This window comes from Schistocerca americana, chromosome 8 (genome assembly GCF_021461395.2).
Source record: "Schistocerca americana isolate TAMUIC-IGC-003095 chromosome 8, iqSchAmer2.1, whole genome shotgun sequence".
NCBI classification, from domain to species: domain Eukaryota; kingdom Metazoa; phylum Arthropoda; class Insecta; order Orthoptera; family Acrididae; genus Schistocerca; species Schistocerca americana.
In genome coordinates this window covers 86,976,023-87,048,111 of record NC_060126.1, presented here as the reverse complement: position 1 = coordinate 87,048,111, position 72,089 = coordinate 86,976,023, and positions in this window count along the sequence as shown.

Below are 72,089 nucleotides of genomic sequence, written 5' to 3'. Positions count from 1 at the left end.
ACTTCGTGTTTTTGAGCATTGCGTCCCAAGACAACCAAATGCCGTGTAATAAAATGGGGGATCCAGACAATATGTGGTCATGCATAGACTGGAATTTCTCGAAAACGTCCGCAAGGAAGCACACGCCATGCATATTCTCCTAAAGTACAGATGTTGAATTCCTGCGACATTCAAAGCATGCTCATACTCTGCATCCCTTATGGCATCGCCTGTAAGGTTGTTGGAGAATGCAGTTAAGTCGAGTAGCCTGGTTTCGTTGGGTTTTGCCGTATATCCACATACTTGTATGGGAAAACCCACTTCTTAGACACAAGTTGAAAGTTTTTCTCATCAGGAAATGCAGCTCAAGTGATCTGCATATCTTCCTGCGGTATAGTTTCAACGAGTTTCTGTAGTGGTGCCGTGAATAAAACGTAGTGTATCAAGGAAGCGGAACGTAGGTCTTTGCGTATTTGTTTGGAGAGTGAAATGTATTTCTCTACGCTCTCAGGTAGGACATTGACCTGATCTTTCTCCATGCTGAAATCAGCTAAGTGCTCAACTAGAAAGTGAGCATCATACGCGCTTAAATTATGGGAGCAAACGGCTATGTGCCTTGGTACCCGGTACTTCAAATTGTACATATTGTTAGCTGCGCCATGGAAGTTCCCTGTAAGATGATATTGGTCCCTACGAGGAGTTTCCACTTTTCTATCTAAGGACAAGCCGCAAATATGACATTCAACCGCGTTATTTTACAGATCTTGATTCTCCTTCGATTTGGACATGGGAACGTTGTCACTGTTAAGCTTATCAACCTCCCATGAAAGTTTTTCGAGCTCTGTGAGCAGCCAAACCTCAGGATTCCCCCGACATAAGATTCGTAATGGTTAGGACTCCAATCACAGGACGATAGAATTTGTTACACTGCCGCATATGGTACGTGTTTTCTGTAAAGGTGGTATATGAGGTCGCAGGTCACCTTCACTGAGGATCACAGGAGTGAGGAGGCATTCAAAGTCAGCGTACGCTACAAACGGGCGTCGCTCCTGGTGGTGAACATTTTAAAACCTTACGAATATTTCTTCCTCAATAGGCATAAAAACATGTACCAGGTTCTTGGAAGCGTAATCTACTAAATGTGCTACTAATAACTTGTCTGAGAAAAAGGCATTGAGGCACCTTAAGCAAAAATACTGTTTATCATTATGTTTACTCAGTTGGGTGGAAAGAAGTCGGGACATATCTTTAATCCAAACATAATTACAACTGCCTTTCTCATTATTTTTTTCATTGGAGAATAAGAGCATATTTACATACATCTAATGCTCACCGGCAAATTTTGAGAAATGGAAGGGGCTGACGAAAATACATACATAATTGTTATTCTATTGATTGTAACCGCTGGGTGGAGGACTGTCGGATGGTCTATTTGCAGTCGGTTCCTACCAACTGCTGTATTTGTTGTTGCCACGTTCTGGGGTGCATTGTGAACTTGTTGGCCATAGACCCTCTGTTCAGTATAAGCTGGTCTATTGTAATCCTGTATCTGATTTTCTTTAAAACCTCGTTTGTACTTTTGTTTCCCCCATTACCAGGATTATTTCTTCTATTACTGTTATTGCATGGGGAATAAAGGGGCCAACCGTGTTGGTTATTACCACTGTTGCCATTCTACTGTTAGCTATTTTGTGGAGGCGCAAACTACGTATTAATGTTCTGTGGTTCTGACGCCTTCACGCCTCCTCCCACCATCACCCCACGCAGAAGTAGTCCGCCCTGCACACGCTAACGAAGAGAGCGTACAGGATAAGCGGCGAAGAACATTTGAAGACAGAACTTGAACCCCTCAGGTCCATCTTCGGAACTAATGGCTATGGGAAGCAGATGATAGACAGCACCATGTCGACAAGGGAGAAGACTAATAGGGAAGAGGAGAAGGAGGCACAGAGCATTGCTGTCTTACCATATGTACACGGGGTCACCGAACGTATTGGCAAAATTCTACGAAAAGCCGACATCAAACCAATTTTCCGAAGCAGAAACAAAATATCAGACATGCTCGGTTCTACCAAGGATGCAGTTGACAAACTACACACAGCTGGCGTGTATGAAATTGGTTGTGCGTGTGGATTAGTCTACATAGGTGAGACGGGACGTCCGATTAGCACAAGGCTTTCGGAACATGAAAGATATATCCGCCTGAAACAACACACTAAGTCAGCAGTGGCGGAACACCGAGACGAGTGCGGGAAACCAATATTTTTTCAAGAAGCCCGCGTCCTGGCGAAACAGCCTCTCACTTTCAAAAGAAAGATTAGAGAGGCGATAGAAATAGCCAAAAGACCCGCCAACATGAATAGAGAGGACGGGTACAAGCTTCCGAGGTCTTGGCTGCCTGCAATAGCAGGGCTACGGAGCGGCGGCAGAGCCGTGGCGGCCCATGCAGACACGCGGAGAGCCGCAGTAGTGGTCGCGAGCACACAAAGCAATGGCACGCCGCAGCCGGCTTCTGGACAGCATGGAAACAGTGTGACGTCACAGCCATCACCTGTTCGCTATTCGTCCGTCTCCTCCAATGGGGTGGATTAATATAAAGACCAATAGAAAACAGCTATTTCAGCCAATGACAGATAATAAAGGAAACACCAATAAAGCATACCTTTCACCCCTCCTCCTCCTCCTCCTTTTACAGCCAATCAAGTAACGACACGGTTTTCTCGTGCAGCTATTTAAGGAATCAAGTGTGTTCATTTAGCAGTTAACGTAAGGCCCTGATGAAGGCTAGCTGCAACGCTGGCCGAAACGTTGGCGCATTTAAATTATGACGATGCGGTCTGATACCCTGAAAAATTTTATTGAAGAAGACAACGGCCGCGGAAGCCTACGCTTACATATTCTAGATATGTTTGCGCACCTGCTATTGGCACTGGCGGTGCCTGTTGCATTCTGTAATACCTTTCTATTCCGTGTGAAGTGCCGGTGGCAAATAGTTCATAAGTATTACCACTATCTATGCTGCCCTATTGTACCTGGTGTCTCCCTCATTACACCCCCAACATTAATTACACTGCTCTGCAACTTCTCTTGCACTGCCTTTAAGCCTAGCTCAATCTTAGCAATCGATTCGTTTTCTCTTCCCTTACTACCTCTTCAACTGCTTCGACGTAGGTCTTATGCTCTCGTACGTCCTTATGTGCGAGGGTCGTACCCTTATCTAGCATTCCCGCTTCAGCTCTGTCCTTTAATTCTTTACCTCATTTTTTACTTTTTTCTTGTGTTTCCTTTGTGAACTTAGTGCCTAAATCTAAATTACTCAGCTTTACCAGTAACTTCTGTACTTACTCTGGCAATTTTTTACGTACAGATTGCAAGTCATTAACAGCATCTGTCAGTTTCTAATTTTTTGCAAATTTTTAACTGATCCTCTTGTATCTGAGTCTGCATGTCACCCACGATCTTTATCTCACCTGCCATTTCCTCTTGTGGCTCGTCTGTGGATGATACTTTTGATCTGTCTCCTGAGACAAATCAGTGAGTAATTCCACTTTTAACTTCTTTCCCATATGCGCAAGTTTTCATGTTAAACAGTTAGAAAGGTCAGTGCGTAAATTTTGACTTAAATTATCGAACCTCTGTGATAAGTCATTCTTAAAACAACCAAATATTTGCCTGTGTTGAGTTTTAAAATCACGAGATTTTTCATCGAGTTTTCTGGCTTGCTGTGCACAAAAATTATTAAATGAATTCTTCATTAGGTTAGTGGGGCCTTCATACATGTCCCACACTGAATGCATAGATGATGCATTAGCGTCTTGTGTACCTACCGTGTCTTGATCCGTCACATTTGAAACAAGTTCTCGAGACATGGAGAAATTGAAAGTCACTGATTCCGCACTAGCGCGTCTTTCACCGGCTTCATGAGAGAAAATGCTTCTCGATAAGATTTGAGAATTAGTCTCGTCTTCCGTGAACATGGTGGCGTCATGAAATAAAACATTGTCATCAGCAATAAACTGATTTTCTGTAGTATTCCTGTCTGTCATCGATATGATCGACATTTTCGGTTGTTGCACCCACTGCGGAGATATTTTGTATCTCTACACTATATTCATTAGTGGGCACTATCGTTTTAATTGGTTCCATTTTGTAAATCGTTTTTAAAGTTTTAAAAGTGAAATAATATTGAATTTTGATCGTAAAACAGATAGCGAGAATTTTCCCGTTCAGTACACGGCGTATTCTATGTTAGTAATGCAGATTATTTTAGCCATTTACAATATTGTCACATTCCAAAAATCAAAACAATTCTATCCCAAATTACTATTCTTAAATGTTGTCGGTATAATTCCTCCGGTTGACCATTCATAGTTTATGCATACTATGTGGTGTTTATCTACGGTTTTCTCCCGGCAATGTTATTCCAATCATGAAACGAAGTGAATAAAAAGCAATTAGATTAGAAAGGTGCAATAATCACACGATATGAAACGTCATATGACATTCTGTTGTACTATCTGGCACTGTCCAGGCAACCGCCGCCAGTTCTGATGATAAATTAATAATTTTAAGAATAAGAATTACGATGGGAATTTGCTGGCGCCATACAAGAAGCGCAACAATAGAGTGTTCCTCCACCCTCTCAGGGACGCACACACCAGGCAATCACATATATGATTTTTCGTATACACGAAAAATCAGCAACATATAATATTGGATTATTAGATGATAGATCCTCGAGCACTGAAGTTATTTACCTCCTCTTCTAATTAAGGAACTAGTAAATGTACATGATTTCGTGCTATCACAATGAATCAGTCACATTATTAATGAAGTAAACAGAAATCCACGTCCCCTCTATCATGGACGGGGAAAGAGAGAGAGTCCAAGATTGATGAAACATCCTATAGGAGCTTTTACAAACATAACAAAATTAATGTCCGTCTTTTCTCGTTAACTCCACGCGCTTGATTGCTGAGAATGTACCACGTTTTACTCTTTGCCGTAAACTACTTCGGGGAATGAATGGATAAAATATACAGAAAAAATAAAAGGTATACCCATATAAATAAACCAGTATAAGTTCCAATATATGTTTCATGCCTAGGCACCAGCCAACTGTTAAGTCATGATATGCCATCTTCTTTCTCACATGTGAACTGAGGACTAAATATTCTCATTGGAAACATACCATATGTCCTTGCAGAGATGCAAGGGGTACCAAATTTGTTATAAAAGTCAGTAAATTACTCAACGGAACCCTGAAGTGTAACTTGACTTATTTCTTCTCCAGTATATTCAATATAGAAAATATCATAGACTAAATTACAGTCAATAGCTAACCATTAAATTCATGCAATACTGATCCGGGATTATTTTGCCGTTTATCATAGAGACTGTCATAACGTCACCTTCGGCGTCCAAGGCATCTACATCTACATTTACACTCCGCAAGCCACCCAACGGTGTGTGGCGGAGGGCACTTTACGTGCCACTGTCATTACCTCCCTTTCCTGTTCCAGTCGCGTATGGTTCGCGGGAAGAACGACTGTCTGAAAGCCTCCGTGCGCGCTCTAATCTCTCTAATTTTACATTCGTGATCTCCTCGGGAGGTATAAGTTGGGGGAAGCAATATATTCGATACCTTATCCAGAAACGCACCCTCTCGAAACCTGGCGAGCAAGCTACACCGCGATGCAGAGCGCCTCTCTTGCAGAGTCTGCCACTTTAGTTTGTTAAACATCTCCGTAACGCTATCACGGTTACCAAATAGCCCTGTGACGAAACGCGCCGCCCTTCTTTGGATCTTCTCTATCTCCTCCGTCAACCCGATCTGGTACGGATCCCACACTGATGAGCACATGTTCCTTCTTTTAAATCGATGACTGTTCCAGCATCACACAAAAAATCTAGATCCCAAACACATGGTACAGTCATTCTTGAAACAATTAAGAAGGTACTTTGAATTGAAGCCGCCGCCGCCGCCCCCCCCCCCCCCCCCGCATCATAATGTTGATTCGTGTCTGCTTTGAGACCTTTTGCGATTTTGCACTAATGCTCCAGATACAGTACATCCAGTAACAGTATATTTAAACACTTTCGCGCCTCGACTAATTTGTTTAAAACAATTCTGCGTCATTACGCTAATGGTTCCTCCAGTATCAATCAAAATTTCAACATCAATACCATTTATTACCGCTTGAACTACTGCCTGCGAAATCGTCCACACTTCTTAGAAATGTAAGGTGTTTCCCAATCAGTTCCTCCCTTGGGTGCAAATGATCATTATACCTCAGTACATTTAGTTTAAAATGATGCCTGCCCTCCTCATCCATTCTCTCCAGTCATCCTAGGAAGGCTTTCAGTGACCGGTTCTAGTTTAATCTTTCGTTAGACATCATATTCGGTGGTTCTTATACTTCAACAATGAGTGAAGTATGGTCGGAATTTGTTAGTTGTTCTCTTTGCGACTTTATTGCTCCGTTGCCGAGTGGTATCGGTCCTTGTGGTGGTTGTGCTTGTTGAGTTGCATTTGTACCTACCCATAGAACTTTTGGTGCTGAAGGATGTTTCCAAGGTTATATACTATCAGGATTGTCTTCTGGGTATATACCGCATCTGCGTGAATTACTACACTGATAATTCGATTTGGTTTTCCTGTACAAATCTGATTCACCTGATTAATTATTTCCATAGGTTTCTTTAGTATAACAGGTGTTACGTTTATATTGATTATTATTATTATTATTATTATTATTGGCTTTACTATAGCCATAAGATGTCGCATGTCCTGATTCGTTATTATAGGTTTAATATTTCTAGCTCGGTTGCCATTATTATTATTATTATTATTATTATTATTATTACACTCCTGGAAATGGAAAAAAGAGCACATTGACACCGGTGTGTCAGACCCACCATACTTGCTCCGGACACTGCGAGAGGGCTGTACAAGCAATGATCACACGCACGGCACAGCGGACACAGCAGGAACCGCGGTGTTGGCTTCGAATGGCGCTAGCTGCGCAGCATTTGTGCACCGCCGCCGTCAATGTCAGCCAGTTTGCCGTGGCATACGGAGCTCCATCGCAGTCTTTAACACTGGTAGCATCCCGCGACAGCGTGGACGTGAACCGTATGTGCAGTTAACGGACTTTGAGCGAGGGCGTATAGTGGGCATGCGGGAGGCTGGGTGGACGTACCGCCGAATTGCTCAACACGTGGGGCGTGAGGTCTCCACAGTACATCGATGTTGTCGCCAGTGGTCGGCGGAAGGTGCACGTGCCCGTCGACCTGGGACCGGACCGCAGCGACGCACGGATGCACGTCAAGACCGTAGGATCCTACGCAGTGCCGTAGGGGACCGCACCGCCACTTCCCAGCAAATTAGGGACACTGTTGCTCCTGGGGTATCGGCGAGGACCATTCGCAACCGTCTCCATGAAGCTGGGCTACGGTCCCGCACACCGTTAGGCCGTCTTCCGCTCACGCCCCAACATCGTGCAGCCCGCCTCCAGTGGTGTCGCGACAGGCGTGAATGGAGGGACGAATGGAGACGTGTCGTCTTCAGCGATGAGAGTCACTTCTGCCTTGGTGCCAATGATGGTCGTATGCGTGTTTGGCGCCGTGCAGGTGAGCGCCACAATCAGGACTGCATACGACCGAGGCACACAGGGCCAACACCCGGCATCATGGTGTGGGGAGCGATCTCCTACACTGGCCGTACACCACTGGTGATCGTCGAGGGGACACTGAATAGTGCACGGTACATCCAAACCGTCATCGAACCCATCGTTCTACCATTCCTAGACCGGCAAGGGAACTTGCTGTTCCAACAGGACAATGCATGTCCGCATGTATCCCGTGCCACCCAACGTGCTCTAGAAGGTGTAAGTCAACTACCCTGGCCAGCAAGATCTCCGGATCTGTCCCCCATTGAGCATGTTTGGGACTGGATGAAGCGTCGTCTCACGCGGTCTGCACGTCCAGCACGAACGCTGGTCCAACTGAGGCGCCAGGTGGAAATGGCATGGCAAGCCGTTCCACAGGACTACATCCAGCATCTCTACGATCGTCTCCATGGGAGAATAGCAGCCTGCATTGCTGCGAAAGGTGGATATACACTGTACTAGTGCCGATATTGTGCATGCTCTGTTGCCTGTGTCTATGTGCCTATGGTTCTGTCAGTGTGATCATGTGATGTATCTGACCCCAGGAATGTGTCAATAAAGTTTCCCCTTCCTGGGACAATGAATTCACGGTGTTCTTATTTCAATTTCTAGGAGTGTATTATGTTGTGAGGTAGACATTTAATTATTATTTCATATGTGGGCATCTTCTAGTGTATCGATCGAATCGACTACAGACAGAAACTGTTCACGTAATAGTCAGGGATATTTATAAGTTTCAAAATACGTATCACTTCTCTATGTGAAATACGATTACCTCAGTACCTCGTTTTATTAATGTATTTCTCGAAATAATGTCCTTATGAACGTCGTTTACTATTATTAAACTCCGGTTGATACATCGCCTTTCGTAGCCTCTTGTTCGCTACTCGACCAGTATTTTGCTAAGAAAAGTTGTTCAAACTCCGCGCCTGTATTACAATTCTCACTCATTTCTGCAGCTCAAAGTGCTGCTTCACATGTGATCTTGGACACATTAAATTGAAGTCTATCATGTTCAGACTAACTGCGAGCAAAAACACACTTAAAATTGTTGATGAAAATCATTTGGTGGAGGTTATCCTTTTCAGTCGAAAAGGTAGAAAACTGTCTGCTTTTGAATGTGCTTGTCTCAACCTTTAAAGACGACAAGCACCTTCTTTGGACAAAAGTGTCATTTTCATTTCCATAACAGTCACTAAATTTATCGGGTGTATTCCCACAACAGTTACATTTTACTTCACTACATGTTTTATTATTCCTAAGCCTGTCTTCGGAATAGTTGACTTTTGTCAATACATTTCGTGAATATTTTTGTTCTAATTCTGACAACTTACAATTTGTTTCACTTTGCCACTTAGGTAATTCTTCAAGTAACTGCCTGGCAGAATAAAACTGTGTGCCCGACCGAGACTCGAACTCGGGACCTTTGCCTTTCGCGGACAAGTGCTCTACCATCTGAGCTACAGAAGCACGACTCACGCACGGTCCTCACAGCTTTACTTCTGCCAGTATCTCGTCTCCTACCTTCCAAACTTTACAGAAGCTCTCCTGCGAACTTCTGTAAATTTTGGAAGGTAGGAGACGAGATACTGGCATAAGTAAAGCTGTGAGGACCGTGCGTGAGTCGTGCTTCGGTAGCTCAGATGGTAGAGCACTGGCCCGCGAAAGGCAAAGGTCCCGAGTTCGAGTCTCGGTCGGGCACACAGTTTTAATCTGCAAGGAAGTTTCATATCAGCGTACACTCCGTTGCAGAGTGAAAATCTCATTCTGGAATTCTTCAAGTACTTTATCTTTAATGGCATGAAGCTCACTAGCAAATAACTTGATAATTCAACATTTCCCATCTGTTTTTCCATAAGTACCTCAGGTTGTTTCAACTCGAGAGTGGTATTGACTTTCTCTTCGATTTCCTTATTTTTAACTTCTATCCACTCAGAAAGGTCATTATCTAATTTTTTAATTTGGTCCTTCAAATATTTATCTATGCCATTGCAAGTGTCTGTTTCTAATTCTGACATCTTTTTAGACAGATCCTCAATTTGCACATTAGTCTTCAAGTAATTACATTCACAGTTACAGATTTTTATCTGACAACTCACTATGCCCCTTTGAAATAGTTTATTCTTCATCTCATTAATTTCACCCATAAATTCGGTGTGTAGATTAGTCATATCCATGGAAACTTATTTGTGAATCACTAAATTTAGTATTTAATCGTTCTTCCCACTCTACTTTTAAGTTATCGAATTTCTCATTTAATAGTCTATTATCTTTAAGTGACATGATTTGATTTGCAAGTGACTCGAAATTGGCAAATTTTTCATTTAGTGAACACACATTTTCCATTTCAGTGTTAAATTTTTCAGGTTGAGAATCAAATTTAGTATGAAACTTCTCATCTAAACGTCGCATACACGCCATGAATTTAATAATAGCCGCGCGGGATTAGCCGTGCGGTCTTAGGCGCTGCAGTCATGGACTGTGCGGCTGGTCACGTCGGAGGTTCGAGTCCTCCCTCGGGCATGGGTGTGTGTGTGTGTGTGTGTGTGTGTGTGTGTGTGTGTGTGTGTGTGTGTGTTTGTACTTAGGATAATTTAGGTTAAGTAGCGTGTAAGCTTAGGGACTGATGACCTTAGCAGTTAAGTCCCATAAGATTTCACACACATTTGAACAAAAACATTTAATAATAATATCATCTTTAAGCTCTATAACATTTGATGTAAGATTCACACTTCCCTGTGTAACTTTGGTATGTATAGACTCCTGTATATTACTATTTCTACTTGTACTCGGGTCTACTTCTACTGTCACATCCACATCAATGATATTACTATAACTTAAATTATGTGATTGCTGTCCTACATTTATTACATTTGGGACACTTTCACCAACATTTTCCTCACTCAAATTATGCGATTGCTGGCCCATAAATGGCTCCCGAGTTACTTCCTCATGAGGATTATGTCCACTTTCACTCCCCTCACCCGTTATTTCCAAACTCTGGGTTGCATTAGCTCGCGCTCTCCTTGTTTGGGTGTACATTTTTCCTAGTATCTTTATAGACAATTATATAATTGTGTGTTGTGTTGATATGGTGTTTCTCCACAACATATATGAACAACTGCACTCTGTTCAAAAATGATTGTTTATGATAAAATCAAAATATACTTTCACCAACTGTAGAACTGTTGTTTTATACTATGTCTATCCTACTCATACGTGCGAGTATCTCACGTTGCCTGTGAGTATTTATCCTTTCCAACTGGTCGACGTTCGTGCCTTGGGCCTCAAGTAGTTTGTATATCCTTTTCAGGTCACAAGTTGCGGCGCCAAGTATATACCGATACCTCTTCTTCAGTCTTCTTCTTGTTTCTTGTTTATTGTTTATCCAGGCTTCTTGAGACCTCTTGTGAAGAGACACGATTCAACACGTTCAGTAGTGGCATGGGACAATCAATGAAGTTACACAACAGTTAGTAATTTAACTTTTGAAACTGATTTTATTTCCAGAAATGCCGGCACACTAATACTCTCATGCGGTCAGCAAATTTCGTGTAACAGTTTGTATGTGTAACGGGACTTATTAAGTCGCAAATCGTTCTAATGAATTAATTCATCTGCATCACAGAGTTGCTAAGCAACGTGATCAATAATGTGATGTGTGTCTCTATTAAAACAGAACCTCGATATTTTGAATGAACTTTCAGTCCATTTTTGTCAAAATCAGCACGTCTCAAAATTAATTTCCAATTCGTGCATTAAGTCCATGCGCGTTTGCAACTGTTATACGCGATTCACTGGACACCCCGACCACGCACTAGCGTGTAACGTATTTCAAATCAAGCGCGAAGGTGTCAGTTTTCCCTAATGGGTTAAAGGAATCTTTTGCAATAACCTATCTGCAGGTCAACGAGAAGATCTGCGTTGCTTGTTAAGTAATTATGTGCCCGTATTTAGCAAACGTTCCGTAATAACCAAAAGTTTTGAATACGACATTAAGACGTATCCACACGAATCTTTTTGTCACACTTCCTACTCTGATCCTTGGTCAAAGAGAGAGGCAGTCAAGAAAAAAATTAACAAAATGTTAGATGGGGAATTATAGAGCCCTCTCATTCTGAATACTGTACCCCTCTTTTGGCGGTCCTCAAAGCGAATGGTGACGTCAGATTAGTTCTAGGCGCCAGAGAGATAAACAAGATAATCAAACCAGTACAGACAAGACCTGAGAATTTGATGAGTTAATTCAGAAATTTTGTGGTGCCCACTTCCTGACATCCATTGATAATTTCTTACTGGCAAACGAAAATTTGTGTTGAACCTCGAAAGTATATTGCTTTTATTTTTCTGGGCAGAAGTTACCTATTCACTGTTATGCAATTTGGACTAAATATCAGTGGAGATGTGTTTACATCGGCCCTAGACACTGTACTTGAACGAGATTTGCTCGACAGTTACCTTGTATTTGGACGACCAATTAATCGCTACTGAAACATGAGAGGAGCATCCCGATCTGCTTGAAAAAGTACACTCCTGGAAATGGAAAAAAGAACACATTGACACCGGTGTGTCAGACCTACCATACTTGCTCCGGACACTGCGAGAGGGCTGTACAAGCAATGATCACACGCACGGCACAGCGGACACACCAGGAACCGCGGTGTTGGCCGTCGAATGGCGCTAGCTGCGCAGCATTTGTGCACCGCCGCCGTCAGTGTCAGCCAGTTTGCCGTGGCATACGGAGCTCCATCGCAGTCTTTAACACTGGTAGCATCCCGCGACAGCGTGGACGTGAACCGTATGTGCAGTTGACGGACTTTGAGCGAGGACGTATAGTGGGCATGCGGGAGGCCGGGTGGACGTACCGCCGAATTGCTCAACACGTGGGGCGTGAGGTCTCCACAGTACATCGATGTTGTCGCCAGTGGTCGGCGGAAGGTGCACGTGCCCGTCGACCTGGGACCGGACCGCAGCGACGCACGGATGCACGCCAAGACCGTAGGATCCTACGCAGTGCCGTAGGGGACCGCACCGCCACTTCCCAGCAAATTAGGGACACCGTTGCTCCTGGGGTATCGGCGAGGACCATTCGCAACCGTCTCCATGAAGCTGGGCTACGGTCCCGCACACCGTTAGGCCGTCTTCCGCTCACGCCCCAACATCGTGCAGCCCGCCTCCAGTGGTGTCGCGACAGGCGTGAATGGAGGGACGAATGGAGACGTGTCGTCTTCAGCGATGAGAGTCGCTTCTGCCTTGGTGCCAATGATGGTCGTATGCGTGTTTGGCGCCGTGCAGGTGAGCGCCACAATCAGGACTGCATACGACCGAGGCACACAGGGCCAACACCCGGCATCATGGTGTGGGGAGCGATCTCCTACACTGGCCGTACACCACTGGTGATCGTCGAGGGGACACTGAATAGTGCACGGTACATCCAAACCGTCATCGGACCCATTGTTCTACCATTCCTAGACCGGCAAGGGAACTCGCTGTTCCAACAGGACAATGCACGTCCGCATGTATCCCGTGCCACCCAACGTGCTCTAGAAGGTGTAAGTCAACTACCCTGGCCAGCAAGATCTCCGGATCTGTCCCCCATTGAGCATGTTAGGGACTGGATGAAGCGTCGTCTCACGCGGTCTGCTCGTCCAGCACGAACGCTGGTCCAACTGAGGCGCCAGGTGGAAATGGCATGGCAAGCCGTTCCACAGGACTACATCCAGCATCTCTACGATCGTCTCCATGGGAGAATAGTATCCTGCATTGCTGCGAAAGGTGGATATACACTGTACTAGTGCCGACATTGTGCATGCTCTGTTGCCTGTGTCTATGTGCCTGTGGTTCTGTCAGTGTGATCATGTGATGTATCTGACCCCAGGAATGTGTCAATAAAGTTTCCCCTTCCTGGGACAATGAATTCACGGTGTTCTTATTTCAATTTCCAGGAGTGTATTTGCTAAATTCTTAGAGTATGGAGAAACAGTAAATTGAATGAAATCTAGATTCGCCAGAAGTCAACTGAAGTTCCTAGGACATATAATTACACCGGACGGTATTATGCCGAATCCTAAGAAAATGAGTGCTATCAAGGAGTGTCTCTACCCCAAAAATAAAAAGGAATTAAAATCTTTCATGAGATTAGCCTAAATTTTTCCGCCGATTTTTGCCTAATCAATTAATCAGCCAAGAATGTTTATTACAGTTATTATGAAAGAACATCATGTGGAAATACACCCTTCAGTGTAGACAAGCGTTTGACAAAATCCGAGACGCTTTAGTTAACGGCCAGTTGTTACATCATCCGAAACTTGAACAGGATTTTTACACTGCCAGTGATGCTTCCGAAAGAGGCCTAGGCACTATGCTTTTCCAAATGGGTGATCCACGAGATATGAATACCATTAAGATTATAGGATTCGCAAGCAGAACGCTCTCTAAATGTGAAAGGACATACTTTACCACAGAGTTAGAGGTACTAGCTGTGGTATGGACGCTTAAAAAGTTTAGATATTTTGTCTGTGGAAAAAAGAATAACCATATTTTGTGACCATAAAGCTTTATCTTATATTTTAACGGGGAGAATGTTTCACTCAAGGTTAACCAGATGGGCCTAGTTACTTCAAGAATATAATATTTCAGTGCAGTATATGAAAGGGAAAGACAACATTGTATCTGATGTTCTATCTCGTTTTCCTAGAAGACAGGATAATGAAGAATTTGAAGAACAGACTTTAGATTTCAAAGTAATTAATCTGTCTATTGCATTTTGTAAGAAACAAATTTCAAAGTTGCAAGATCGAGATCCTTATTGGTAACCTATTCGAGATGTAATCAGCCAAGGAGCTACGAATCATTTGGGTAATCTATATACTTTACAACCTACTATATTATTTCGAAAAAAAACTCAGGCCGAACCATGGAAAGTATGCGTTCCAAAGGAACCTCTGGAATTTTTATTGTGATATACACATCTGAAGTGGGAACACTTTGGATCTTTAATATGCAAAGCCAAGTTAGCCCAATATTGCTACCATCCGAATTTAGAACGCTTGGCTAGTAACATTCTAAAGAAATGTAAGGTTTGCCAGAAAACTAAACCTATCAACTATTGCCGAAAAACTGAATTACATCCAATCATACAACACTAACCTTTACCACTGATATCTTGTGATGTGTGTGGACCATGTGTCTTACTACTCGTGGAAGATTTAAGTATATTCTGCCATTCTACGATATTTTTTCGAAGTATGTGAAATTGTATCCTTTGGGGAATCTACATGTGCGTCCTACGTTAAAGAAATTCGTCAATTATTTCATGTCGGCCGCTGTGGTCCGGCGGTTCTAGGCGCTTCAGTCCAGAACCGAGCTGCTGCTACGGTCGCATGTTCGAATCCTGCCTCGGCCATGGATGTGTATGATGTCGTCAGACGTATACGTGGGAACAATACTTACCGGTCTGTTTAGTACGAAAAAATATTTGTAAGACTAGGGGACTGATGACCTCAGATGCTAAGTCCCGTAGTGCTTGGAGCCATTTGAATTTGAATGATTTCATAACAGAGTTTGGAAAACTGAGGATGATATTTACAGACAATGCTGCCTATTACACCACTAGAATTTGGAGAGAGACCATGAAGGAATACAATATCAAACATATATAAATATTTTTATCCCTGTGGGAATCCTATTGAAAATTGTTCCACGAATTAAATCGATACCACACATCAACATTACAAATGAATCGAGTGGTTATCAGAATTTGAAAGGATTTCTAACGACTTGCCTCATACTACTGCAGGATATTCGCCCAACAAAGTGATGTATGGCAAGGATGATTCTCAAGACTGGCTAAAGGGATGGCCACAAATTGAAGAAGACAATCTCACTAAGGAGGACATTGTGAAGAAAATGTACTTAGATCTACATTATCAAGCTCAATTACGAAAGACAAAATTCAATAAAAATGCTGTTGGAGAAGAAACATTGTTGAGAAACCATCCACAGGCCTCGATAAAGAAAAAGTTAAATAAGAAATGGCAATATTTATATACTGGACCATACAGAATAATACAAATTCCCCATGAAGGAAGTTATATACTTGCTGACTGTGATTCTGATATGATAAAAGATTTATTCCACCACACAGAGAGAAAGAAATATCAATTAGAAGATATGTACTATTTATGGAGAGAAAATGAAGGAAGAGAGAACGAGAAGAATATTTACTTACAGGACACTGATATTAGACTTGAGACAGAGGATGAGCTACAAGAGGTATTATTTTGTTAATTATTTTATATATATTTAAGATGATTATCTTATTCAATTATTATTAAATATAATATATATTAAATATAACAACACCACGATAATATAATTTATGAGGAGTCAAATGAAAAAGTTCACAGAAAAGACCACTTCTGGAAAGAGAAAGCAGCAGTTAATAGACTGAAGAATACGAGAAACAAGATTAACTGACATCAAGATGGTTACTTAAGTTTAAAAGAATGCTACCCTAGAGGCGTAAGTATTTTGTGTTTATGAATTGTTGAAGGAATTTTATACGTATTAATGGTATAAAGTATACTTCATGTATGTGTAATGAGCACGACCAAAGCTAAAGGAAATATGAGGAAGGAATGAAAAGGAAACTGATGTAACTGTCTAATCGACGTCAATCTGGAAAACTTAGTAATAAGAAAACCATGTGTTGAAGACAATGAAAGCATGATACATATTGTACGAAAATAATTATTTGAATTTCATGATAAACCGGTAACCATTATGGTAAGGGAAATGACTACAAATCTCATTAAGGTACAGTGGTAAGAAGATGGAAAGACTGTTGTCAAATATAAACCGAGCTCAGGTGAACAATACTCACAGTAATTATGATGAAGACGCAATTCTACGCAATAAGGGAAAAATGTACAAGCAAATCCGTAGCACGCTTTTTATAACAATAAATCAGCACTTGATGGTTGACGAATGAACCCTTTTAAACACAGCAGTATATCGCGATCCACACATCGACGAGAATATTGCCAACCTGCACTAACCAACTTCAAGCCGTGAAACAGACAACAGATGCTGTAATCCAAATTTCAAGGAAATAATCTTTATTAAGCAAATTATGAAAAACATTCGCCGAGTAACTGGAAGAATTGCGCAATCACTTCGTTTTTCTGTTAACGAAACAGTATCAGGCGAAGACACAACACTTGTTCCAGAGAGAATCGCAAGAGACACGGTGGAGAAGCAGAAATGATGTTACCAGCTGATATGTCATTCAATCCGACACTGTACGTGGCGCATTTGAAGAGCATGAAAGAAGATGATGACCGAACCGACTATAGCTGCATATACAGTTAAGTGGAGGTCGCAGCTCTATGAATTTTCTATCGGAACTGGCTGCAATCCCTGCCTTGTGCAGCCATTTGAAAGGACTTCTCACCAAATAGTGAAGTGTTGTGTGTGTCTTGTGTAGCAAGTGTGAAGCGCATCCTGTCAAAAAGCGAAATTCGAACAAATTCATTGACTTTTGGAGATTCATTTAAACGGGCAATATCTGTTAGGCCCCCATTTACAATTACTCATGTAAAATGTGATGTAAACTGTACGTTACAACTTGCGGTATGAACCTTGGGATGACTGAACTAAGGTATAACAGCACAGGACGCAACCCTAGCACGCTCCAGTGAATCCTGTAACGTCTTCGACCTTACCGCGACATCACGGATTGGGGTGCAGTGTGGCGATGCAAGGGGTACCAAATTTGTTATTATAAGTCAGTAAATTACTCAACTGACAGTATTTTTCAGTACAGGTATTTCGTTCATTCGAAGCAAGTACCGATTCCTGACGTCATCGTCTAAACGCGAGTTGACTGTAATCTGAATCCGTTTTAGCAAACTAATAGTTTCTTTCAGGCGATAAAATTTTATTGATTATGAAATACAAGTTGTTGAAGTTTATTCGGAATGGGAAATGTTAATAAGTACTTGCAGGCCACTATTTATGTTTAATATAAAGGTGTTCTGAATTTGGTGTGCATGAAACAGTGTGAATTTGTGTGTGGCTTTTATTCTGAGACGAGTTATCACTTACGAGTGCTAGAAGTGGGCGTTTACAGTTCGCTGACCTGCGCGGTGAATTTTATTTTCTGTGATTTTGACACGAATGGAGACAGACACATCATGTTATTACAAAAAGAGTCCTTTAGCCCATTAGGGAAAACTGAAACCTGCGCGCTCGATTTAAAATACGTTACACGCTAGTGCGTGATCGGGGTGTCCAGTGTTTTGCGTATAACAGTTGCAAACGCGCTTACACTTAATGCGCGAATTGGAAATTAATTTCAGACAAGTGCTGATTGTGACAAAAATGGACCGGAAGTTCATTCAAAATATCGAGGTTCTGTTTTAATTGAGACACACATCACGTTATTGATCACGTTGCTTAGCAACTCCGTAATGCAGATTAATTAATTAATTAGAACGATTTGTTACGTAATAAGTCCCATTACACATACAAAATGTTACACGAAATTTGCTGATCGCATGAGAGTGCCGGTTTATTGGCATTTCTGGAAATAAAATCAGTTTCAAAAGTTAAATTACTAACTGTTGTGTAATTTCATTGATTGTCCCATGCCACTACTGAACGTGTTGTATCGTGTCTCTTCACAAGAGATCTCAAGAAACCGGGATAAACAATAAACATGAAGAGTGAAGAAGATGCATCCGTATACACTGTCATACTCTTTCTGATTTTTAATAGTTCATACCTTATGTAAATGGCTTAAACACCAGTAACACAGGTGCACTTACATTTGTAGTAGTTCACTCGAGAGGAGTATATTACACTGTGTACACAGGTGATGCCACATTTGTACAGATTTGTAAATGTGGCCCTATCTTACGTCATTTTTTAATTTACTTGTAGATGTGCCCCATCTCTTAATATTTTTCCCCCTTCTTTGTGGATGGTTTAATGATGCCAAAGAACATTGTTTTCTTTTTGAAATAATTCGTAATTGAGTGGAAAAGAGTTTTTGGCTGAAAGTATTACCATGAATTCTTGTATACACATAAAAAGAAAAACATCTAATAAGCAAAGTACTCGGGTGTAAATCATCTTTAGCACTTTTCATGAGAATTAACAATGATATGGTTGTCAATAATTGGAGTCATCCTGAGTGAACTTTGTTCTGAGAATGGCGTCGGCTCAGTGTTAACTATCTCATCATGCCCAATGTAAGGGACTGCGGCGTCGGCATGCTCACACATTGCGGTAATATAATCCAAACTCCTCAGAAACAAAACATTTAAGAAAAATGGTATGCAAGTGTAAAATTTCTGTTATGAACATTTCATTTGAAGTAACACTTACATGTTATTAACATCTTTATATGAATTAACTGTAAGACAGGTGTTCATCAACAATTGGGGTAGGCACCTTATTATCGACAGTACAGTACAGTATTTCTGTGGTGTCACCGCCAGACACCACACTTGCTAGGTGGTAGACTTTAAATCGGCCGCGGACCATTAGTATACGTCGGACCCGCGTGTCGCCACAACCAAAGGAATGCTTCATAATTCTTGGAGCTAGTCAGCAGCCTATAATAGGAGTGAATTCAACCTGTGCCACATTTCCATCAACTGCATAAAAGTCCACAAAATTATAAACGTATTCACAGCAGAGAAGGAGAGAATGTAGTAATCAGACTCCTCAGTTGCCTTAATTGAGGAACATGTCACAGTTGAAATTATAGAAATAGTTCTTGGAATATATCATAGTGAAATATCACATTGGAAAGGATGCTGCATGCAATCAACTATGACTGATGGGAGGAATAATGACAGGTGGGTAACTGGCAGGAGTAACTATGGCACAGGATAGGGAGCCTGTGTAACTATGGTTGGCAGCTAACTGCTGAAAATAACTGTGACTCGCAGGTAAACTATATGAGTAACTATGATTGGTGGGTAGCAGGCAGGAGTAACACTGACAGGTGGATAACCCTCGGCGTCAACTAAGACCTATATACAGGGTGTCCCAGCTATCTTGTCCGCCCAAAATATCTCTGGAACAATAACAGCTATTGGAAAACGACTTTCACCGGTATCAGTGTAGGGCTGGGGCCCATGAATGTACATATTTGGAAACATTCTAAAACGAAAGAATATATATTTTTAACACAAACTTATGTTTTTTTCAATGGACCTATATTTTTTCTTCAGCAATCCATAGCATGACAAAGCACATACACAATGGCGTTGATTGCATCGCAATATTCCCATTAAATCCCAAGATATTGAGACGCGAAGTTGACGCTTGAAACACCCGACATGCGCTGCTAGCGCACGTCCTGAGGCTCAGCCGTGAACCCCATGCTGCCCGTAATCGCGATGTGATTGACATGTGTAATCACACCTCCATACTTATCAAGAGGTCCGAAACGAATAATACGGTCTGCTGCCATCAACTCTCATAAGCACATAATGGTTTCCCTCTCGCACTTATTTATCCTGCACACCCAAAATAAGGTTTATCTAATGCGTTATTATGCCCCATTGTGCCTGTCGCGCAGGGCCTGGCTCTACCTAGTCAAGTGTCCAACGTAGTTCCCACTACTGCCACAGTTACCACTTCACCTTGTTTATGATTTGCGACCCATGCAAACTCCTGTACTCCACCACCCTCCGAGCATCCCATTTGTTGTTGCTTTGGCGTGCATTACACCGCTTGCCAGTGTTGTCGTGCATCAGAGTAATCTAGAGACGGCACAGAGGTAGTACACATTGTGAATAACCGTTGTGTTGTGGAACTTATACTGTACAGTATAATGTACACATATGAAGATATGGTAGAAGTGCTGCTGATCTATGGAGAATGTAAGTTGACGGGAAATACATTATGAGATTGCTTGTTTGTTGATAGTACTGTTAGCAAACATTATGAGTATTAAGTTAATATGTCTGTTTTCTACCCTACTCTACATACCTGTATTGTACCGTGTTGTAGGTGGACGAAATGCTGTTCAGGCAAAACGACTGTACAGAAGACGATTTCCTGACAAGCCATCGCCTTCGCGCCAGATGTTTGGTCGTCTCACATCTCGTCTACGTGAAACGGGAAGCTTGAATCCAAGACCTCGACATCGTCCTAGAACACACACAAATGAACGTGCTGAAGTTGCTGTGCTCGCTACCATAGCTGTGAATGCTCAAGTCAGCACACGTCAAATTGAACGTGAAATTGGTGTGTCGAAATCAAGTGCACAGCGTATTCTTAAACGTCATGAATTTCATCCTTATCATGTTCATTTACATCAGGATCTTCATGGAAACGACTTCCGCAATAGGGTAACATTTTGTCGGTGGGCTCAGCAAAAACTTCTGACAAATCCAAATTTTTTTGCAGATGTTCTCTTTACCGACGAGGCATCATTCTCCAACAAAGAAATTGTCAATATGAGGAATATACATTATTGGTCCGCAGACAATACAAAATGGCTCCGTCAGGTAGAGCATCAACGTCTGTGGAAAGTTAATGTTTGGTGTGGGATTATTGGAGATACCATTATCGGACTTTCTTTATAAATGGCATCCAAAATGGCAGACAATACTCCAGATTTATACGACACAATCTTCCTGTTCTCTTGGACACCGTACCTCTGAACCTGAGAATGGTCATGTGGTATCAGCATGACGGATGCCCTGCACATAACGCCTTACGAGTACGACGACTTCTGAACCGTAAGTTCCCTGGTAGGTGGATTGGACGAGGTGGCCCAGTTAGGTGGCCTGCCCGATCTCCAGACCTTACACCGCTGGATTATTTTCTTTGGGGAGCAGTGAAGGATGCTGTTTACCAACATGAACCAGCAACACCAGAGGACATGAAGCAACGCATCATTGATGCTTGTACAGCAATCAAAGAGGAAACAGTAGCACGAAGTAGGGCATCCTTCATCCGCAGAGTGACCCTATGTATGCAAGCCAATGGGCGTCACTTTGAGCATGAGATGTGAACGCTATGTTTAGTATGTAGTGCTGGTATCACAGTGGAAATTTCTACAAAGGGCCATTTTACCCAGTGATGTTAAGAAACATTTGTTTGCAACAATTTGTCATTTAACGCATTAGATAAATATAAAACATTGATAATTATGTGATAATAAAACTAATTGCTTAAACATGTTTACATTCATCTTCTATGTCCTACCTGAACTTCCCAAATCAAAAAATTTTTACCTAAACAACGGTAAAACTTTTAGTGAACTTGCTCGTTCCACTAAAACCGTCAACATGAATTTTACTATTACGAGTGAATGATTTAACTATCACTTGCGCTAGATCTACAGTAAACTAAAGTTTTAACGTTGAACGGCATTACCTTTTTAGTAACGGATTAACGATAAGCGAAGTTAACTTTGTGACTAACGTTGCGGTACACAGATATGTTACAGAACCGCATCACCCCTAGCCTATGGGATAAATACCTGCTGGAATGTACGACGTTAATACAGTATGGCAGCAGACCGTATTATTCGTTTCGGACCTCTTGATAAGTATGGAAGTATGATTACGCATGTCAATCACATCGCGATTACGGGCAGCATGGGGTTCATGCCTGAGCTTCAGGACTAGCGCTAGCAGCGCATGTCGGGTGTTTCAAGCGTCAACTTCGCGTCTGAATATCTCGGGATGTAATGGGAATATTGCGATGCAATCAACGCCATTGTGTATGTGCTTTGTCATGCTATGAATTGCTGAAGAAAAAATATACGAGGTCCATTTAAAAAAAAAACATAAGTTTGTGTTAAAGAACACATATTCTTTCGTTTTAGAATGTTTCCAAATATGTACATTCGTGGGACCCAGACCTACATTGATACCGGTGAAAGTCGTTTTCCAATAGCTCTTATTGTTCCACAGATATTTTGGATGGACAAGACAGCTGGGACATCCTGTATATAGTTAGTGGGAGTAACTATGACTCGTGGGTAACTGGCAGACGTATCTATGATTGGTGCCCAGTGGTGAGACTAACTATGAATGGTGGGTAATCCACGAGACTAACTATGAATGTTGCATAACAGGTGGGAATAACTATGAGAGGCAAAGTAGTGTGCAGGAATGACTATGACTGGCAGATAACTGGTTGGAATAATTACGAATAGTGGGTCAACTGCAGGAGTAAATATGACTGGTGGGTAACAAACAGTCGGGAGCGACTATGACTAACATGTAAATTGCAGGTTTAACTATGACTGACAGGCAGTGAGTGGGAGTAACTGTGACTGGCAGGTAACCTACAGGAGTAGCTGTGCCTGGTGGGTCATTGTCAAGTGTAAATATGACTGGCAAATAGGAGGGGGAGAATAACCAGGACTGGCAGGTAAAACATGGAAAAAATTACCAGCAGGGTAGAAGTAGGAGGAACTACGATTGCTGTGTAATGGGAGGGTGTAACTATGACTGGCAAGTAGCAAATGGAAGTAACTACGGCTCGCAGATAAACAGTAGGTGTATCTATGACTGACAGGCACTCCATAACATGTCAGATTTCACAATTTTCTGGTACCATAAACTCAGTTACAGTTGCTCCCACCAGTGCACAGTTACTTCTGCCAGTTGCCTAAGCTGAAAAACAACAAGCAGGGTATGAAATTCGTCTTATTTAATTATTTGCCCAACCATTTAATAGAATGCCGCTATGTACAAGGCCAATAATTGAAAACAGATGATTAAGTTGTTTTGGCACTTACAAGATCCACAAACACAATTCTAGGCTAGTTCTGATGGAGTTCAGTTGTATCGGTGTGTCACTTCCTTTAAAATATAGGCTGCAAATGATGATTGTGAAACTGTTGTGCAAATTCAATCAAACGAAGACTTTATAGGGAGTTACTGTTAAGGAAACTGCAGGAAACAGTGTCCTAATGGTGTTCCAATGGACAAAGAAGTATATCTTAGGTCACCTACAAGTTAACAATCTACAAGGGCTAAACAAGGATTTGCGAAGTGTACATGTAAAAATAAATAGAATCTCAGTTTTGGTGCGTAAAAAGAAAAGTTATTTTCAGTTCAAAACGTTATTTGAGTTCTGCTTGCAGTTTGGGCATACTACTTCCTGGGTGTAAGGGAGAAGCCACTTGTGGCAAATGTGGGAAGGCCGCCCATGAAGGAGTCACTTGAAGTGTGAGACTGCTCTTGGGCTGCAGCCTATACCTGAAAGAATGAAAGATACAAGAGGTTAAAACTACAACGCACATCCCATTGGTGCAGCCAAAAAAAATTTATAAAACCATGCTGCCACCCATGTTCACTACTTTCTTTTTTAAAAAGCCTGTTCAGAAAGCCAATGCTACAACACAAACGAAGGTTGCTAGTGTCAGCACTACTACCTGCGTTTGTAATGCACTTGTGCTGCTGCAGTTGTTTCAAAGGCCATATCTCCTTCCAGAACATGACAAAAAGTTGTGGGTAATATCGGAGAAGGCCAAAGTTACTGACATTGAGCTGCTTCTTGCCCCTCTTAAATTCAGGACAATCTAGCGTCCAGTGCTGCCACAACCACTTCTGCAGTTGAGATTCCGAAGCATACCCAGGGAAAAAAATTCAAAGTTGAAGGCAAAGAATGATCCACGGATCGAGATGGGAAGTAAACAGTCCAACAGCATCGATGTCATCCTCTCTGACGTTTCTCTCAAATCTTCTGAGACAATTGACATTGATTACAGACTGAGGCAATCATTTCGTCCTAAGACCGAGCCTCCACCCATTGCAAGCTCGCATCCCCAGTGCAAAGACAGGGTGAAAGTGCTACCCCCGTGATAGATGGCTCCCACACTAAAGTGGAAAAAAAATGGGTTGAGGAGACGTGTAGGTACTGAAACTCGTGGCACAGGAACATCCCCCCATGCTTGTGTCTGCAGAAAACGCATATTAAAGCGTATGGTGCCCCTGCTTTATGGAGCTATACACTTTATTGCACAGATGATCTGACTGGAAAAAGGGCAAAGGGAGTGCTTGTTGTGTTTATCACTAACGCAATTCACTCCTCTACTCTTCCCCTGGCTACTGACCAACAAGCAGTTGCAGCTGAAGCCCATGTGTGTCATAGGATCAATGTTTGTTCACTTTATTTGCCTCCACAAGTTACGATAGACTGTGCAGCTGTAAGAGGCTTTATTGAACAACTCCCTCTAGCTTTCGTCCTACTGGGAGACTACAATGCCCATCATGCTTATTGTGGCAATGGACCCCTACTTGCTCTCGGGATTGGGTTTTAAAAAGCCTCATGACGTTTACCAGCTGTGCATCGTCAACACAGGCACTCCCACTCGTTTCTGTACTGTTATTGGGTCATTCTCAGCCACTGACCTCTCTTTCCCCATTCCAGCCTTCGCAGACTCTGCTCAGAGGGCAGTTTCTGATGATCTCTATTCCAGTGACCACTTTCCACTCAGTATTCATATATTACACAGAGTGCTTTGAATGGTGCGACAGCATCCAGGAGTGGGTGGACCACATCACGAGTGATCCACCATGCTACTGACTTCTCCATCCTGAAATCCTCAGGTCATCTTAGGAGGCAACCTGTCCATTGGGAACTGTTGAATGCTATTCAGTAATTCGAGTCAGGTGTGTGGCTCTTAGGCCACACAATGGCGGCAAAACTTCACAGCCTTTCAATTAGTGAAGGCCAAGGATTGATGCATCATCAAGGAGAGCAACAAAAGGTCATGGCAAGCGTTCCTGAACGTCACCATCTATTCTACTTGTCTTTACGAGGATTTCCATTAAATGCAGCCAATTACCAAACAGGGGTGTCTTCAAACAAAGACAGTGGTAGAGCTTTTCATACCGACTGCTGCCATTGCTAGCTGGAATCTCGTGTTCCGTCGTTAACATGTCACCATGAAAAGGGTCGAGTTGGACTTCTCGACCACCAATTTGGAGTCCTACACCTGTCAATTCTCCATGTGAGAGTTGGATTCGGTGCTGTCTGACACTCGTAGTAAGGTGGCCAGTCATGATCAAATGCAGTACAGCATGCTGCAACTTTTGCAAACGGTGTCCAAGGAGATCCTGTTATGATGGTTTTATGCAATATGGTTGCCAGGTCAATTACCCAACTCATGTTGGTAAGCAAATTTGATCTCTTTCCTCAAACCAGTAAAGGAATGAACATGTCCCAGTAGTTATCAGAGCATCATCTTAACGAGCTGTGTACGGATGATCCTAGAGTGCATGGTCAACCGTCATCTAGTTTGGAAATCAGAGACCAGACAGCTACTTAGCCATTCTCAGTGTGATTCCAGAACATGTGGGTCAACTACAGACAACTTGGCCTTACCAGAGGCGGAAGTCCAGCAGACTTTCCTACATAACAGGAGTTATCTTGGGCATTTTTGGCATCAGTAAGCACTACTTGGTGGCAGAGGGGTGGGGGGGGGGGGGTTGGCGGATCTTGTGGACAGCTATGGGCTCATCGAGGAAACTGGCATCACAATCAAATTCTAATAGTGTAGATACAGAACGCAGTCCCTTCAGCTCTACTTCTAGTCCAGCAGTTGCTTTGACTTTGTCAGCTGCTTATTCAACTTGTATACAAGAAAGTGTCGCCACCACTTTCAAAAATATTCCTTCATTTGCAGAAGGATGAGAATGACAGCAAAAAATAATTGAAACAGTATTTTTTTATCTGAAAGGACTGCGCATTTTACATCGTGGAGAAAGGAGGTTTCAGCAATCTTACATAAGTTGTGACTTCTTTGTATAGAATACCAACCAAAAAAACTTTAAAAATGAACAAACAAAAGACATGAAGTCCTTCAACTTAAGTCTCAGCAAGAATAAAGTAAGACAACACCACTGACATTGATCTTAGTATAACATTTTTTTCGCAGTTCTCTCTGTTTATATGTAATACAATTTACAATTAAATTTGGTTTTCCTGATTTATTAATTCATAAAACCAATCCACAGCTGAAATTCAAATTACATGTTATCATTGCAAACGTTATTTAGACTAAATTTGTGGCACAGATATATCAAAATATTGATGTTATCCATTCAATTAATCATCGATATTTAGCACACCGATATTAGATTGTTCTGACATCTTTCCTCTGATGTCCCAGAATCCCACTAACTCTGGGCAAGGATACATAGGGTATTATTTTCTACATTGTACTGTAGTTGTGGAAACAACATTTGGGAGGGGGGTTGGTTGGTTGGTTGGTTGGTTGGCTGATTTGGGGGAGGGGACCAAACAGCAAGGTCATCGGGCCATCAGATTTGGGGAGGGTGGAGAAGAAAGTCGGCTGTGCCCTTTCAAAGTAACCACCCTGGCATTTGTCTAAAGCAATTTAGGAACATAACGTGGGTGGGGGGAAGGGGAGATAAAACGGGTCATCATTACTAGCATAAAATACAGTAAAGGAGTAGGCGTATGAAGAAATGGAGATAATAATTGTTCACTTCTTTACCTCACATATTTATTTATGCTGAATTAATATGTTTCTGACTGAACAATAATACAGGTCGATTAAAAAAGATGGACACGATTAAATGTGGCTACATTTCCTGACCTACATGTTGTATTTTAACTCTGTAAATTACATTTTATTACACATATATGGATATCTACATATCTTCAATATGCCCCGCTCTGGCACCACAGACAACATCTAGATATTGGCTGAATCCATCTGACATTCAATGATTTGCATCATTGACTTCACTGCATCTGTGGTATGTTTTCTTAGGTCTTTCAAACCTGTTGGAAGAGGTTGAAATATGCTGACTATTTTTTATATACTGTATTTAGCATATCTCGTGACAGTACCTTTTCCGTGAAATGTTTACAAGACGATATTTGTCTTGGCTTCAGTCGTCTAGTGGAAGTATGATTCCACAGTGCAGTTTTGTCAGCTGCAGAAATAACCTAGTTCAATGCGTTTGCCTCATTTTTGGTGCTTCAAATACCATTTCTTCGAATGTGGTTTCTTCTTAAAGTTTATATAAGAAAAAGTGGTAACATAATTCATTTTTTCCTGTTCACTAGCAAATATTTATAGCGGCGACCTACACATTGTTCTACCGTCAATACACACCAGGAGTTCATTGCCGACTCTGATAACATTTTGTTACAAGTCCAAGCAGTCAATACCCAAGTGGGTGATCTTTCGAACAATTTTCTCATCCCAGTAAGTCTTATTGTCGTCAACTGATTGTTTAATTTCTTTCGTGAAATTTACAAGAAAACTTTTTAAATCAAATTGATCGGTTCTTTCTGTTTCATTTGACCTGTCCTGATTTTCGAAGTCTATTAAATTACTATTTTCTACTTTAGGCACAAGGTGTGCATAAATTGCATCTTTCACGAACTACTACAAGGGAAAAATCAGAGAGAGAGAGAGAGAGAGATCAGGTGACCTTGGTGGCCAGAAGTGAAGTGCTTAGTCTTCATTTGTGTGAGCTATTCATCACTGAGTTAGAGTGTCATTCAGGACACACTAAACATTCAGGTGCCAATGGTGTGGAGCTACACTCCACTGGAAGATCTAAACTCCTGAAAATTCATTCATTTGATGAACAAGCCAGTTCTGCATCATCACATCATAGTCAAAAAATAAAGGTCCACAAACCATTCTCAATAACACAGTGGAAAAAACACGAAATTCGTGGCCATTCCACGTTTATTTAGCGTTAAATGTCGAGTATGTAGCCCTTATATACAAATGTAAGGCCTGTTGACTTTCCCATTTATCTGAAACGTAATTTCATCACTAAAAATTACACCAGGCAGAAACAGTTCATCTTCCACGTTTCAGACGGTACCATCACAAAATTCTACACACTTCACCCTATCATTTGCCCAAAAATCCTGTACAAGTTGTAGATGGTATGATTTATAAACTATCTGGTACCTAAACACATGCCACACAGTTTCTTCAGCTAGTTCAACTTCCCCATTTGCTCTACCGATTGACTTCATTGGGCTACGTTCAAAGCTCACTCAAATACTCGTACATTGGATATGCTTCTCTGATAGATCCAGTCAGCCTGGTCTTTTACCTTTACACAGAGCCAATTTTATCAAATTATTGATCTCAACAATCGATCTTCCTTGTTGGAGGTTCAACATCAAACTTACACTGAAATGCACACTGCACCACAGTCATAGGTACACTTTACTGAACTGATGAAGGTAAAAAATGTTTTTACATATTAACCATCTCACCTCAAGTGACGTGGTATACACTACAGGCAGTGATACGCTGCAGCACTCTAGTGGTAGTACTCTGAACTTCACAGAATTCTAGACAAATATAGGGCAGGAAATACAGTCAACTGGCATAGTGTGCCTCTTTTTGAATCACCCTGTATTACGAAATGGAGAGATTCCTAGTCATCATGTAGAAAAGGCATTCAGTCACGAAAAGGCACACTGGAAAAGACTAAAATATTTCCAGCTTACACAGACAACCCTCCTCCTGACCTAGAAAAAACACAAATATTCACACAAGCACAACTCACACACTTGGTCACTGTTTCAGAGTGCTGGTGCTCAAGTGCAGCTGTGTCTGATGTGAGCAGCAAACTGCTGCTGTGCCTGGTGGGAGTAAACAGTTGGTGTGAGGCAGGAAGAGGGAGGGATAGGAGGGTTGGCATAGGGGAAGATGGTGTGCTGCCTGGAGAAATGAGTAAGAATGTGGTAGGGAAAGCTTAGAGCTGCTACACTAGGTGCAGTGACAAGAGGCTGTGCTTTGGGGGGTGGGGGAGGAGGAGGAGGAGGAGGAGGAGGAGGAGGAGGAGGAGGAGGAGGAGGAGGAGATAAGGGGCTAGTGGGTGTTATCAGCAGAATAGAGGGCGTGTGTAGTGCTGGAGCTGGAGTGGTAGCAGGGAAGCAGTTCAATAATTTGATCCCAGAATTACCATTTTTCCTCACTGAGCCTGCTCAACTTTTATCCATAGGTTTTAAGGGAAATTAGGTGTCAAACAGCTAAAAAAAATGTGTTTAATGTACTCCGTGTACATCGTGAATGGATAGCTGAATTTAGTTTTGCATAAAAAGCTGTGTGGTTATCAGCACCTGCAACATACTTCCTATGGAAACGTTCCGAAGAACTCATTCTATATATGATGCTGTTGTCTATCATTAAAACTGCCAGCTGCGCTACAGGTTTCACTGCTGACAACTGAAAATCACATTCAGGTAAATTATTTACTTTTGGCTTTATACATAAATTCTGCAATACAGTTGTATCTTAGAAAACACTTTATAGTGCTGTTGCACAACACTCAATCTTGTTTTGACAAATAGATTGTCCAAATTGGAGATTTTGACTTACGTAAACTGCTGAGTTTAATTTTTTGTTCTCTCTTGCAGTGAAATTTGATTCTTTGAGTCTAAGATAAATTGCACAGTCCGCTATAACAAAAATAACTATTTTTGTAATGCATCAATAATGAACATGCCACTTTCACGATTTTTAGCAGGTTGTTGACTTTCTAGGTTGTGCCACACAGCAAATAAACCACATTTATGCTTTCAGTGCACCATTTCATACCCTCGTTTGCAGATGGTTGAAAACAAAAGGGCAGGTCACTCTGACCCCATGATGAGAGAACTCCACTTATTTGAAGGATGGCTGGTGTGTTTTGAACCATTAATTATTTGTTGTTTTTTACATCACTACAGACTCAAACTGTTTATTTCACTGCAGATAGAATTACTTTTGCAGATTAAGGATGCTTAAAACTGTATTATGATTCCCTCCATAGATGACAAATGGTTGAAGAAAGAATAAACAAAACATTAAAAGGCAGTTCACTCCAGTTCCCTAAAACTGAAGGGGAGAAAACAAGTGTTGGCTTGATTTTTCCTAGTCTGCCTCAAACATGACAGATAAATGTGACAAAACAAACCAAATTAACAGGCTGTCTCAAAATGATGAAAATCATTTCAGAAAGCAAATCTTCAATCACCCTACCACTGAATCATACTATTGTAGACTGAAGTCATTATAGCAATGTACAATGACTATAAAACAAAATTAAAAGCTTTCAAAATAATGACCAGTGTTATTTTAGACAGCAGACTGATCGGTGTCATAAGTGATTCATTTAACGTTGGAACACAGGAAATGAAACTGCTGAGGCAGGAAGGCTGTGACAAAACATGCAGACAAGCGATCTGGCTTAAAATAAATGTTATGAGAACAAAATGCAAGTACAAAGTGGCTGTTTGAGAATTAATATTCCTATCTACAAGCTCAATTAGAACACTCCAAAAACAACAACAACACAATCAGGGTAGTGAAGACAAGATTTCATTATTAAAATCACCAGGTATGTTTATGCCTCCATGATGGTGCTACCAGGTATTGCACGAGTGAGGATGTCAGACAGATGCAGTATTTCTAAATTTATAAGTTGACTGCTCTGTGCAAAAACCCCATACAAACAGATTTGATCACACATTTTTGGTCCAGGCCACACACCAACTGAAAAACTTCTCTGTATTCCAAGATAGAGAAGAAAAGAAAGTATGTCCCACAGTATTTCATGAAGAATGCTTAAAAATCATTCAAAAATGCTGGAGAAATTTTCATCCTTTCACTGTCTGCACAATGATTTTTGCCCAGAAGGACATACCAAACATTTAATTCAACGCCATTTGTGTACTCCATTGTCAAGAACACTCTAGTGTTTTGAAAGACAGAATATGATGGGAACTGTATCTACTGAAGCATCTGTGAAATAGCCTTCTGGAATGTTTGTTTATTCCCAAGGCACAAAAATTAGACTCAATTGCAACAACAAAATTCGAATAACTGTTCACAATATATGACCCACAGAAAATTCCTATGGAAAATCATGAATATTACCAGTTTGTCGAGTGATTCAGGCAGTGCATTACCCGTAGTTCCACCAGACACTGGAGGGGGTTCTGATGGAGAATAAGATTTTTGGTCTACAGTTTAACTGATGACCAAATTGTTGGTTTGTCATCATCTTGACTTTCTTTCAATAAAATTTATTTTAAAGCTATACAATTAAAACTGACACCCAATATCTTTGACTTCTTTGTAGTACCAGTGTGAAAATCCAATAAATCTTTCTAACGGCAGAACAATGGATGTTAAATGGTTATCAACTCCAATCCGAACATTTGTGTAGTAAGAATAAATGAAATGCAAGACAATTTCTTGAAGTGCCATAGTTGATTTATTACACTAAAACACTCAATTGCCGGTATCTCAGAAATAGTGAAATTCACATTCATTATTTGTGCAGTTGTGATTTGATTCACTGTAATACATTTACTACCACAGAGAGGACTGTGAAGACAGCATTAACGATCCAAGGATAAACCCTAACAATCATCCCTGTTTGCCAGCATTAGGCCCTTGCTGTCAAGCAATGCAATGCAATGCAATGCCTGATGTAGACTGTGGATGCCTCTTTTTTAGGTTTCCAATCACAACACAATTCCACACACTGTCTGCCTTATAAATACCCCTCCCTGACTACATTGTAACATTAATAAACACCGCCGGAAATGAAACAGGTGAGAAGAGATATTTATTGGGAAAGGAATTAAAACAGCTGTGCATGTCAAACAGTATTTTATTTCATTCAAAAAATGGCGTAGCTACTTGCATCATCACTAGATAACATTGCGAGCTCCCATGGAAATGCCTATTCAGACAGACAATACATATGTAAATAGAGTTTAGTAAGTATATAAAATCAATGAATTGTTTTATAGATGTTTAGTTACAACATAATGTAAATGATGGGCAGATAATATTTAGGTATTCATTTATTTGTGCTTAAAATGGAAATAAAACACTGTAAACCAGCAAAAAGTTAACTTTTTTTTAAGTATTTGCACTGAAACTGCAACAACATTGAAGCACAATAAATACTAATGTTTTAAAAATACTAAAAACAAACATCTTGCGCATTCTGCAAAGTAATGATTTTGAGAATCGAATTAGAAGAAAGTACACTAATGTATTGTATTAATACTTTGTTATAATGTTTGTTCCTATACTTTAACAATTTTATCTTTTATTTTTAGTCAGCATTGCACAACACTAACATCCAAATGAACACACAATTGTATCAAATTGACAATTACCTTATGTAATTTAATTTTATTCATTTATTGAAACATGAAACACTCTTGTAACAACAACTGTGTATATAATAATCATTAAAGAAAATTTTCTTTTTCATTCAAACTTGTCTCAAATGGTAACCAAGGCAATAGCAATACATAAATTAACAATTAATTTATCTGATGGGATGAAAGTAATTACAAATCTACTATTCACTGACCAGCTGGTTATTACTGTTGCTGTTATTAATACTGTTCACTGCCCTTAGCACAATTCACAGAATATAATTACATTGTTCTTAATTGGCTGGCAGTATTCCAATTACCCTAAAAATAATAGAGAAAATAAATAGATATGTAGGCTAACTAAAACACACTTAAAACTACATTTCCTGGGCATTACAGAAAATATTAATCTTTACATGCCACCTTCAGAACAGAATAGCAACCACTTGTAGAACACTGTATTTCCCCAAAAAGGTTGCACCAAATCTAAAATTGAAGAAATGTAGTTGCTGATACTTCAGGACTGCGGTCAGAACCCATCTGTATGGCACCTCTTTCCTCTTAGCAAGGAAACTGAACTGTCTTCTTTAGTCAAATAACCACTGCCCTGCAATGAGAAGTATGGTGGTTCGGCTGTGGCCCAGTGACATCAAGATGAAAGGATCCACACAAGAGTCCAAGTTGTCAGGAATAGGCTGTAAACTTAGGAACAGAGTGTCATCCTGGCGGCTGCATACTAAACAGATGAAATGATGACAGAGAACTCACAAGTGGCTTGCACCTCAGCAATGTTCATCTGTGGAAGACTGCTTTCAGAACTGCATCCACCCCATCACCAAACAAGTTCCACTGTTATACCAGTCCCATCATCACACCCAGCAGAAATGACTTTTCAGGTGTCCATTACCTCACGTTCTTTACGACCCAGGAAGCTGTGAAGTTATCCTCAGGGCCATAAAGTGTTTTCCACCAGCACCACCACATCTTTTGGTGATGATATTTCCACAGGAGTCTGGCAGTTCAGGCTCCTATGTGATGTTTTACAGACCCCCATCATCTCCTGACAGTGAGGCTTGGTGAAGTGTCTTCCACTGACCCATTTAAGATTTGATGCACACAGTTCCTTCTGCCACTTCTCTAACAAAAATCCAGTGTTACTGCCATGTACACTCATTCATAGACTCTTGGCATATATTTTACTTTCAATAGCACCCTAGTAGGACACAAAGGTAGTCAAGATGTTATATTGGGGATACAGACCACCGCACACATGGGCTGATGTGACTGACTACACTTGTTGATAAAAAAAAAGAGAGATGTAATCCTTCATCTGCCCATTCCACTGTCTTCTCACCTCATAACACTTTCTTTATGTATGGAGTCAGAAGGGCAAGAAAATTAGCTGCACAGTATTGTTAACAACAACAACAACAACAACAACAACAACAACTTATGCTTCCAAAAATTAGTTTAAATGGAAACAATATATATTACAACAAACAGACAAGCCTACTATAAGTATGTCCATTTTCACATGCATATTGCTTGAATGGACACACTAACTTTATTTTCACTATGCATGTATAGAACAATAATATGAAAAATGGTAACCAGAGTGTACATGAGTGTACAAATCAAAGTTAATTTCTCTCAACTGAGAAGTTGCTGGATTCACTTAATAAATTTTAAAGGAGCTAATAGACTACACTGATAAAACAAAATATATACAAGCTAGACAAATGTTTTAACTGTTTTTACAAATAAGAGGTTTAATAACCCTTGCAATACATATGAGCGTCAAGATTGTACTTAACTTTTGTGTCACTGATAGCTGTTATTATTACTTGTAACACTAAAAACATATGACTACATTTGAAACATTTATGTTTATATTTTTGACTCAATGAAAAAAAAATTTAAATAAGTTTGCATCAAATGGGAAACACATCTACTGCAAAAACTCCCAAAATATCATTAGCAAATGAACATAGCTTAATGACAAGTTTTATTGTCATGAATGATGTTACAACAAAGTTTACCATCAAATCAGGAAGACACAACATGATAATCCCAGAAATGCCTATATCCTGAATACCACCTAAGAATTTGGCATTACTAAGGGTTATGTAACATGGGAGAATTAAACATTTACACTGATAAATAATACCATTTTACTGCCATATTCTGATTACAACTTTTAAGCACATTCAGGGTTGATACTATTGTTAAGCTATGTATACAAAGTCGATATATTTCAAACAAAAAATAAATTATTTCGATTTGTTGAATTATATAGATGCACTGAATGTGCCCAAGTAAGATTACACCTAAGAAAGATAACAGTTACAGCATCAAGTACCACTAAGGCACTTTTACTTTTAAAAGGGCCTATAAAAGAAATACCTATCTGCTTAGTCAGTATAGAGTTAGAAAGGGGTGACCATTTTTAAATGTTAACTATATTGCTATAAATTTCACTCGTTATTTTCAATAATTTTTTCAGAGGAAAAGTGCAGAAAACCATTTTAACTACTATGTCAAACAATAGCTTACTTGGAACCTTATCAATTACGACCTAATTTCAAGGAGAACAATAAACATTTATACAGCTAAATGTACAATTAAGTTTTATCATAACAATAATGAACTAATTATGTCAGCAAATAACTTTCAACATAGAACAATTTTCCACAAAACAAGCTACTTTCAAATAGTTATTATTATAAGGAATGTCACTGTAGATATAAAAATGATAGCTACTATATTTAGGACATAAATCTTCTCATGTTATTTACAGTTTATGGTGAAGCATCAGTTTTGAAATACTTATAAGAAATTTCAGTTAAGCATTTAACCTGTCATTATTTGAGCCATGAAGAATTTCATAAATTATGTAATTTGAAAGCAATGATTTTGACAAGGAGACATGCACAGAACAGGTGCAGCTTATCACACTATTGTATAGAGAAAATTCTGATAAACGCAACTGCACTTATAGTTTGTGCAGATCTCCTGCAAGACAATCATCTTCAACTATTATTTGGACCACAGTGTATTTATGTACAGCAGCTCCCTTTTCCAAACAATCCTGCCTATAGCTGCATAGTTTGGGCAATTACACATTTTCTTTTTTTTTGGGCACGCATCAGGAATTACCTCACAAAAAGCAGGATTCATGATCGTAAAACACGAACACCACTAAACTTATATTTAGTTAGAGGAAAACAAACAGAAAACGCAAGATAGCATTTTCTACATGAGAGTAAACATGTACAATATACTGCTGAAGGAGACAAAAGATAACTAAAATCAAATATTTAAGAAGTAATTTAAAGCATACCTAATAAATAAATCTTACTACAAATTCAAGCATTGTTAACATAATTAAGGAATTATTAAAATTTAACATTACTTGACAATAAAAAAAACTGTCATTTTACAGTAAACTGACACACTTAGTGTAAAATCCTATGCCCAGGATCTATTGCGTAGTGGCTCATTCCATTGTCATACATTTTGCTGAAGTTCACATAGTCATTCATTGTGATGAAGTTGTGACTCAACTTTTTCAGACACTCCAAAACGTTAACATAAAAGAATGGCAGAATTATCGCGAAAATGCTGATGACAGCTGTAAGTGATTAAGTATTTCTAGCGTGGGCAATGTCTAGCTACATGATATGAATGATGAGTGTAAAAGTATCTCTTTTAGATTAATTATAAACCTGTTTGAAAACATATCTACAAAAACCAATAAAGAACATATCAAAATAGACAACACAACGTTAATCTACACTACTTGAAATACTATTCCTGCATGAATTTATGTAATTTTTTAAAAACTGCCTCATCTTTCTATCAAAATTAAATGCCTGACATACTTTCACAAATGATCTATGGATGACTAAACACGTAACTAATATTTCCTGTACACTACTGCCATGATGATAGTTTCACTTCAAATAGTGCACAGCACCGAACCCACCAACCCATATGTTAAAAATCATGAATATACAAGATTATTTTGACAAAAACTCCAGTTTTTATCTCATCAAGATTAGAAGATATTGTAAGGTACCATGAACACAAGGATGCTTAGACTAACAATATTAACCCGTAAACAGCCACTCCAAGGCACAAACACAGACGTACTGTTTCAAACATTAAAGGTAACTTACAGACATAAAATAAAATTAAGAAAGGCTCAAAAAATGGACCTCCAACAAGCACAAGAAGTATATACATTCATACCTGTACTTTACCTTACAACATGTCAATGAGGGACTGGAGCTAGCTAACAAACAATTCTTGCAGATGTTCCTTGGGCTTTTCAAACAAATTGAAAACAATGTGGATGCCAAACAGTCAGTACACTGAACAAGAACACCCTTAAGCTGTCACCAGATGCACCATGCTTTCAAATGTCAATGCTGAGTGTGCTGAGTTCAATGTGCTGCTGAATGCTCAGAAACATTAAGACTTCTGTGTATGGTACAGGTACCCCAATGTGGTATACACAACTGCAATGCGCTCCAGCAGCAGTTGTCGGCTGTATCTGGCTCGTGAGTCATGCTGCTTATGAAATGGGCACATGTAGAATTCCTAATTAGCTCTATTAAAATACGCATTTCCTCCACTGTCCATATGCTGGTCACATTGTTCTGCCTGTAGCATACATAAACAAAAACTTCAATATCCATGGACATGTTTTAAGACAAAACAGAAGGTAACACGTCCAGTCAGTAAGGACACTGGGTCATAACAGTTCCATTACAAACTCGAGTAGTGCGATGCCAAAAAGCATCCATTACCCGAGAGAATGAAGAAAGCAGAACCATATCCCCAAATTTTACAGTCTTTTTATCATTATTTGTAGTATCATTATAATATTTGTTTTGAGTCCACAGATCAGTGTTTGTTTATTTTTTAAATTTTTGTCTTTAGAATTATGTTTGTTAATTTAGATTGTATATACAGTTGTAAACTTTAAAGTGCAAATGTCTCTTTCTGAAATAAAGGCACAAGTAATTAAGAAAAAACAAGTGTTATGTTTGTTATGAGTATATCATTATAAATCTCTATTTAACATGCTTTTTAACCAAAGAGAAAAAGTGAAGTGAATTGCACTAGATCAAAAAGAAACTACAAAATTTCTACTTTTGTTACAATTTTAAAACATCACTCCTATCAAATTGGTACATTTCTGAATTGGGCTAGTATCAAAACAAAGCAGCAATATGGGCTTTAACTGGAAGCCAATATGATGCCTCAGAACTACTGAAGGGAGATGGCATGCATGCGAAAAAGTGTCTGCCATCTCATCGTCCAACATTCAAATGAATGTTCAGAATCTCTGCACGTTTGGAAAGACTACTCAACATACTATTCCAAGCTATGACATTGGAAACTTGGCATGCTTAATGCTCAATGTTCAGATGTATGATCCATGTGCCGATGACTTTACTGTAATAGAAAAATGCAAGCACTACTTAACATCCTAAGAAGCGGCACAGAAGAAATTGTACACACACCAAAACTAACACACTAGCCATGGACTCTTTCAGCAGCTTACTAACAAATATTTGTAAGTCTTCCTACAATATGTTGTAACTGTACTGAAATAAATTTATACTGAATGTAGGCTAATCTCTCTTCGTCAGTCTTACGTTAATTAAATCCGCTCTCGCCCGCCTGCCCGCCCCCCCCCCCCCCCCCAAACTGTTTAATCCTTTACTGCTCTCAAGAAACTAGTAAACTGTGAATGTGACTCTTTACATATACAGGGTGAACAGTAATAAAAAGGGCAAACTGCAGCACCGGATTCCTGACTGGAAATGGAGGAAAAAAACATCCTATTAACGTGTGTCTGGAAATGCACTGTTGCCACATTAAATGACACAGACAAATGACAGTTTCTCTGATGTCATGCCATGTGTTCCTTGCATGTTGGAGGCTGTTTGATTAATGCGCCATACTGTTGTTGTTGTGGTCTTCAGTCCTGAGACTGGTTTGATGCAGCTCTCCATGCTACTCTATCCTGTGCAAGCTTTTTCATCTCCCAGTACCTCTGCAACCTACATCCTTCTGAATCTGCTTAGTGTATTCATCTCTTGGTCTCCCTCTACGATTTTTACCCTCCACGCTGCCCTCCAATACTAAATTGGTGATCCCTTGATGCCTCAGAACATGTCCTACCAACCGATCCCTTCTTCTGGTCAAGTTGTGCCACAAACTTCTCTTCTCCCCAACCCTATTCAATACTTCCTCATTAGTTATGTGATCTACCCATCTAATCTTCAGCATTCTTCTGTAGCACCACATTTCGAAAGCTATTCTCTTCTTGTCCAAACTATTTATCGTCCATGTTTCACTTACATACATAGCTACACTCCATACAAATACTTTCAGAAATGACTTCCTGACACTTAAATCTATACTCGATGTAACAAATTTCTCTTCTTCAGAAATGCTTTCCTTGCCATTGCCAGTCTACATTTTATATCCTCTCTACTTCGACCATCATCAGTTATTTTGCTCCCCAAATAGCAAAACTCCTTTACTACTTTAAGTGTCTCATTTCCTAATCTAATTCCCTCAGCATCACCAGACTTAATTCGACTACATTCCATTATCCTTGTTTTGCTTTTGTTGATGTTCATCTTATATCCTCCTTTCAAGACACTATCCACTCCATTCAACTGCTCTTCCAAGTCCTTTGCTGTCTCTGACAGAATTACAATGTCATCGGCAAACCTCAAAGTTTTTATTTCTTCTCCATGAATTTTAATACCTACTCCGAATTTTTCTTTTGTTTTCTTTACTGCTTGCTCAATATACAGATTGAACAACATCGGGGAGAGGCTACAACCCTGTCTTTCTTACTTCCCAACCACTGCTTCCCTTTCATGCCCCCTCAACTCTTATAACTGCCATCTGGTTTCTGTACAAATTGTAAATAGCCTTTCGCTCCCTGTATTTTACCTCTGCCGCCTTTAGAATTTGAAAGAGATTATTCCAGTCAACATTGTCAAAAGCTTTCTCTAAGTCTACAAATGCTAGAAACGTAGGTTTGCCTTTCCTTAATCTTTCTTCTAAGATAAGTCTTAAGGTCAGTATTGCCTCACGTGTTCCAGTGTTTCTACTGAATCCAAACTGATCTTCCCCGAGGTTGGCTTCTACTAGTTTTTCCATTCGTCTGTAAAGAATTCGTGTTAGTATTTTGCAGCTGTGACTTATTAAACTGATAGTTCGGTAATTTTCACATCTGTCAACACCTGCTTTCTTTGGGATTGGAATTATTATATTCTTCTTGAAGTCTGAGGGTATTTCGCCTGTTTCATACATCTTGTTCACCAGATGGTAGAGTTTTGTCAGGACTGGCTCTCCCAAGGCTGCCAGTAGTCCCAATGGAATGTTGTCTACTCCGGGGGCCTTGTTTTGACTCGGGTCTTTCAGTGCTCTGTCAAACTCTTCACGCAGTATCATATCTCCCATTTCATCTTCATCTACATCCTCTTCCATTTCCATAATATTGTCCTCGAGTACATCGCCCTTGTATAGACCCTCTATATACTCCTTCCACCTTTCTGCTTTCCCTTCTTTGCTTAGAACTGGGTTTCCATCTGAGCTCTTGATATTCATACAAGTCGTTCTCTTATCTCCAAAGGTCTCTTTAATTTTCCTGTAGGCAGTATCTATCTTACCCCTAGTGAGATAGGCCTCTACTGTAAGCCATACTGTAAGCAGCAGAAAGGTTTGGTTTTTATGTCAGGAACAAGCCGGGATGGTGTCTATGTAAAACCAAGCAGGTGGAAACCATTGAGTGATAGCATAGCTATACCAAAACAATTACCCTGACAGACACCAGCTAAATCACACAACATTTCAAGCTTTTGTGTGATCTTGGGTCCTTTCAGACAGTTGAACATGCAGGGTGGTAGTAGACCGTGCGTACATCAGATCTGGAGGACTGGGTTCTACAGGATATTGATATGAACCCTAGTACAAGTTCCAGAAAGTGACCCACCAACACAGTGTAAGCCAAAGAAAGGTCATGTTTATCCCGCATGACAATTGCTATTATCCCTATCACATGCAATTCGATGGGTAGCACTTTGAACATCCTTTGTTAAGTAGATGCAATGTAGCTGTGTTCCATGACGATTTGTCATCAATTCATGCATATTTCTGGACACTTGTTCATAGGAGCTATTTCCATTAAGGAATCTGTCCCTCCAGTTTGTCAGTTTTATTAATGTTCACCCTGTGTATAAACTGACTGCCAAACTGTGACCAACACACAGTTGGACCATCCATCTGCCAAGCATGCCACCCAACACAGTGTGCTCTACTTCAGTGACTGTTTCACAGCCCACCACATCCTTGCTTACTCCCACAGGCAGCACTGCCGTATCTTTCACCACTCTTCCCCTGCTATCCTTTCTCATCCCCCCCTCACAATTCTGAACCCCCACTACCCACCACAGCCAAGATCACTCCCCACTGCAGTCAGTGGTTTGTTTAGAAACCTGTCTTGTTTGGACTGTAACAGTTTGTGCATTATCCCAAAAATGATAAGGATCAAAACAAGATTAAACACCATCAACTAGAATGAAAGTAAGTGTATCCATCTCTTTCATTGTTCAGCCTATCAAATTAAGGTACATTAGCATGTTTTTGCTATTGACATGACATATAAAATTGCACCAAATGCTCAAATATTTTTATCCAGTGCAAGAGAATGCATGCATCTGACAAATATATTACTATCATTAAAGAGAGTTAGCCATCTGAAGTCAAGCGCACTATCATTAAAGAGAGTTAGCCATCTGAAGTCAAGCGCACTATCATTAAAGAGAGTTAGCCATCTGAAGTCAAGCGCACTAGCCCAAAGATGGTAAAGCCATTGAGAAGGTATTTGTGGCTGGCAGTGATCCGTTATCAGCTGTGGACTTCAGCAAGTCCAACATGGATAAAGTAACAATAAAATCATACACTTAGCAGACAACAGCCAATAAATCATTGTTACATATTTAGAAAAAAATTAAAAAGAAGATTCAGCCTATATAACCATTCTGAAATGTGAGTAAATAAAAAATGATAAAATGAACAGTAAATTGAACATGGATGTTATGAAGGGTCAAACTACACAAGCACTGACTCAAGATTCATAGGACAAGTTACTGCATGTCATATGACTATCTAAACACTGTACGTAATAATGTTGCAAGGTGATCATCACATAATGTAACTGGTTTCTTTATATCTGTGTGTTGCCTTTCCTTGTTATTTATCTACTGAAAGTCTTGAAAATGACTGTTGAAACTGGCTGCTTATGTGGACAGAGCAACATGTTAAACTACTAAACAAAAGATCAAGATGTATTTAGAACACCAGGTGTGTGTGTGTGTGTGTGTGTGTGTGTGTTGGGGTTTATGGGCGCTCAACATCGAGGTCATCAGCGCCCTGACACACATTAAAAGGAACGAATGTGGAGAGACCTAATAAAACTGAAAAACACATTCAAAGAAAACAGGAAAAGAGGGAAATTACTACATAAGAAAGTATAACCGAAGGGAAGGGAAAACATAGCAACAAGAATGACACAGGAATGTGTCATTGGCTGGCCACTTACAGAAAAGATGGGCGAGCTTGTCACACAGTGAGCAAATTAAAATCCGCTCCCTAAAATCTTTGTAAAAACATTTGACAAGGCACAGAACTTTAAAACTTTAACCACATTCGTCCGAGTGTTGCCTAAGAGAGTTGGCAGGTCCGCTGGCAAATCAGCCGAGGCCCGCTGGTCAGAAAATAAAACACAATCCAGTAAAATGTGGCTCACAGTGACCTGTACGCCGCAAGCACCACACAATGGAGGGTCTTCTCGCCGGAGCAGGAAGCCATGCGTCATAGGGCTGTGGCCTATTCAAAGCCGAGTGAGGAGAACCTTGGCCCAGTCAATGGGGCTGAAAGGAAGTACACCACACACGCGTTGTGGGCTTGACTAGATGGAGCTTATTGTCAGTCACTTCCAGCCACTCATCCTCCCACCGACACATGACTCTGGAGCTCAACAGCGAGGTGAGTGCGTGCAACGGGATAGCACACTGAGATACGTGTGGATCAAGACACGCCTCCTTGGCTGCGAGATCTGCCCGTTCATTCCCAGCAATGCCAACATGCCCCGGAACCCAGCAGAAAGCTACAACCTTCCCTAGTCGCTGTAGTCGGAGGAGGGCATCCTGGATGGTCTGGACTACTTTATCCGCCGGATACAAACGGTGCAAGGATTGAAGGGCACTGAGTGAAACGGAACAGACAAGAAATTTAAGAGAGGAAGAAAGTCTCATCGGCTCCAGTGCCCGCAAGATCGCAGACAATTCTGCATCAAAGACAGTAAAAGTCTGAGGCAGGCGGACCTTGAGGACACGATCCGGAAAAACAACTGAGCAACCCACGGAATTCCCTTGTTTCGACCCATCCGTAAAAACAGCTACATAGTCGTGGTGCTCAGATAAAATAGCAGAAAATGCTGCATTAAAAACGGTGACAGGAGTGCAATCTCTCTTGTACTGCAATAAATCTAAAATCACACGTGGCCTCTTCAGTAACCAGGGTGGCAGGCGGTTAAAACCCAGGATTTGGGGTTGTACAGACTCCACACCGAGGGACTCGAGCACACGGTGCACTCTGATCCCAAACGGCAACGTAGCCCGGGGACGGCGGGAAAAAAGGCGATCCAGAGGTGGATGGGCAACAAGATGGTGAGCAGGCGAGCTGGGAGCTGCAGGAAACTTACAAGCTTGGCGCACCAGCAGGAGCTGCCGCCGGATGGTAAGTGGCGGTTCGCCAGCCTCAGCACAGAGGCTGGGTACGGGACTGGTCCGATAAGCACCCGTAGCCAGTCGAATCCCAGCATGGTGAACAGCGTCAAGGATCCGCAAATAAGACTGCCTCGCTGACCCATATACTGTGCAGCCATAGTCCAGCCGTGAGCGCACGAAAGCTCGATAAAACTGAAGGAGACGCGCCCTGTCCGCTCCCCAAGACCTGTGGCTGAGGCACTTGAGGATGTTCAGTGCCTTCAGCGTTCTGGCTTTCAAGTCACGTAGGTGTGGCAACCATGACAACCTTGAGTCAAAAATTAGGCCTATAAACCGCACTGTGTCTCCAAACTGTAGGACAGTATCCCCCATATGCAAGGCAGGCAACGTAAAAAGACGACGAGAACGATTAAAATGAACACAAACACACTTATCGGCAGAAAACCTAAAACCCGTCTTTGCAGCCCACTTCTCTAACCGCCGCACCGTTAGTTGCAATTGACGGCTCGCGGATGCAACACTAGAGGAGGAACAGAAAACAGCAAAGTCGTCCACAAACAAGGAGCACTGTACTGGACTCCGCACTGTAGACGTTATACTGTTGATTGCTATGGCAAAGAGGGTAACGCTTAAAACACTGCCCTGGGGGACACCGTTCTCTTGCTCAAAGCGATCAGACAGTGTGTTACCAACGCGGGTCCGAAAAAACCGCTGAGACAGGAAAGACCGAATGAAAATAGGGAGGCGGCCACAAAAGCCCCATTGATGCAGTTGTGCAAGAATACAGTGTCTCCAAGTAGTATCATATGCCTTACTGATATCAAAGAAGATACCGATACAGTGATGCTGACGGAGGAAAGCCTGCTGAATAGCCGCTTCGAGGAGGGTCAGGTTGTCGACTGTGGATCGAAATTTTCGGAATCCACACTGAAAGCGGCTAAGGAGCTGTCTGGTCTCTAGCAGCCAGACCAGACGACGGTTAACCATCCGTTCCAGGGTCTTTCCGACACAGCTTGTCAAGGCGATACTACGATAACTACTGGGACATGTGCGGTCCTTTCCTGGTTTGAGGAGAGGGATGAGGAATGCCTCCCTCCACGAGGTTGGGAACACTCCCGTGTGCCATATGAGATTAAAACATTCAAGGAGGATTTCCTTTGACGCCGCTGGAAGATGTCTAAGCATGGAGTACCGGATGCGGTCGTAACCTGGTGCAGTGTCAGAAGTCTCAGTAAGAGCCGACTCAAGTTCCCACATGGAGAAAGGGGAGTTGTAGGCCTCAGAACCGTTCGACCGAAAGTTCAAATTCGCTCTTTCGACAGTCGCACGGTAGCGACGAAACGCTGGATCCTGGGTTGCAGTGGCAGTACTTTGTGCAAAATGCTCTGCCAGCGACTGAGCTATGGCGCTGGGTGTCGTTTGGAGGCATCCCTGGTTCAGGACTGCAGCTATTGGTAAACGGCTGCGTTTACCGGAAATCCTCCGGATGGCTTCCCATACCTTTGTGGAACAAGTGGAACGGTTGATGGAGTCCAGAAACTCCTGCCATGACCTTTTCTTGCTCTCTTTAATGACACGGCGTGCCCTGGCTCTCGCGATACGAAAGGCGGTAAGATTGACCGTTGTTGGGCGGCATTTAAATCGGCGAAGAGCCGCACGCCTGTCACGGATGGCTGAACGGCACCCTTCTGTCCACCAAGGCACAAGGCGCCGCTTAAGAGTGCCAGAAGACTGTGGTATGGACAGGTCAGCAGCATGGTGGATCACAAGCGTGATGTGATCCACCCATTCCTGTACGCTGGTGTGGCGGTCAAAGACAGCCAACCGAGTGAACAGTGGCCAGTTAGCCCTGCCAATCATCCACGATGGTGGCCGCTGCTCCAGCAATACACCATACAGGAGATGAATGCGGATAGGGAAGTGATCGCTGGAATGTAGGTCGTCAATGACCTCCCAGTGAACGGAGTCAGTGAGGGTTGGAGAGCAGAAAGATAGGTCAATGGCTGAGAATGACCCTGTAGCACTAGAGAAATGAGTCGGAGTACCTGTGTTGAGGATGCAAAACACTTGAGATGTTAGGAGGCCCTCCAAAATTCGACCTCGAGCGCAAAGAGAAGTGGAGCCCCACAGGACATGATGGGCATTGAAGTCTCCCAGGAGGAGAAATGGGCGGGGGAGTTGGTCGATAAGGTTTGTGAGAGCCTCTAAGTTCACTGCATCCAGAGGGGGTAAATAAAGGGAGCAAACGGTAAGCCTCCGACCGGAATAAATTGCAACTGCAATTGCTTGCAGGTCAGTATCCAGGGGGAGAGCAGAGGAGTGGTGGTCATGATCGACAAACACGGCGACTCCGCCTTTGGCCCTGTCTCCAGTCAGGTCATCTTTGCGATACAACCTATAGCCCCTGAGTACAGGAGCATCAGATTGTTTGAGATGTGTTTCCTGTAAACACAAGCACAGGGGGCGTTGCTGTGCTAGGAGGTGCAGTTCCTCCACATGTGCCCGGAATCCATTCATGTTCCACTGAATAATGGGAGCCATCTATCAGGGCGGGAGTACCTTCAGTCGCACTTTCTGTCGGGGAGGAGAGCCCACAACAGGTGGAGGCTCAGTTTTGGGGCGAGACGATTGCCCCAGTCTGACATCTACCTCCATCGCCTCAGAAGAGGAGTCGAGAGAGACGTCAGAGAGAATGACATCCACATCAGCAGACTGTAGAACTTCAGTCTCCTTTAGTGAGCGAGTCTTCACCTTTGTCTTTGGCTTCGATTTTCTGGCCTGAGGTGGCATTGGAGCCAAAACCTCAGAAGCAGTAGGGGGTGTACCAGCACTAGGCAGTACACAAGACTGGACCCGGGAAGGGGCAGGAAGTTCCATGATGTCAGCTACCACAGCCTGGTCAGAAGGCCGGGAGGGAGCAGCAGGCTTCACAGGAATGGCAGCAGCACATGTACACTGACAAACGCAGGTGCTAGTGCTGACAGTAGCAACCTCCGTTTGGGTAGCGGCATCGGTTTTCAAGACAGGCTGTTTCAGAACGGAAGAAAAGGAGGCAGCGAACGTGGGCGGCTGCATGGACTTTTAGATTTTCTTTGCCTCACCATACGGGATGCGTTTAGTGGTTTTAAGTTCCTGGATCTTCCGTTCCTCAAGGAAAACTCTGCATTCCCTACTCCACACAGGGTGATCCCCAGAGCAGTTCACACACTTGGGAGGAGAGGAGCAATCAACTCCCTCATGAGCGGCTTTACCACATTTCCCACAAGTGGCTTCCCCTTTACAGCCGAGAGTAGTGTGGCCAAAGTGTTGGTATTTAAAACACCGCATGGGGTTGGGGTAATAAGGCCGTACACTGAGACGTAGGAAACCTGCCTTCACATGCTCTGGCAATTTGGTGCTGTTAAATGTAAGAATAAATGAGTCAGTTTTTATGAGAGCACCATCCACCCATTTCATAACGTGTTGCACGTCCACAATTCCTTCCCGGGACCATTCAGACTTCAGTTCGTCTTGGGGAATGTCGATGAGATCTCTGCAAGTCACAACACCCTTGCTGTAGTTCAAGGTGTTGTGAAAGTCAGTCTCTATCGCAAACTCCCCAAGAAAGTGTGCCTTCTGAAGGTTCTGGACTTGCTGGAAGCTAGATGTTTCAACCAGCAAGGTGCCATTGCGCAGGCGCTTTACAGACTTTAACGTGCCAGCAATACCCTCTAAGCCCTTCTGTATGTAAAATGGCGAAACTTTTTCAAAACTCCCATCTTTTCTTTTAATTATGAGAAACACATTCTGAGAAGCAGAATGCGTTCTGTTACTAGTACCTGAATCAGGAGGACTGGCTACACGAGCCCTCTTGTTAGATTGGGTGTTAGAACCTACCAGCGGCCCACCCTTTCCGCTGGGAGGAAAAGAAAAGTTCGAGGGTTCCATCTCGATCCCACGAGCAGCTAGGGAACTAAAGGTCCGCTCAGACAGAGCCCCGCATGCCTGAGTAAGCCCTATACAACTGGGGTGTGGCAGGTGCCCCAGAGGTTGCCCGCTTGCGACTGTTCCACCTCAACAGCCATGCATCTCATAGGCGCGGAGCACACCGGAAGATTGAGGGGTTTTTTATAGAGGTTTGTTCCATCCTCGCAATCCGGGCGGCCAAGCCAAGATCCCCATTCCCTGAGACACACAACATTCCACCGCCGCGCCGCACGGTGGTCGTTGAAGTGTACTCAGAGCTTACGGTGACGGGGGACAGGTGGCGCTTACCAGTCCCCAGCTCAGGAACCCCGGGGTCGCCAAGCCCGTACCCAGCAAATGAATGCTGAGCCCCTGGGGGCAGAACACCAGGTGACAAATATAACATTCAAACAGTAGTATGTACTTACTACAGAAGTACACATATCCTGTTATGGTATAGAGAGCTGGTCTGGGTAAGTAGAACTTCAGCAAAATACTCATGTAAAATTCAAAAACTATGAACAGAGATAATCATAAAATCATCCAGGAACATTTTTGGAGCTTTTGTAGTTAAGACAATCTATATAAATGCACATGTTACCTGACAAGACAATTTTCAGCAACCTACAAACTAGTGCATGAACAAGAAACTGGATGCAAGAATGACTTTCATAGAAAGTGCAAAAAAGTTAAAACCACCGAGGCTAAATTTTTGTTTGAACTCGCAAGGAAGGGCATAATTAACTTGCAAAAAGTTGGATTGAGATCATTTGCATTGTTCTTGATAGTAAATTCATCAGTAGAAGAGCCCATCATATTTTAGTAATTATCCTGAGAGAAATATTAATGTTGAACACCCAAAACTTGAGGCCAGTAGTGGTCAACAGTTTTACTACTTTGCTGACAAATGTCCCTATCTTAAATTGTATGCATAACTACTGGCTGAACTGGAGTGAGCAAGTTAGAGTCCCTATCACTTAGCTCTTAAGTAGATGGGTGCACCAACAGCTATAGGTATCATGAGCCAACAGTATAAAATTCTTCCTATATTTTTAGTTTTAAGCAAACTTTCACAGAGGTTAAGCAAGTGGCCTCAGGAAATGCCAACATGTCAACTGCACAAAGAGACATTATGTCTTCAAGCACACAACTGGTGACATCACTGGACTGACTTCATAAGAAGGGGAAGAGCTACTTTCTGCCTGGTAGAGTGCAGACTGATTAGTAAGAAGACAGGTTTGGGACACATTACCATGTGTGTGGTGGCAACTATCTAGTTTCTGATCCAAGTATCTGCCAAACAGAAACATAATTAAGAATCCAAAGCTTTGGATTCATTAGTTTTTAAAACCGATGATGGTGTAAACATTCTGATTACAGAAGTGTATTTTGTTTTGATGAACCAACTACAGCAGAGAAACAATGTTAAGGTATTTAATCCTATTTTGGCTGGAGAAAATCAACAGTGTAAACTGTTAACTATCCTCAAAACGTAAATGTAGATGTGAGTGATGATCATATTGATATTCTGGATGAAAACATGTTGAGTCTAGTTCATTCCATTAGTGGCTACCGTGCACCCAATTACATTTTTAAAAAATTAAATGAGTACTGCGAAGTACCCCCCATGACAGAAAGTAATTTGACAGAGAGGAACAGTCCGATACCTGCAACTGACAAGGGGTTGCTTACTGCTTACAGTCGTCGACAGGTGCAATCCCAGCCATCACAAGTAAGAAGAAAAGGAAGGAAAACTACATGGCTATGGTGTGTGGTGAGAGGGGGGGTGGGGGGCCACACACAAAAGAGACAGGAAATAAATTCGTGATGGTACAGAATATGAAACATCTTGGCCAAGTTGGCTTGCCTTACCACACTGTAAAGGAACAGACTTGCAGGAGCAAGCAAATGCGTTTCAGCCAAAACATTTTGCAAAATCAACTACTTTGGAAGACATGCTCTACATCAAATACATTAATTATACACAGATAAATATCATATGTGCTCATTCCAATGGGAGGAACATACATCTCCTGGAACAGACATAAACCCATACTAATATTACAAACACAAAAATCAATGTTATATTTCCCAACTAAACTGCTGAACCAATTTTTACACACACACACACACACACACACACACACACACACACACACACACACACACACACACACACTAGATGTATGAAGTTAGAAACCTTACAAACTACTAGGAACATGTGAATTTATTGCCGCTCTGCAAAATCGATCCACTACACTGACATAACCAGAATCACGCCCACCATCTACCGCGCCAAATGTTAACTTAGTTTGTGCATACAGTAGCTCACTAGAAGTTGATGGATTACTTTAGGAGAGTGAGTAGTAGAGAGGCAATGTACCAAGGTCACTGCAGGATGCGAGGATGTGAGAATGTGTCCATGTTTGTCTTCCAGTGCTGACAACCCACCAGAGTGCGACCATGTACTGATCTGCTGCACTTGCAAAAACTGCACATGCAAATAACATGGGTACATGGATGCACGTTATAGTCAATCATCTTCAAATGTGGCACATGTTAGTAGCTGTTTTAATAGATACAATTGGCTGGTGACAAGTTTCAACGGGATTCTTATGTGCCAGGGTCGCTTCTGCTGTTGTAGAACTACGAATCTCGTGCAGCTTGTTTGTTGCCTATGATGCATATGAAGTGGAGAACTTGTTCTCTCAAGGCCGCAAGATTTCCCATGAAATTATGACAAAGAACACGATTTGCAACCTGTCAATTGTCAACATATTTTTATTTTTGTATGGGCTCTGATTTATCATTAAGAGATACTGCTGTATTTACATGCTGCCTGCTTTCACAGTTTTACAATGAACATTTATTAGTACTAATTCAGAATTCAAGCCAAAACTAATCTCTTCTAGCGAGGAGTGGACAGTGAATAAACTGCCCCATCAGTTTGATCGCTGACATTTGTGGCACTGGGACAAAGAGTATGTTCAACATTAAGATATTTGAATGTTGCCAGCATTTAACTACCACTACTTGGTGGGTGTCAACTAACTTTCTGCACACTACCGCTCACCTGCAATCACTGCCACCAGAATAAATGAAACTTTAAATGTCCATCATATCGAACAATGTTGTGGCTTCATGAGAAGATCTTATTAAGCCTCTAACATTCTGGTACGTCTGCATAACTGAAATGTGTGTGTATAAATGCTGTTCGTCATTCAATTCCACCCTGTCTCTCAAGATGAACACATGACAATCTGATTTTTCTAATTTTATAAATTATGGTACATGAAATTTACAATTTAATATTGATCACATAGCACAGTTCGGTATAACTGTCAAAAATTCTGAATAAAATTGACTTTGAAGCTTTCAGAGATATACTGCACTTAGGGAAGGGGGGCAGCAATCCCTTATCCCTGGGGAAAAAAAAAAAAAAAGTTTCCACCACATTGACTAGTGCCCACTGATCACGCTCCTTAGCAGCAATTACAAGCTGATAGTGAAATGTGTCACAAACAACATAAAAATGGCGCTGAAGAAAGTCATAAGCCCACAGCAGACGTGTGCAATACCAGGCAGAGCCATTTTCAACATCACCTGCACATACAGAGATGCCAAAGCACATGCAGCCACCACCAGAACTGCAGCTGCAATAACATCAATGGATTCCGTAAAACTTTCAACAGGGTCGATCACCATTATTTGATGAAAACACTCACCAGACTCTGCTTCAGAGAGAAATTAATTGGGATCGTATATAAATACACTGAAGAATGCTTGAGCCAAACAGGCAGTAAACAGTCTGACCTCGAAACACATCACAATGAACATATCAGTGAGGCAAGACTGTCCACTATCAGTGGCCCCATTAGGTGTAGCACTTTGATACTGCTAAAGAGCCTTCGCAGCAGCAGATAAAGGCTTCACCAAAGGAGATGATGACATGGGAATATTCCACTGAAGACGAAGAAGACATAGATAAAATACAGTATATCATGAAAGCTTTCAAAAATAAATCAGGTGCAAAAATCCCTGTGCAATAACGAAATATGTGCATTGAGGCCAGGTTCTCATTCAAACGAGCAAAAAATTGGCAAAATTTCGAAAACTTTTATGTAAACAATGAAAAGACATACAAAGGATCTCTTTGGCAATGATGACTGATCATACTTCGAACTTCAGTTTAGATTTTCAATATTCAAAATCCCGTAATTACATTTTGATCAAGGGCCTGTGAGTTTGAAGAATGGAGGCTACATGCAGGAACTTTTCGATTTTCGGGGGTTTGTTTCACTTTTTAGAGCTTTACAAAAAGCAGTTAATATTAACAGATTTAATATATTATAGGTATATGCTCCCAAGGAAAGTGTTTACTTTTAGGGAAAACTTTTATATAATCATTATTTAAATTTCTATAGAAACTATATGCCGTTACATATTTTTGCTGTCTTTGAACACAAGTCTGAAATTAATATTCGAAAATCAAAATGACTAACCCAATATGGCGGACCAAAAATTATGTTTTCACCAATTTTGACCAAAAGAGTGTTTTCATTACTTACATTAAGTCGGCAATTCCAGGTGTGTATATCAACCCTTCCTCTACACTCGAATTGTTCCAGCAGCGAAATTCTCTCGTTCTTGGCGAGAAAAGCCGATCGTCTGCGCTGGATACGCTGCGTTCGGGGTGTCTCCAGACGTTGTTCGCCAGCTTTTTCGGCGCGTATGTTAGCATGCAGAGCGTCCTACGGTGGCCGTAACACTGCTTTGAACAACAGGCTGTAAAAACTTTTGTAATGCACGGATTAAAAAACCTTTTGTCTCAACATTCTAGTCATGTGCTTTCCAAACAATGCAACAAAGAATCCAATTTTTCGACGATTCTTAATAAGAACCTGGCCTTAAGAAAAATACCCATTTTCATGCTATATGAAATTTGTTAGAAACTTATTTCTGTTTTTCAGCCTCATTTTTCTCATTTTATCAGGAATGCCACTGAAATAGCACCTGAATTCCATGGTTCACGCAGTTATAAGAGTTACCACCTTAAGAGTGAAGGCTTGTTGGCTACCTTAAAGACGCATTTACACAGAGGCTAAAAATTTGTTTTTGTTCGTACCTTGTTGGCAACATTGTTCGTTGTTCGTGATCCTGTCTACACTAGCAATGAACATTTCTAAATAAGTAGGGGGAGGGAGGGAGGGAGTATTGTACCTTGGGCCAGGTCCACTTCGGTTGATTCGGTGTAGTTCTGCCATCTGGCTGATGCAAATGAACTATTGCCATGGAGTTTATCTGTAAGCTTCGAAAAGCAAACTACATGTGTATGTTTTCCTGGTGTGAAAGTATTTTTGTACCTCCTCGTATTTGGTGTACTGAGGGAACAAAAGAAGCCCTTTCGAGAAGATAATATTAGCTAGTTACCGTGATGATAATCATATTTTCAATTAACTGTTTTCCTCTAAGCTATATACTTGATGTACGGGTTATTATTTATTGATGCACTGCTGGTGGTTGTACCTTAGGCCATGGCCCAAGGTACATCATCATGACAAATATTTTTGTTTTGGTAACATATTTATTTCATTTGTAGCAAAACTTCACGAAGTAAAATAGGAAAAGAAAAAACAGGTAGTAGTGGACAGTGATGCACTCTATGAAGCTGTAATGTATGTTTTACCCAACAAAACTACTGCAAAGACGTGTGGATTTTCATGAACTACCTTGACTAAATATTTATTAACTATGAAGGGTAATGAAGACATTTGTATACATATCCAGGAACGATGTACAAAGAGTGTTTTCGGAAAAAACAAGAAATGGAATTAATGGAATATTTCATGCGAACAGCAAGACTTTACTACGGGCTCACAAAAGGGAAAGCATTGGAAGTTGTTTATGAATGTACTGTAGCCAATGATGTAAGTACTCCAGATGCACGGGATAAACACAAATCGGCAGGTTTAATGTGGTTTAGCGGTTTCCAGACACCATGGACGAAGGTCAAAGAAGAGGTTCTTACCCTAAACCAGCAGATATCCTTAATGTTGGAAAATTAGATGTTGCTCTTCGGAGAGGGGATGTGAAAAGATGACTCCAACATGTTAAAGATGGCACAATCAAGCATTGGGCAGGTAAGTGTCTGTTAAAGTCAGTCAAGAAACACCTAGGTGCTGATCCATCCGATCTCAAGAGCCCTGGAAATCATCCGTTTCCCAGCTTTTATAAGCGTGTGGTTACTCTACACAAATGTCCCAGGAGCAGAGAATGGACCCTAAAGGCACACTCCATAATAGACAAGAATGTTACGATCCAACTGGGATACATGGGAGAGCAAACTGATGATACTATCAAAACTTACATCACTTCCCAAAGAGATAAAGAGGATTGGAAATTTCATCCCATTGCTGGGTACCATGATACGACGAGTTAATGCAACAAAGCATGCTACGCGGAGAACATCAACAACAGAGAAAAAAAGAGTGGCTTCTGAACTACGGCACTATACGATTTCCCACCATAGTAATAAGTATTTTGTGGAATGGACGAGTGGCTGTAATCAAAGCAGGGGCCAGATACTATGTTGTTCCACAGGCATATCTTTTACTACTACATAACAAAATGGCTGACCCTTTCGGTTCTCCTGCTTGCTCATTATCAAGACGGCAAATCATTAGAACCTGGTGCATACAAAACCACTCTGGACTTCATGGAATTAAGCCATTTAGCTCTCAAAAACCAACAGCAGTTCTATCATTCTGCTAAGGTGCTTGAGTCTGTAGTTAGATGATGCAAGTAATGCAACTTACTTGAATACTGTAATAGAAGAACTTAGATGATTGGGATTGACCTGAAAGGAACTGTATTAGAATACAAACTACATCATTGTTTAACATCACTTAGGCACGAAATAGGATGACTGCCAAAACTAATGGGTCATCCATATGTTGATATGGAACTGGGTGTGACCAAACTTTACACAAATGTGCAAGAACATCGTGAGATTGACCTGGAGCTAGTGGACTTGACTTTGGCACATTGCACAAAGCAATTTATTAAGTCTCATATTCTCCGACACTCAAAGTGGCCAGTGATTAAACCTCTGAAGAAACTTCACCCGGCTCTAGAATTCGCTATGCTGAACAACAAGGATCCAGACAGCCCATTTGTGACATCCAGGTACCATGGATCCATGCCTAACTGGATCTAGAGTTACAACCTATTCTTCAGTTTAATTTTATGGACAATTTCAATCCCCACTTGAAAGACAGAACCATGTCAGTCCTCAGGAGCAAAGTGTTTAGAAGTCATTTATCTGAAAACACAGAGTTACATGGAAGGAAACCCGTGTTTTACTTCATTACTTTTTGCAGAGTGATGTAGGCAACATGATCGCATTTCATCTCTAACAATATATTGAGAGTGTCGACTTGAGAGATCTCGTTGACTATCTGGTTATCAGGGTTGTACCTGAAGAGAAAGGTTGAAGGAAGCTTTTCGGGGGTTTGGATGTAAAGCGTAGCTAGAATCACCGTGCAGGAGATGAATGTTAAGCATTTTCTGGATTTATACTCACATGAATAGGCAATGACACTCACTGAACTCTAAATACTTACAAGATTGTACAGTTTCAGATCCATCCAGAAAGCCTATCCTGGTTCTACACCCATATACATTTTCATCAATGCATCTGCATGGACAAATCATTTTCGCCGGGAGATTGTTGATCATTTCATGCAAGACTACTTGGACAGAATTTTTGACACACATCTTCACCAAGACAATGTTGGCATACGAAAAGAGTTTAATCTAGGTACCTGACTCAGAAGGCATCTGGTGGTATAAAGGCCAACTAGGGGGGCTAGAGAGCCTTAATCAAGGCACATGGGACAGTATATATGTTGGTCAAATCCATGCAGCGATGACACAGTTTTTGTATCCTTATGTGTTTTATAAGGGGTGATGACATGCGACTTAGTGTGCATTCCAGAAGAAGCCCTTAGATATGAGATGGATCAAATTAGGAAGACCATTGTTCAACATATAAGTAACACCTTAGCAAAACTCCGACATAAAATAAATTTTCAGGAAAGTTACGGATCACAGTATTATTTTGCCTTTTCCAAAGCGGCATCTTGTGGTACAGTGGAGTTGCCCTCAAGTTTCAGGAAAATTAAGAAAACTTATGCGGCAAATAATGCTTTCTTGTCTACATTAGATTATTATATAGGGCCCTCGTAAAGTAATACTCTCAGTTCTTGCAAACAGACGCTCGACTTCATTCCTGCATACTAGGTGGCACTTACATGGACACTATCATCTCCTCTAAGATAGACTATACAAACGTCTGACTCCAACTGAAATGACAGCTCTCCTAGTTCCTGGAATGCTAGGAGGTTTTCCAATAATATACCTTCACAACATGTTCGTACGTGCTGAGTGTGATTTGCTCAGTTCATTTCTCGGATTATACATGTTCTGCACACGAAAACACCCTGACTCTGCGGACGTCACGAAACACTTCCTCTGTGTTCATCTCCTAGGTAGACGTGAGGCCTTCCAAGAACAGCTCATGGATGAATAATCATTACCAATACACAAATCTGTATCAGATGCTAATGTTATCAGAGCAGCAATTCGACCTATCTTGGAGAAGAAATGCAAACTCGAGATGTAAGAGTTCTCTTCGATTTGTCCAAGCAAGAATTACGTTTCAAATGGTGAAGGCTTTGTAGAATTCAAATGCGTTTGCAGCTGTGTACGCAGCATCACCCAGCGGTCTCATAGATGAACTTAATAAGAAGTTCGAAACCGGCCGGAGTATACTTGAGCTAATCATATCACAGGGATCACCTGGGCAAGCCACAAAAATTCTGCACAAGGTCAAAGCTCTCAAGACAGGCGAGTGAACAAGTATAGATGGAGAGTGACTAGAGGTCGAAACTATGGATCAGTTGACCTAACACAATGTCTCAATCCACGTGTCTAGCCGAGCAAGTTCAGCTAGTGAGTGACTCCTGCTGAGGAAAACATATAGAATCTGTGACATCTGCTCCTCTCCAGCACTGGCTATTTGTAGAACCTGCTCGAGGTGGATTATCATCAGATCGGGAGGAGTTTAACTACTTCGAGTATGTATGGCACCCCATCAAACAGCACATTGGTGAGTTTAAACTGCCCTGCTACACTACATCTGTAGAGAGACCACTTACAGCGCACATAACAACGAATAGTATTCCGGCATGGATCCATTTCATTGAGAAGGATCTCATTGTTTCTAAAGTGAAGGACTTGATAGACATCGTATCCTGGACCAATTCCACCAGACTTTATTATGAGGGTGTAGAGAAGACACCTGATTTTCCTAATCTCATCTGTTACGTTCTCTCTCTCTATATTTGAGAGAGAGATCCTGCTAATCTCGTTTTCAGATCCCAGAAACGCAGTGGAACAATTTGTCACCATGCCAGGTCGCCAAATTTTCGAGAAGCCATAATGCCCAATAAGCTGTCAAACATATTTCAACAGATAACATCTGACACCAGTACACATGACAAATTCGCAGGTCTAGGGATACATCATGCATTCAACCTCCTTACACGCGTTGTGTTATGCTGTCAATTTATTAAGTCTCCTGCCATCGGAGGGTCAGTCGCCTCCAAACCATACAGAAACATATTGGGTTGTCACGACACCATGCATGAACTGCAATAAGGCAATTGTAGAGTCTCCGATTGTGTTGGAACATGTACCGAGAAGAGTGCATACACCTCCTATTAGAGCTTGTCACATTAGTGACACGACTCTTGAAATTGTATCCAAGTCACTTGAAGAGTCTAGGAGAATACTCGAGAACTCAGGGCCACCGCCAGATAATCTGACTGGAAATATCAAGTCAGGCGCTGGTACAAGAATTCATCTCCAACACATTCTACAAGCATTTGAGACTACTAGAGCATTCGAGACACATGCAAGTGACAGACGAATGTTACGCTACATTATTCGTTTAGGAAACCGGAAGCAACAAGATTGTCTCAAGCTACAGCATTAAATTATGTAAATGGTTCTGGATCACTGAACTAATTACGTTATAGAAAATAAGAATCTGACCTGAGGTACAACGCGTCCTGCTAATCAGTGGCGGATTTACATACAGGCCCACTAGTTACGGCACCTTAAGGGGGGGGGGGGGCGGCATTTTTTGCTCTGTACTCATTTTAAACTTTTACATTTTAAAATAACCGCTTACAAACGACAAAAAATTTTAATATTGTTAAACAACTTGCTAGTTTAAATAAGCCTTAAGAACAAAATTCGACAATACAAGCTTGGAAATATATGTAGTTTACTTTGTGACTGAATGTAAATTTAACATTGGGTTTCTGTCTGCTATCATCTTCATGATTGTTCAAAATATTTTGAAGTAAGCTGTCGGGACGGCAATCTACAACACAATGTTTGAAACATTATTCCAAGTATATTGTCGGCTTCTACTTAACCCTACCATATTTTCCCCGTGAAACTACCAGGACCACTGAAAAGCTGAGGTAAACTAATCAGCAGTTTCTTCAATACTGTAACATGAGTGGACCTCAGTGTGTAGCAGCCGACTCTACACAAATTTCTTCTAGAAATTAGGGGGAAGTATAAAATCAACCATCCATTATTGTAATTAATTTTTTTTTGTTTTTAGGGCGCAAAACTGCTATGGTCATTAGCGCCTGGTCTGTGACTTAGGAAACAGTAAAAAACCGAAAATGGAAATCAGCAGCAATGGGAACGAAAGTCATATTATTGGAGAAACTAAAAGCAGAAGGAAGGCTTAAAAATCCTCTACAGAAAGGGGTTGGTTGTCCCCAAAAAAAGCTTCAAATGACTGACGTCATTTCACTGGCACTAATAAATTCGAGAACGCGATCGGCTGAGCGCGTGTCATCTGCTAAAATCGACGATATATCAGGCGACAGCTGTAGACGGGAGCGTAACTGATTAAAATAGGGGCACTCAATTAAAACGTGTCTTACCGTCCACAGCTGAGAGCAGTGGGGACAGAGTGGGGGAGGATCACCGCTTAAAAGATGTCGATGGCTAAAAAGACAGTGCCCTATCCGGAGTCTAGTTAAAATTGCCTCCTCTCGACGACACGTTCGGGAGGAAGAGGTCCAAGCACAAGGAAGAGCTTTCACGTCCCGCAATTTATTATGGGGAAGTGTCGACCAATGTGCGTGCCATAAAAGAACAACACGACGACATAAAACGCTCCGTAGATCGGCGACGGGAATCAATTGAATAGCTGGCCGGAGAAGAGAGGCTGCAGCCTTGGCCGCAATATCGGCCGCCTCATTTCCACAGATACCAACGTGTCCCGGGAGCCAGAGGAACGCCACCGAGACGCCCCCCAGGTGGAGCAAGCGCAGACAGTCCTGAATCCGGTGGACCAGAGGGTGCACAGGATAAAGAGCTTGGAGACTGAGGAGAGAGCTGAGAGAATCGGAGCAGACAACGCACTGTATCCGCTGATGGCGTCGGATGTAGTGGACAGCCTGGAGAACAGCGTAAAGCTCCGCAGTATAGACCGAACACTGGTCGGGAAGCCGAAAGTGATTTGGGGTGTCGCCAACAATATAGGCACTCCCTACACCTAACGATGTTTTCGAGCCATCGGTGTAAATAAATGTGGCTTCCGTCATTTGTGCACATAGAGCAGCAAATGCCCGACGATAAACAAGTGAAGGGGTACCATCCTTGGGAAATCGACAAAGGTCACGGAGCAGGCAGATCCGGGGACGGAGCCAAGGCGGTGCTGTACCCCAAGTTGTCAAGAAGGTTTTAGGAAAGCGGAAGGAAAGAGAATGGAGCAGTTGACGGAAGCGGACTCCCGGTGGTAGTAGGGAGGAGGGGCGGCCTGCATACCCTACATCAAAGGAGACGTCGAAAAAAATGTCATGGGCTGGATTAGCAGGCATGGAAGACAGATGGCTAGCATAACGACTCAGAAGGACTGCTCGCCGATTGGACAGCGGAGGTTCAGCAGTCTCAGCATAAAGGCTTTCCACAGGGCTGGTGTAAAAAGCTCCAGACACTAAACGTAATCCACGGTGGTGGATAGAGTCGAGACGCCGAAGAATAGACGGCCGAGCAGAGGAGTAGACTATGCTTCCATAGTCGAATTTCGAGCGCACTAAGGCGCGATAGAGGCGGAGAAGGACCACTCGGTCCGCTCCCCAGAAGGTACCATTCAGGACACGGAGGGTGTTGAGGGATCGCAGACAGCGAGCCGAAAGATACGAAATGTGGGAGGACCAGCAAAGTTTTCTGTCAAACATAAGACCCAAGAATTTAGCGACGTCTGAAAACGGAAGGTTGACAGGTCCTAGATGTAAGGAGGGTGGAAGAAACTCCTTACGTCGCCAAAAATTAACACAAACGCTCTTACTGGGAGAAAAACGGAAGCCGGTGTCGATGCTCCAAGAGTGGAGGCGATCGAGACATCCTTGAAGACGTAGTTCAAGAAGGCTGGTCCGTTGAGAGCTGTAGTAGATCGCAAAATCGTCCACAAAGAGGGAGCCCGAGACATCAGGAAGGAGACAATCCATAACTGGATTTATGGCAATGGCAAACAGTAAAACACTCAGCACGGAGCCCTGGGGTACCCCGTTTTCTTGGGAGAGAGTACGGGAGAGAGTAGTGTTCACCCGCACCCTAAATGTGCGCTCTGCCATAAATTCGCGAAGAAAAAGGGGCAGCCGACCTCGAAAGCCCCAAGAGAACAGTGTGCGGAGGATGCCTGTCCTCCAACAGGTATCGTATGCTCTCTCCAGATCAAAAAATATTGCTACTGTTTGGCGTTTCCGGAGAAAATTGTTCATGATATAAGTGGAGAGAGCAACGAGATGGTCAACTGCAGAACGATGCTTTCGGAATCCGCATTGGGCAGGTGTTAAAAGACTGCGGGATTCCAGCCACCAAGCTAAACGGTAATTCACCATACGCTCCAAAACCTTACAGACACTACTCGTGAGAGAAATGGGGCGATAGCTAGAGGGGAGATGTTTGTCCTTTCCAGGTTTCGGAATAGGAACGACGATAGCTTCCCGCCATCGTCTGGGTAAGGTACTGTCGGTCCAAATTCGATTATAAAGGCGAAGGAGGTAACGCAGGCTATGGGTTGATAAATGCAGCAACATTTGGATGTGGATACCATCCGGTCCTGGGGCGGAGGAGCGAGAAGAAGAGAGTGCATGTTGGAGTTCCCGCATGCAGAAAACAGTATTGTAGCTTTCGCGATTTGGAGAGGAGGAAGCAAGAGGTCGCACTTCCGCTGCACGTTTCTTCGGGAGAAACGCTGGCGGGTAATTTGAAGAGCTCGAAATCTCAGCAAAGTGCTGACCCAATGAGTTAGAAATTGCGACGGGGTCCACTAATGTATCATGCGCGACAGTGAGCCCAGAGACCGGGGAGAAACTAGGCGCGCCTGAGAACCGTCGAAGCCGACTCCAAACCTCCGAGGAGGGAGTGAAGGTGTTAAATGAGCTAATAAAGAATTTCCAGCTTGGATTCTTGCTATCGCGGATGACACGACGGCATCGTGCACGGAACTGCTTATAGCGGATACAGTTGGCCAAAGTAGGATGGTGGCGGAAAACGCGAAGAGCACGTCGCCGCTCACGTATTGCGTCACGGCATGCCTCGTTCCACCATGGAACTGGGGGGCGCCGGGGCAATTCAGGAGGTGCGTGGTATTGAACGTTCCGCAGCTATAAGAATAACGTCGGTAATATGTGTGACCTCATCGTCGACGCTGGGAAAGTGACGGTCATCGAATGTCGCAAGAGACGAAAAAAGTGTCCAATCGGCTTGGGCGAACTTCCAGCGTCGCGGGCGCATATATGGCAGTTGAGGCTGCAGTCTAAGGACACATGGAAAGTGGTCACTCGAGTGTGTGTCATCAAGGGCGAACCATTCGAAGCGCCGAGCTAGCGGAACAGTACCGACCGCAATGTCCAAATGAGATAAATTTGTCGTGGAGGCAGACAAAAATGTAGGGACCCCAGTGTTGAGGCAAACTAGATCCACTTGGTGGAAGACGTCTAGCAATAGTGAGCCACGTGGACAAGGATGTGGAGATCCCCAAAGCGGGGGGTGGAAGCTGACCAAGAAGATGAAGGAGATCAGCTCGTGCCATTGGTGTGGACGATGGAATGTATACAGTACAAAGAGAGAATGTGTATCCAGAAAGGGAAAGATGGACGGCGACAGCTTGGAAGGAAGTGTTTAAATGGATTGGGTAATAATGGAGAGTATCATGGAGAAGAATCATGGAGAAGAATCATGAGTCCTCCATGGGCTGGAGTGCCTTCAACAGAGGGGAGATCATATCAGACTGAAAATGAGGGAGAACAAAGCGGTCATGGGGACGCAGCTATGTTTCCTGAAGACAGAAGATGACTGGCGAGTAGGATCGGAAGAGGATCTACAATTCATCCCGGTTAGCTCGAATGCCGCGGATATTCCAGTGGATAATGGACATAGGGTGAACAGAAAATGGAGGAATGTGACCAAGGTTGCTGTCAACTCAACGACTGCTCAGAGCTTGCGACCGACAGCATGGAATGGCATTCAGCCGAAGGCAGAAGATCCTGATCCATAGGTTGTTCAGGAGCAGCTCCCGCCACCAGCGATCGGCCGGTTGATCAGCCGCCAGCAGTGCGCCTCGGGGATACAGAAGACGGCCGAGGGCGATTTCCGCCAGGTGGTGCTGTAGATGGGACACGCCTTGGCGGAGAAGGAGATGAACTGGGTTTCTTTGTAGCCTTCTTGGAATTATGATGTTTAGAGGAAGGAGGAACCGATGGTTGTGAAGTTGGGGTACGTAAAAAATCTTCACGAGTTTGCTCTTTTTTCGAAGTCTTGGTGTCTGACTTTTGGGCTCGAGATTTAGCAGAACCCGATGAAGGGTGAGCCATAGAGTGGGCAGGCGAAATTGGTGAGGTGGAACGGGCGATCTTTGCGCTGGCCGATCTGACGACCGTGGCACTAAAGGTGAGGTCGCAAGTCTATGTGGCCGCCTCCTTTGTTGGCCGAGGAGAAGCAAGGACAGTGCTGTATTTTCCTGTCTGAGGCACGGTGGGCTGTCGACTGGCGAATAATTTTCGAGCAGCAAAGGTCGACACCTTTTCCTTTACTCTAATTTCCTGGATGAGCTTTTCGTCCTTAAAAACGGGGCAATCTCGAGAGGAAGCAGCGTGGTCACCAATACAGTTGATGCAGCGAGGGGATGGAGGTGGACAAGCACCCTCATGGGCATCCTTGCCACACGTAACACATTTGGCCGGATTGGAACAGGACTGGCTGGTGTGATTGAACCGCTGACACCGATAGCAACGCGTAGGGTTTGGGACGTAAGGGCGAACGGAAATTATCTCATAGCCTGCTTTGATTTTCGATGGGAGTTGAACTTTCTCAAATGTCAACAACACAGTGCGGGTTGGAATGATGTTCGTGTCAACCCTTTTCATAACTCTATGAACAGCCGTTACGCCCTGGTCAGACAGGTAGTGCTGAATTTCTTCTTCAGACAATCCATCGAGGGAGCGTGTATAAACGACTCCACGCGAGTAATTTAAAGTGCGGTGCGCTTCAACCCGGACAGGGAAGGTGTCGAGCAGTGGAGTACGCAGCAATGTTTGTGCCTGGAGGGCACTGACTGTTTCTAACAACAAGGCGCCATTCCGTAATCTGGAACAAGACTTTACAGGACCTGCAATTGCGTCGGACACCTTTCTGAATGATGAAAGGGTTGACTGTGGAGAAGTCGTGACCTTCGTCAGACCGAGAAACAACAAAGAACTGTGGCAACGATGGAAGAACTGTCTGTGGCTGAGACTCAGTGAACTTACGGTTGTGAGCAGACATAGTGGATGGTGAGGAAACCATTGCGGAAGAATCCCCCATGATTACCGGCGTCTCCGATGGCGCGCTCCTCCCTTGTGGGGGCCCTCACTGAGGGCACTCCCGCCTTAGGTGATTGTTCATGTTGTGTCTAGACAAGACAGCCTAGACACAATGAGAGGAAGCCGAAAGGCACGCGCTAAGCTAAAGCTGGATGGCGAGAGGTCTGAAACAGGATACGTAATGAATGCTATAAAGAAAAGTACGTAGCTTCTGCAATACTTAACTTTAATCCATCCTTTTGGTACATCTGGAGATTGTGGCGATACAAGTGAGACTTTTTAGATACATGCAATGTTACTAATGGCGCCTTGCTAGGTCGTAGCCATTGACTTAGCTGAAGGCTATTCTAACTACCTGCTCTGCAAATGAGCGAGGCTTCGTCAGTGTGCATCGCTAGCTACGTCGTCCGTACAACTGGGGCGAGTGCTATTCCGTATCTCGAGACCTGCCTTGCGGTGGCGCTCGGTCTGCGATGACACAGTGGCGACACGCGGGTCCGACATGTACTAATGGACCGCGGCCGATTTAAAGCTACCACCTAGCAAGTGTGGTGTCTGGCGGTGACACCACAGTTCACGCCTCAGGTCACACCTCCCGACAAACGGACAGAGGGACCAATCCGCACTTTCGGAAGGTATCAGCTCGGGTAATCACCCCCCCCCCCCCCCCTGGGCCTGGCCGGTACCAGGGTGTACGTACGTGTCCTACCTGTCTACACGGGGCAGGGAATTACGTGTTACCCCGTCACCGGCTACGCACAAAAATGCGTGGGTCTGCCTTCAGACACGCACAGGGAGGAAGAAAGAGAAAGGGGAAAAACAAAGAAAGGTAAAGGAAAAGGAAAGAGGAGATGTCTCAATCGCCGCAGCGGAGAAACAAAGACAAGAGGTAAGGAAAAGAGAAGGACAAAGGAAGGATGAAGACATACAAGCAGAGAAGGTGAGGAATGCGGTACATTTACGAGCTTCCGTCTCCGGACGTAGGCACAAACCATACTCCCAGAGGGGGAGAAAGGGAAGGAAAGAGCCAGAGGTGAGGGGAGGATGGGCGAAGATGGGGAGAGGGAAGGATGCGGAAAAGGAAGGTATGCAGCCCGGAAAGGAAGGAGGGCCACATTAGCTCGGGGTCCCGTGTTCGCTACGCAAGTACCCACAGAAGAGTTGTGGACCCCCTGGGGGGTGTAATTAATGTGAAAGCTCTGTCGTCTTCAATATCTGAGCTTTGATTTAATGACACCCGTTTAACAAAACATGTTGATACTGGAAATGTTTTACATTTTTAAACACGTTTATACGAAAAGAACGTAAGCAGAATATTTAATAATGTGTGAAATACACTTCACAACAGTTTAAAAATTTTATTTATTTACTTGGTTACTTTCTTTGGTGAAAAAAGAAGAAACCAACTTTCGTTTGTCTCATTTATTGTGCTGTAGCCTGCACGACATCAAAGTTCCCACTCTGTGCAATCGACTGGTACGTGGCATTGCAAATATTATATTAAACTTCTTAACTAAGCTTTGTTCTTCGAAGAAAGGTTATTTTTATTTTATGTTGGAACAAAAGGTGCATTTGCTTGTAGACGTAACAGCGGCGTTCACACAAATGGCAACAGACCACATCAACTACCAGCAAGACTACTTGAACTTTGTAGTCGTCTTCTCTGGGATAATAGTCGATCCAGCACACCTCATTGCAAGAAATTACAAAAATTATTTACTTTTTAAATTAGAAAGACAGTGTCAAGAATGTTCAGAACATATTTACGTCCCAGCTAAAATTCTGGCGACGTGGGAAACAGAAGCCAAAAAAGGGTTTGCCACATTTTCTTTACGAGATGATTTACAGCCAGCAGGTGGGCTTCTACTGTTCACTGACAACGATATTAAGTTATTCTGCAGAGTCATTCTTTCATAGCACAGTTACGTCGAGTAATCCGAGGTGGTCAGCTCATCGCTCCGTGTTTAGAAAGATTTGTGCTCAAGTGCGGTGTAGTACGATTGGAACTGGATACAGTCTTCCTTTCTTTCCGTTTACAATTTTTTTCTCTTTTGACTGTTGGTTGACAATTTTGTAAGTGCCTTAACATGGGTAACAGTGAAAATAGCAAACATGCAAAATTAAGTGAGGCGGCATTTCGGGAATTATCGAAGGAAAGGCGACCACGAGAAACGAACGTCCTAAAAACGCTTGGCAGAGTAGACAAATTTTTCGCAAAAATGTTGCTGGTTCGACTTCAAGTAGAACGGATGAGATTTCTGGCCCTGTTGCTGTTGTAAAGAAGTAAATACAGACGAAACAAAAGTTAAAAATTAAGAGAAACAATTTGTTCCTGGTTTCGAGTTTCACGAAGAACGAAGTGTCGAATCCAGACATTACAAAAAGAAATAACTCGTTAGCGATCATCCTGCAGAACGTGGCATTAATCAAAATTCTAACGGTGATTTTTCTAATTCAAGAAGATCAATAGGCGATAAAACCAGATATTTGAACAAAAATGTATTTTATCGTTAACTTTTAAATGGTGAATCTACTTTGCGTGATTTTTTAGTATACTCCTGTAGCACCGGTGCTGTTTCTTGTGCATCATGTAAATTGTTCAGAGGTAAGGCTGCGATTGCTACTAATGGTATTGCAGGTTGGAAAAATATTTCTAATATTTTATCTAAACATGAGAATTCACTTGAACACAAAAATTCTGAGTTATCACTCCTAGCAAGAAAATGTCACTTGGAACAATAGTTATTCATTTCGAGTCAGTATATTTAGACAGAAAAAATGCACTGGCGCAGTGTGTTGAAAATAGTGTTTGCAGTAGTGAAGAAGCTAACATGTCGTGGACTTCCCCCTACATGGACACGTTGAAAGATTCCATTTATTACGAAATGGTTAATTTATGATGTCTCTTGAAGTTATAGCCGAGTTTGATCCTTTTCTCTCAGAGCACATTGAACGATATGGAAATCCAGGACAGGGACACGCAAGGTATCTTTCTTCAACAATCTGATTAAACAATGAGCTTTCTGAACGAATAACGAGTCATCGTAAGTGACATAAAAAAGGCCAAATATTTTTCTATAATAGTAGATTCTACTGCAGACATTTCACATATTGATCAATTATCTTTCATATTAAGATATGTGAAGGAGAATGCTGAACTTGTTGAACGTTTCCTTCTGTGTTTACCAAACCCGGAACACAAGTCCGAAAACTTAGCTGAGGCCGTACTAAAAGTCCTGTCTACAAATTCAACTGATATTACTGGCTGTAACGGCCAGTCGTATGACAACGCAAGCAATATGTCAGGAACCTACAATGGTCTGCAGGCACGCATTAAAGGAGGAAATCCGAAAGCGCATTATGTGCACTGTGCAGCACATTCTTTGAATTTAGTCGGCACTAGTGGTGCAAGCTGTTGTCGGGAAGTATGTTCATTTTTTAATGTAGTGCAAAACCTTTACAATTTTTTCTCGGCTTCTACACAGCGCTGGGATAAACTTTCTTTCATGAAACCAGGAAGCAAAACGGTAAAAAGATTATCAAAACATGTTGGTCAGCAAGAGAAAAAGTGTATGTAAGTCAGAGGTGGCGTGAGTCCCCTCTCATATTTCTATCTTAATTTGAGTAATTCGATTTGGGGAAATATAGCCGAGTATGGTCATTACAGGAATAGGATTGTGAACTCAGAAGATTTGAACATTTTCCTCTCTAATTGCATGCGGTGAAAAGTTGTTATTCCTTAACATGCGGACTTCCCACGCAGCGTCTCTCGTCACCCGGGTGGTCCGGTGACAGGCGGGTTCTGCTGATCTTGAAAGGGTTATGCCGACAGGTGTGAGGAAGTCGAGTGGATGTTGTCCAGACGCCGACATTGTCGTAAGAGCGGGGGCAACACGCCCACAGGGGCTTGAAGGAGTGGTTGGGACTAGAGATTCCATTACTTCGCAGAAACTTAGTGAAAACACTTTCTGACGGGCTACCACAGAGGTGTGGGAATGACTTGTGTTCCCAGGCAGTCTAGGTGGGCAAATTGCTGCATTTTCTGCAAAATCATAACTGTGATTGGCTTGCTCAGGGGATACCTCCGTGACGTAGCAAAATCAGCGCAGAAATTGGCGCCAAGGATCTCCATTGGTGGAATGGTAGTGCTTCGGCAATAGAGTGGAATTTTCCGCCGGTTTTCGAGTTGCTGATTGGCACGTTTAACCACGGCCACGGTCGTGGGGGCGGTAATGTTCAGTGTTCGGCCTGTATGTGTGTTCTTTCAAGAGTCGGCTCTCACCTTTCAGTCAGAGTAGGATACAAGACTGAGCTCTCACTGCTCTGGACAGCCTGTCTTCCGTTGCTTTTTAATGCTGAGAGCTCGCATTTTTCGAATAATTGAGATGTATGTCAAGGAGCTAATTTTGAGGTTAGAGAGGGGTGACTTTGGTCCTGGAACAATGTCACCCCATTGTTACATTAATATCAAGTTGTTGACATTAGACATGAGTAAAATAAAATTGGAGTAAAATAAAATTTAACTGACTTTCTGAACCTGAAGTGTCATATGTTACGTTTTTCACATTTCAGCTCACAATGCCCAGAAAACACAAATGTGAGCTTGGATCTCATTCACATGTGGACTATTCACCTGAAACTTTACAAAAATGCCTAGAAGACATCAAATGCAAGTGCCTCACACATCGTGGAGATGCAGGGAAATATGGAATACCTCACAGTACCATTATAAATAAATTAAAGGGTGTATGAATCTCTGTTATTGAAGGGTCAAGTGTGTTAACTCAAGAGGAGGAGGGGGCTTTCAAGAGCCACATCTTGAAACTTGCAGAATTTGGATTTCCTGTGACTAAAACAGACTTAAGATTCTGTGTCAAATACTTATTATTGACAACAGGCAGAAGTGCCCCAAATTTAAGAATGGCATGCCAGGCCAGATTGAGTTACATCATTTTTAAAGCGAAATCCTACTCTGACAGCTCGTGTCTCTTCAAATATAAAAAGAGTAAGAGCTGCTGTCAGCAAAGGAGTGCTTGAAAAATACCAAGACAATCTGGCACAACAAGTAGACAATATTCCACCTACACACATGTGGAATTATGATGAAACCAATCTACGATTGGACCCAGGTGCAAGACGTGTCATTTGTTGCAGAGGATCTAAATATGTAGAGCAAGTTTGCAATATAACAAAAACATCTGTTTCAGTGATATTCGCAGGCAGTGCTAGTGGTGAACTAATGCCCCCATATGTTGTGTACAAAGCCGAATATCTGTGGGATACTTGGGCACTAAATGGACCCAAAAACTGTTATTACAACAGAACAAGTAGTGGGTGATTTGACAACAGCACATTTGAAGATTGGTTTATGAACGTGATGATACCAAGAGTAAAAAATCAAGATGGGCCAAAAGTGATGATAGGTGATAATCTCGCTTCCCATATAGGTGAAAAAGTCCTAATGTTCGATTCATATGTCTGCCACCAAATTCAACAAATGTAACGCAGCCACTGGATGTTGCTGTGTTTAGACCATTGAAATTGGCATGGCGAAACAATCTCCAAGAGTTGAGAGATATCGAGAGTGGTAGCTGAATATCTGGAATTCCTAAAGATACTTTTCCTTCTCTTTTAAAGGAGTTAATTGAAATCTTACCAACAGTGAAGCAAAATCTCATTTCAGGTTTCAGGAAATGTAGTATATACCCCATAAATAAACAAGAACTCCTGAGCAAATATGAGAGGCAGCAACAGCTTGACATGCAAACAGTAGGAGATTCATTTCTACAATACCTACAAGATAAACGTAAAGATATTGAAGGAGTTAATATTCGTGGCAAGCAAAAGGGAAAGAAGCTAAGTGTGCCTGCTGGACAGAGCATTACTGTTTTTGATTTAAGTAAAGAAATTGAGACAGTAAAGGCAAAGTAGTCTGGATATCCAAAGATAACTGTATTCTTGACTGATGGTGGTGATAGTGGTGATAGTGACGATTCAACCGAACTTGAAGAAATGGAACTGGAATCTGATGACCTGCGTGAGACTTTCCGTGATACAGAAACTGAAATAGCTAAATCTGAAACATATTGTTTCACATTAGAAGAAAAGAAATAATTGAAAAAGGGTGACTGTGACGGTTAAATACAACGGGGAAAAGTATCCAGGGATTAATGAGAAACTTTCTGATAACGACGCAGGAGGAGCTACTGTTAGCTGTATGATGAAGTTTGGGAGAAGCTGGAAATGGCCTGCTAAATAAGACTCTATGGAATATGACTGGGAGGACATAATCAGAAAAATAGCACCTCCTACATTGTTGAGTGTAAGAGGATATTTTAGTGCCACAGAGTTAAATTCTTTCATATAAATAGAATGATAAAGGCCAAGTGAAAAGGAGTTACCTTGAACTTTGTAACTATTGTTCTATTTCAATAAGAACTTCATTATTGTACTTGAGTTATTTTTTATTTTTATTTTTTCTTTCTTTCTGAAGTTAGTTCTAAAATTATTTGCAATTTTGCATTTTGTCAAATAAAATAATAATTTGCGATACTTGTAAATGATATTTTCTTTCAGTTATCTTTCTACAGTCATCCAAACATACCTGGGCTTGGATGACATTATTCCAGAACAAAAAAAGTCACCTAGAAGCACAGAATTCACAACATGGACCAATATCTCCCCAAGCCCAGGTCAAATTGTTCCGAAAATTTCAGTATATGTTTCTCCAAATTTATTCAACTTATTTTATTTCAGGAACTAAAAGATCATTCCTACATTCCTTAGGCATCATGCAATTATAAGTTTCCCAATTTTGCTTGAATTTAAATAGCTGGTACTGAGCTACAATGTAAATGGAGCCCAAAAAGTGGATCAATCTCACCCCAGCTTACGGTACTTCTCAGTACTAAACGGAGATTCCGAAAGCACTGGCAGACCTATCGCGACCCAATCGATAGGCAGATCAACAGTTTTGCCCAAGAACTCCGAACCCGACTAGCCGAGTACAGGAGTGCTCACTGGGAAGACACCCTACAACAAAGCGAATACAATCCCCAGAAGTTCTGGAGGATAGTCAAACAAAGAAGAGAAAAACCCAGAATCATTCAGCCGCTGCACGGAGAGAAGAGCCTCGTCTGTGACCCCTCTGAGAAAGTGGAGGCCATGGCCAACTCTTGAACTCCAATTCAGGACCCACAAAGTACACGACGAAAAGGCAGACGCCCATGAGGAACGAGTAGATAGGGAGGTTCCCAGGATCCTGCGACGGGCGTCACCAAAGTCCTTCCAGCCTGCCACACGCCTGAAAGGCCAGGGCTGAAGGGCACAGCACAGGTGGGGTATTTCTAAATGTGAAAAAGGGCTTCGACCGAGTCTGGCAGGATGGCCTAATTTACAAGCTCTACCAATGGACTCCCCTGTACATTTAATTAAAATCCTGGCTTCATTCTTTGATAATAGAAAATTTTTTGTCATGTTAGAATGTAATAAAAGTAGCCTTAAGACCATTGAAGCAGGTGTCCCCCCAGGATCTGTCCTGGGGCCGTTCCTGTACAGTCTATACACTAACGATATACCGAAATGGCCCAACACACACATAGCACTGTTTGCGGACGATACGGCCGTCTATGCAAGCCACCCGAACCTAAATTACGTAGCGCATCACCTTCTGAGACACCTAGAAGCAATTACACAATGGTTTAATATCTGGAAAATAAAAATAAACGCCGAGAAATTTAACTCAATCATGTTTGCTACCAGAAGGAGGCCTCCAAACCGTCAAATATCCATTGATGGAAAGGACCTCCCCTGGAGTAATGAAATAAAATACCTAGGCCTAAAGATCGATGCAAAACACCTGTGGAAGTCCCACATTACTGATGCATGTAATAGAGGTTGGGCAGCACCTATAACCTATGCCCACTGATAAAAGGCAATGGCCTGACCACTAGAACTAAACTAAAGATATGGAAGATGGTGGTCCTTCCATCACTATTTTATGGTTGTGAAGTCTGGGGAATGGCAGCATACAATCACTTTTAAAAAAGTTCAGGTCCTGAAGAATAAGGCTCTGAGAATTATAGCAAACCATCACCACACTCATTCAGCAGAAAACCCAATCATTCTATACATACTCTACCACAAACACCTACCACACAAACATCCCAACCCCCACAAACACCCACACATCACCAGACACCCACCACACAAACGCCCCAACCGCAACACGCACCCGCACGTACACAAAACACACCACACCCACACACTTCCAGAAACAAAACCTACTAAAACCCCAGTCGCGGTACGAACATGGCCGACCACCAACAGCAGTTAAATCTCCTCTTCGCCAACGCGAGAGGAGTCAAAGACAGGAGAACACTACTCACGCACACACTATTGCGCAACGACATACACGTGGCCGGCATCGCTGAAACGTGGCTGTCTGATGGGAAGCAGTGCAATATACCGAAGTTTAACTGTTTCCGCAAGGACAGAGACGGTAGAGGCGGCGTCGCGCTATACGTGCGCAATACGATAGCGGCTACGGAAGTCCC